At 42.5% G+C, this 60,948-nt stretch overlaps 3 protein-coding genes across 4 annotated transcripts; 1 reads left to right on the top strand and 2 right to left on the bottom strand.

Moving 5' to 3' along the window:
* The first annotated feature begins 8,058 nt into the window (after window positions 1-8,058).
* Window positions 8,059-20,872, top strand: nr2f6a (nuclear receptor subfamily 2, group F, member 6a). Of its 2 annotated transcripts, none has more exons than XM_080726440.1 (6): window positions 8,059-8,885; window positions 9,291-10,093; window positions 12,387-12,481; window positions 14,302-14,633; window positions 15,933-16,179; window positions 17,954-20,872. In XM_080726440.1, the coding sequence occupies exons 2-6, from the start codon at window positions 9,825-9,827 to the stop codon at window positions 18,226-18,228; spliced, it is 1,218 nt and encodes a 405-aa protein (XP_080582566.1). In that variant the 5' UTR covers window positions 8,059-8,885; window positions 9,291-9,824; the 3' UTR covers window positions 18,229-20,872. The 2 variants fall into 2 exon arrangements, with proteins under 2 accessions (XP_080582566.1, XP_080582565.1); XM_080726439.1 differs by having other exon boundaries at window positions 14,299-14,633.
* A 2,929-nt stretch (window positions 20,873-23,801) lies between these two features.
* On the bottom strand, window positions 23,802-41,550 carry LOC308285777 (occludin-like). Its single transcript, XM_080726643.1, has 9 exons — window positions 41,431-41,550; window positions 38,805-39,373; window positions 36,984-37,187; window positions 36,190-36,351; window positions 26,802-26,944; window positions 26,133-26,354; window positions 25,563-25,734; window positions 24,648-24,689; window positions 23,802-24,221 (listed from the first exon to the last, which is right to left on the bottom strand). The coding sequence occupies exons 2-9, from the start codon at window positions 39,348-39,350 to the stop codon at window positions 24,120-24,122; spliced, it is 1,593 nt and encodes a 530-aa protein (XP_080582769.1). The 5' UTR covers window positions 39,351-39,373; window positions 41,431-41,550; the 3' UTR covers window positions 23,802-24,119.
* Window positions 41,551-43,388: 1,838 nt separating this feature from the next.
* LOC308286027 (MARVEL domain-containing protein 2-like) lies at window positions 43,389-48,758 on the bottom strand. Its single transcript, XM_080726991.1, has 6 exons — window positions 48,631-48,758; window positions 46,553-47,779; window positions 45,175-45,389; window positions 44,623-44,794; window positions 44,168-44,218; window positions 43,389-43,784 (listed from the first exon to the last, which is right to left on the bottom strand). Exons 2-6 carry the CDS (start codon window positions 47,654-47,656, stop codon window positions 43,668-43,670), a joined length of 1,659 nt encoding a protein of 552 aa, XP_080583117.1. The 5' UTR covers window positions 47,657-47,779; window positions 48,631-48,758; the 3' UTR covers window positions 43,389-43,667.
* Window positions 48,759-60,948: the final 12,190 nt, after the last annotated feature.

Genomic DNA, 60,948 nt, shown 5'->3' with positions numbered 1-60,948 from the left:
GTTTTGCACAAAACAAGGTTTACGCTTAATAAAGCAATCAAAGATTTGCTTCCGTTTAAATGTCTGCAAAAAAAGAAAAATACTTATTTTTAACATATGCCAAATGTATATTATCAACTAAATTACAGAAGGTTCGTTTTGGTAATTACAATATTAGTGTACGCTCATTTTAGGTTTGCCTTCGCCCATCATGTCAAACCCTTGTAAGGTTACACAAGCTATGCCTCCTCCAGTCTAGAGTCTAATGTGTCAGGCAGGAAAATACTGTGATTCATTTTTCAAAACACAAGGACATACAGTAAAGGTCTTTGCACACAGGCGCATTTATCCGCACGGATAAAACGGACAATTTCATTTTTTTAAAAGAAAACAATGATTCTCTACGACCTCATGCACACCGGATCCGAATTAGCCGTGCGACGAGTGGCTGCGGCCGTGCGTTTTTTCTCGATCGAACCCAGTTCGATTCGTGCGTCTTGTCGCATGCGGTAAAAAACTCATCGCTCCTTTTATGCCTCCTTTTGGGATCCGCAGCGCCGATTCCGCACAGCATTGCACACCAAATCCAATGCGTTTTATTCATGCAGCAAAAAAAAAAAAAAACGCAACTGTCCTGTGTGCAAAGGGCTCAACAATGCACATTACCACAGTTGAACCACAGTTCATGAGTAATAACAGTATCACTGTGCCAATCAGACTTGAGTTCAACCAATTACAGAGAAAGAGTTATTTTGACAGGCAGCCATGAATTTCTTTCTTTGTTGATTTTACTCCCAACTACAACAAACTTGGAGACCTTTCACCCCAATAAGTCAACACTCATTTAGATCAGCAAAGCACAGCTTTGGACAACAATAAGGCAAGTTATTCTGTACAGAGGGGTGCGTACCTTTTGCGCGAAGCCCGAAAGCGCGAAGTGGGGAAATGTCTCCTACCGCACCGTTAGCGCGAAGTGGGGAAATGTCTCATACGTATGCATGCAAATGCAGGCTATTAGCCGACTATTAGCACCCTTCGGCTATCGGCTTCACTTTGCGGGGGGAGGGGAGGCGTGAGGACATTTTAAGCCCTAAGAAACTACACAACCACACAATATATTTGACTAAATGAAAAAGGGTGCCCCCTGTCGAAACTATTGTACTACCACACAATATATCTTCCTGGACTAGGGTGACCAGACGTCCCGTTTTACCCGGGACAGTCCCGTTTTCAAGCTGCGTGTCCCAGTGTCCCGACAAATATCTCTAAAACACTAATATGTCCCGGTTTTCAACATTCACTTCAAAATTGTCCCGGTTTTCACCAGAATTAAAATAATAGTAGCTGTTTTCAGTGGTTGCATAGACATTTATCATGTTCTTTTCATGAAAACATGCCCACCTAACCAATCAGAAAAAAGGAACACATTCATTGCGTGTCTGAATTCAACGCTGAGGCTGTTTGTCAATCACTCACTGCGTGTGTGCAACCCTGCGGTGCGTGTGTGCGCGTGCACAAACATTAGAGAATGGGCACACGCGTGCGCGGTAACGTGCGCATTGCTTTTAGGGTCCCAGTTTTAGGCAACAGTGTTTTGCGTCCCGGTTTGAGTGGCTGGAAATATGGTCACCCTATCCTGGACCCTTATTGTGAAGGGCTGAAGGCAGAGAAATGATCTACAAGCTCACGTTGTCTCGTGGATGCGATGTGTTGTGAGCTTGCAGATCAGCTATTTTGCGAGACAAGCTGAGTGCAGACAGCACTGCATATTATCAACGTTCACAAGGAAGAGAGACATTGTACTACCATACAATATCGAGCACTGCATATTATCAACGTTCACAAGGAGCTGTACTACCATACAATATCGGTGCGGTAGGAGACATTTCCCCACTTCGCGCTAACGGTGCGGTAGGAGACATTTCCCCACTTCGCGCTTTCGGGCTTCGCGCTTTCGGGACTTTCCCGTACAGAGTGTACTGAGCCTTCTGAATACATTACAGTAATGTGGTGGCTCAGCCACAAACCGTTGGCAACAAACCATTTCAGGCGTAAGTAACAAAAACGCCACTGTCGGGCAGAAACCTTGTATCTCCAACTTTCAAATTTGTATGTTTTTTTTTCTCGTGAAGTAAAGCCCTGCTTCATCACACAAGACTGTCGCACAAGACTATTGAAAATGTTCACTATTTTAAATCATTTAAATCATCGTTTTGGACATAAGAGGTTTCCACCCGACAACAACGAAAAGAACCACCATCAAGGCCAAAGTATTCTAACATGCAGCTATAGACCAAAGAGCACAGCTACTGTAGGACAACAGCCCAAGTTATTCTGGACTGACTTTATGATTTTGGTGCTTATAAAGCACCACTAAAATTACAACAAATGAAAAAATATCTGTTTTAGGCTGTTTCTCAAACTTTTGCATGTCAAGGATCCCCGAATTAATATTTATTTAGCCGCAGGAGTCCAAGTTGCTTCTTTTCACCTGACAAGGGAGATTTCCCCGGTTTGGACGTAGCGCGTGGAAGGAACACGTTATTCCAACCAGTTCCTTTCCCCTCCATCAGGCTACCCGGCTGGCCATATCTATTTTTGCTGGGGACCTCCTGGAACCTTCTCAAGGACCCTTGGGGGTCCCCGGACCCCACTTTGAGATCCACTGCTACAGGCAGTGATGAGACAACTGGTTTGAACTGAAGCCCACCTCTTTGATTTTCTGTGCTCAGATAACAGGATGAAGTCATTCTGTTACAACATCTGTTACAAAGTTGGAGAAACCAGGAACCTGTCACTGTAAACACCAAGTCTCTGATCTGTGAATAGTAATTAAGCCATTGCTGTAATGCTATGGTGTGTGTGTGTGTGTGTGTGTGTGTGTGTGTGTGTGTGTGTGTGTGTGTGTGTGTGTGTGTGTGTGTGTGTGTGTGTGCGTGTGTGTGTGTGTGTGTGAGAGAGTGTGTGTGTGTGTGTGCGTGTGTGCGTGCGTGCGTGCGTGCGCGTGCGTGCATTCGCTAAAACCAGACAAAAGTGAGGGAAATTATCATTTTCATGGCTAAGGATACAATTAATAAAAGCTTCAGGTTCGGTTCAGGGTAGGTAGGGAGGTTGGGGTTTAAAACATGTTGATGAAAAATTGCTAATAAATGAGTGTGTGTGTGTGTGTGTGTGTGTGTGTGTGTGTGTGCGTGTGTGCGTGCGTGCGTGTGTGCGTGCGTGTGTGCGCACGCCTGCCTGTATTTGTTTTTATCCCAGCTATGGGCTCAGTGTCAGCGTAGCTTGGCAGGCATCATTTGCAGTTTTGCATTTCTGGATCACTTGCCCGGGAGCAACCACACATTCCTGATGGGTAGTTCAAAGGTCATGTCACTCCCCACCCCCGGTGCTCACACACGCATCTAGTAAACAGAGAATGCGAAAATAAACAGACTGATCCCCCCCCCCCACACACACACACACACACACACACACACACATAAACACACAGAGACTGCTGCCTGCTCTGTGTGTGTGTGTTGTGTGTGTGTGTGTGTGTGTGTGTGTGTGTGTGTGTGTGTGTGTGTGTGTGTGTGGTGTGTGTGTGTGTGTGTGTGTGTGTGTGTGTGTGTGTGTGTGTGTGTGTGTGTGTGTGTGTGTGTGTGTTTTCTGATAGGACTTTTTTTTACACTCTTGTCTTTACAATAGAACATTTCATATATATTAATAGAAACATACTATATGTTTTCTAAGGGATAAAGATATTTCTAAATTGTCAGGATTAATTACAAATATAGAACAAGAAATATTTGATTTCAGTGTATTCATTCACCTTTTCACCTGTGTGCATTAAAGGTGTTTTAAATAGTTTTAGGCGGTTAGTGGGTTTTCTAACAAAAAAATAAATTGCATTGATTGCAGGGATCATATTACAAAATCGATAATCTGTAATTTAATAAAGTTATCGCTTAATAACCAAATTCTATATTAAAATTGGCTAATGGGAGGACCGGCATGATGATTATACAAAGTATCAAATGGCGCTTATGTGGTTAATCAATTTGTTCAAAAAGACATGTCATTTAAAAAACATTTTTGATTATCCAATTAAAAGTAATTGATAGTTAATCGCTAAGAAAATAGTGGATAGTTGCAGCTCTTGCGACCGCACAAATCTATGATGTGGTTCTTAACCACTTCTTCAAACCTCTATATATTTATATAGTAGACACCCCTGTACTAAAGGGTGTCTACTAACTGGGTAACAATACACGGACAAGGAGTCTCAGGGGGTGACTAATTTACAATTCCCTCATGAATTAGATTTTAACATTTCATATTGAGCTGCACGCTTCATTTTGGAACTCAATCAATGTGAGGAGCACCCTATAGATGTTAAAGTTCTCCTGATTGCTTTGATACTTATTTCAAATCAAAATATGTCAATCTACACTGATGCTATATTTAAGAACTCTGAATAATATATTTTCCTTTACAATTTTACTTCTGTCATTAGTCTGTGATGTACTAGGACAGTGGTTCTCAAACTTAGAAATTTGAAGGTCTCCCCTTAACTTTGACGGTGTACAAATGTACACATTTTGTACACTGTCAAAGTTACAGACTTGTAAGGGTCAATTAAGGAAACTAGAGAATCCCTGAAATCCACTTTGAAGAAGCACTGTACTAGCCTCGCAACAGCCAGACTCTCCAAAAGGAGAGTCTGGGAGTTCCCCATAGACAATGCATTACGCGATGGCGTAGTTACTTACTTTGACTGACAGGTCTATTCAGTAGTCATCAGCGCATCAAAACATCGTCGGGAGAGCATCAAATACGTCTTTTCCAGACAGAAATTCCAAAGGTGCAAACTGTTCGTTTTTAAGTTATGAGATGCCGTTGATTTCAGATAAAACTTCGCTTAATGCAGCTTTTATTTGCGATTTGTGAACTCGCATCGGACATGGGGTCCGCCATGTTTGTTGTCAAAATGCGAGAGCTGTAGCAGCCGCTCGACCAATCAGGAGCGGTGTGAGGCGGGTTTGCTCGAAATGCAGCCTTTTGATTGGAAATTGAGAACCAAATTCTAATAAAGAGACTCGATGGGAGGGACACCAGACCGACAAAGGAAGCACATTGGTGATGACGTAACTCGGGATGGCTTGCAAGGCTAGCACTGTACTACGACATGTTTAAATTGTATTTATAAAGTAATCAAATGTAATCAGGTTAGATTAATTTGATGAGGTAATCCCTCACTGGCATTGAACATGAAAACCTTAGATCTCAAATGAAACCTAAGAAAAATCAAATGAAGCTGGAAATTAGCTTTATCTAGAAATTCATATGCAGTGCTGCATTTCATGCTTAACATGTAGACATAATAATGTCTATTTGCATTGTCCCTGCACAGTAAAATCCTCTCTCTCTCTCTCTCTCTCTCTCTCTCTCTCTCTCTCTCTCTCTCTCTCTCTCTCTCTCTCTCTCTCTCTCTCTCTCTCTCTCTCTCTCTCTCTCTCTCTCTCTCTCACACACACACACACACACACACACACTAATGTGCTAAACGTATTCTGCAAATGATACAAATATATCCAATATTTGATACTGTTCCATCTACCAGCTACTGGAGAGGCCTTGGGTGAGAGTGACTATACATGATGGTTGACAGGAAGCTCTTGAGAATGTGTCACTGTCATGCTATAATGGCACCCTGCTGGGAGTTTGGTGCCACTGTGGTGACTAGTTATTGCGACCGTCAGGTCGCAGTTACTATCAAAACCTCCACCGGCTGTCTGTCAGTCAGTCAGTCCCTCCGTCTGTCCGTCACGTCAAGTCACACTTTTGGCCCTACTCTCCGGCACTGTTGCCCCTATCCATGCCAAACATTGCACACACACTCCTTGGCTGGCAAACCACAACCTCCGCCCCTGATTTCTCACATGCCCCTCTTCTAGCGCCACCATGAGGTTGCTTTTTGCAGACACCATTAATGTGTATACATGCAACCTGAAGGTCGCTTATCTCCCGATTAGGGAGTCTTACTGGTATATAAACGTGAAACTATGAAGACAACGTCTTTGTATTCAGGAGTCAAACTCCACTGAGTTTAATGGGGAAAAGATTAAGTAAATGAAATCCAAATGTCAAAAATATAATACCTACTTTGTGATTACGTCAGTGAGTGTGAACCCTGTTGAATATCCACTTTTGCATTCAAACACACCTACACAATGAGCCATTATTTGAGGAGGCTTATGTTGACGTAACAAAAGAAGTGACAATAAGCAGGCACACCAGTCTAATTAAAGGGACTTTCTTTCAGCTTAACCACACACGCACGCGCACGCACGCACGCACACACACACACACACACACACACACACACACACACACACACACACACACACACACACACACACACACACACACATACACACACACACACACACACACACCTCCTTGCGATGAGCCATTAGCGACACAAAAGGCAGGACAATGCTTCTCTGTCATTCATATACATTATCCCTCCCAAGGCTCCCATGGGGTAAAAGCAGAGTTTGTGAGTAGAGATTGTGGAATGTCTTGAAAGGGTTTGAGGGGGGTGAAGAAGAATGTCTTGAAATTATCCGTAAACATTCCCCAGATAAGACAATTATGTTAAAAAAGGCTTTGAAGGCTTCAAACTCTCATCACTACATGTCTATGACGATGAGTGACCCACACACAGGAGCCACGCACGCAGGAACCATTGGATTCATGTCTCTGTGGCTTTCAGCGAGGACGGTTTTGTCCTGTCCTCTTGTTGTTTCTTTATCAGCGTTTTACCCAGGGTTTTTTAGCATGGGGTGTGAAAGTCAGTTTGACCTTTTGGGCTAACCTCGAACACAAATCATTGTGTGCGCCACAAAGCACGATGAGAGAGGGCCTTTGTGAAACGGCAATGACCACAAAATTGCCACCTTTTTTTGTCCAAACACAATGTTCTCAAGCTGACTAAATCACACGCTTGGGCCTCCATGGGATTTAACCACTTAAGCCCTAATACTTCGCTGTACGATGAATATCAGAATTATCCGATCTATTAAGCTCACAGCGTGTCATTATGCGACTTGTTGTGAGCTTGTAGATCTATGATTTTCACTATTTCCAAACATCTTGAAAAGTTATTATTTCTTTATTTTTGAGGAATTTCTTTATAAAAAAAAGTAAAAACATCACCTATGACATGCCCAAAATAGGCACACCAGGCACAGTGTGGTTAACAGCTTCTAGTAGTAGTACAGTATTGCTTATTATGATTCCTACTTCTGTCTGCATAGCTTGTGAGAATGAGTTGTTCTGTGAAGCAGTTTGGGACTGGGCTTCAAGGAGCAGTAGCAGTAACAACAATGTGTAACAAACTTTTCAATGCTCACATGAGCTTGTTGTTGTAATAACTTGTGAATGTGCATGGAGGCCAGACAAAGAGGAGATAGGGGATCATCTTGCTGTTTATCTGTTGGAGAGCTTCAGGCTAGTCTGGTATTGTCAGGGTGCGTTGAGTCAGGCCTTGGGGTCACGCTCTCTGCATCTCTGAGGAGAGAGAGCCTCCACATTCCTCCTACACACATACACGTGTGTGTGTGTGTGTGTGTGTGTGTGTGTGTGTGTGTGTGTGTGTGTGTGTGTGTGTGTGTGTGTGTGTGTGCGTGCGTGCGTGCGTGCGTGCGTGCGTGCGTGCGTGCGTGCGTGCGTGCGCTGCCCCACACAACCCACTCTCTGCTCTTTGACTCCAATAGCCATATAAGGCAGCCGGCACCATGGTAACCGCAGGGCTTGAATAGCAGTGTCAAATCCCTGAGTGAACACACACACACACACACACACACACACACACACACACACACACACACACACACACACACACACACACACACACACACACACACGCACACACAGGACTGCCCCCTCCCCCTCAGCACACACTCCCTGTCCCTCCCTCTGTCTTGCTCTCTCTCTCTCTCTCTCTCTCTCTCCCTCATACACACATAGGTTGAGAAAAACAGACAGAAGAGGGGAGAGGAAGAGACAGGGAAAAAGAGAGAGAGAGCCAGAAGAAGTGTTGTATGGTAGCTTCAGAGAGACCAGTCTGTCTACAGCCCTGCCCTTTTTTAAAAATCTTAATTCAATTTGTGGACGGTGGAGCCACAGAGAGAGAGAGGGGAAGAAGAGAAGTCCCTTCCCCCCATTTGTCTGAGGCTGGGCTACAGGGATAGGCTGCTCAGTGCTGAGCGCTAACACTCACACACACACTACAGACGGAAAGGAGCACATAGGGCTAGGCCGCAAGTCATTAGTTCTCGGTGGGCAAACACTGACAAAAGGCTGGAGGGAGAAGCCTGTGTAAGCGCTCGGTTGAGCTATGGAGAGCTAAAAGGACTGACGCCTCACGCCGGTCCCCTGCCCTCTCGTGGGTTTTTTGTTTGTTTTTTTGGAGGGAAGGAAGCAATCCGGCACCAAAGAGAGCATTATTGCAATCCAGACCCTCTCACAACAACAAACGAGAGAGAGAGAGAGAGAGAGAAAGAGAGAGCACTTCCTTCGGATCTATCCGTGGAGGAGAAGAGGGGGGTGTCAGAGGCTCAGGCGGTCCACGTAGCCTGTTAACAGCTGCAGCTGGATGTGCCTCGATGAAACCCTCGGCCACAAGAAAGTGAACCGTGTGGCCATCAAGTTGTTTTGCTTGTGGTGATCTGGAGGGCTTTTTTGTGGCTCAGGATGAGGCTGCTGCTCAGAAGATCACATATGAGAGCTCTGTGTGCCCTGTTTTTGCTCCCAGGCTCGCTGGATGGAAGGAGGAACTAGAAGAGAGGCTATTTGTCTTTAGCCAACACGCCTTCTGAATGAGGGCAGCCATAGACGGTGCGTGAACATTTCCTTCCAAGGTAAGCATGACAATTTATATGCTGATTCCTTTCCAATGTTACAGTATAGCCAGAGAATAAGGGACAACTCTTATATGGACAGTGGTTGCTATGAGCTAGCCACCAATTCTTGTGTGAGGGATACTTTAAGAGGGGTGGTCATGGTCTCCCTAGGCATGTGCTGCTAAGGGCGAGCTATACTGAGGTCCTTTTTCAGCCATTACTGTGGCTACAGACAGAGCTGGGAGAGGAGTGTGTGTGTGTGTGTGTGTGTATGCCAGACAGAGGGAGAAAGGAGGGCATGTGTGTGTGTACAGCAGAGAGAATTCACATTGTGTCATGTGCATGTGCAAGCTGTTTGGCAAAAAGGCTGCCTTTGCTCTCTTTTTGGATATTGTGTGTTTGACTCATTGTTTCCTGTGAAAGGTTCATTGGCTGAGGCGTGAAACTGTGCAACTGGACTGTAAAGACGCGACGTCTCAGGAATTGGGCCAAAGAAGAAGAGAAAATTGCACAAAGAGCGACTATAACAGCAGGGTAAAGAAAGAAGAGAAAGGCATTGTGATCCACAGGCATGCAAAACAAAAAGAAAGTTATCAAGCTGAGACTGTTTCCAGGTCATAGTGAAGTGGGAGGAGACTAGACTGGAGTTTCCTTTTTTTCCTGCCAAACATTCTCCACACTTCTTTGAACTGTGCTGACTCCTATTGATGTCTGCCCTTTGAACTGAGGATAAATTAAGTCCACTGCTGTTTTTTAAGCCCAACCTGGAAAACAAACATACACTATTTGCATGAGATAACAACAAACAAGGACATCCTGACACTTCAGGTTGAGAGGAAGCAGACAGACAATACTTTTTTTTCCCATTTTCTTTTTAACCATTTTTGTCAGCTTGACAGCAACCAAGAGTCTTGGCTGCCTGTCCATTTTCCTCAGCACTGGTTTGGTAACCAAGCGATGGCCATGGTCAGTGGGGGCTGGGGAGATCCCAACGGGGGCACTAACGGGTTCGGGGACAAGGGCTATCTGAAGGCAGAGGAGGACGACGGCTCTCCCCAGGCGGGCGGCAGCGACATGGAGGCCGGGGATGACGACAAGGCCTGCGTGGTGGACTGTGTGGTCTGTGGTGACAAGTCCAGTGGCAAACATTATGGAGTCTTCACCTGTGAGGGCTGCAAAAGCTTCTTCAAGAGAAGCATCAGACGCAACCTCAACTACACCTGCAGGTGAGAGGGGCACTGTGGGTAAAGCACTTTGAGCTGCATTTCATGTCATGAAGTGCTATACAAATAAAGTTATACAAATTATTAATATTATTAATAAAAATATGTTAATGAGCATATCAGTATGGGTTGGTGGTTCTCAAATGGGGGTCTCCAGCTATCTAAATCATTTTAACCCTATTTTGTACGTTTTGCGATTCAACAATATAGCCGCAACAAAAACATATGTTGAATCTATTGTTGCAACATCAACCACTGACAGCCGGGCCCATACCATACATCCAAACAGAAAAGTCCTATCTGATTGTATTAAACAATGTTAAACTCGCCAGCATTGCAGCTGTACGGAGAGCTTGAATTATCCTTTTTCTATCTGCAAAGTGTTTGTTTGTTTATTTTTCAATAACCAGACATCCTGCTGCCACCTGCATTGTGCAATTTCGAAACAGGTGGTGCACACTCACAGGACCATTGAGTGATTTCCAATGAGTGCTTCCAAACTCCAACAAGAGTATCACCTGCATGGCATTTCTTGACAGAAAGTAGCTCATAACATGTCTACAGTGGATTTTTATGAAACAAACACTTTGCAGATAGAAAGAGGATAATTCAAGCTTTCCGTACAGCTGCGTTTAATAAAATCAAATAGGACTCTTTTGTTTGGATGTATGGACTGTCAATGGTTGATGATACAAATCTAGATTCAACATATTAAGAGTTACAAGTTGCGGCTAGCCAGTCTACAAGTTCACATCACATCTCAATGCGTTGTGAGCTTGTAGATGAGCTATTTAAAAATGTATAATACAAAATATCTGAAAGACTTTGAATAAATGTACACACATTTTCTCATATGGGGGTCCCTGACCCATCTTTTCAGATGGTTTGCCAAATACATAAGTTTGGGGTTGACATGAAAATGTTTGGTCTGTGGAATTATGGTTATAATGGTACAGCATATTTATGTATTGTCATGAGATATGTACCAGCACTGTACGAGAGTGATTCTTCACGTGTTTGTGAATTCTGTATACAGTACATTACGTACACACAAAGTGACACATTTATGTATACGTTTCATGAGGAGGTGTGTATTTTAATTAAATATTTAATCTAAGTTCTCCGTTCCATTATAATGTATAATGGATACTCCGGGTCTACAAAGGAAATGGATACAAATTGCTATAATGAGTCATGCATTAAGACAACCTGACTCTGCCAAGCAGTTAAAATTGCCTACAGCAGATCGTGTGTGCCTGTGGGTGACTCATCTCACATGGAGCCACAAACATAATATTCCTCATATTACAGCTCTGAAAGCATAAGTATTATCTAATAATACACTACTGTCCTGCACTTACAAATAAAAACCCTTCTAGAGCAGTGGTTACCAAACTTTCTAGCTCAATGAGACCCAAAAATAGATATTAGGCGTTTGCCTGGGACCCAAGCTAGTGAAAACAGCAGATCTACAAGCTCACAACGCGTCGCTTCACGCCACGTTGTGAGCTTGTATGTAGATTGGCTATTCACTACTTCTTAAACATTTGTTTTCTAATTTATGGAAGGAATTTCTTAGATTTGTCTTTTATTTAAAATCATTGGATTTTTTTTTTATTCATGAAAATCTTTGCTTTTATGGTGGAAGTGTAGGCTACCACCATTGACATACAGGTTCACAAATGACCTATATATGAAAATGACAGTGAGTACGGTCTGGAGTCAGGACAAACATCACCACTTCCAAATGCAACTGAAATTACAAATGTGATTGAAATCATTCTTAGTGAGTCAAGCGGCTGGCCACTTCTCATCTAGTCCTCCTTACAGTTGCCTCTAGCCACATGAAAAATCCATGATCATGATGCAATATTAATGTTGCAGTCGTTCATGTAAGGAAAGGCACCAGTCGGCTGCTAGACACTTATATAATCTGTGAAATCAGCTTTACATATATTAAAGGGAATCTGAATGGAAGGAGCGTGCTTTGTTTCAAATCATGTTTACTGCTGCTGCAGTGACACTCTTTTCGCCATTTGCATTTGGCCTGAAGTAGCACTGGTTATGCAATTATTTACCAGCACTGTCTGGATGCTTCAAAGCAGACGAGCTGCGTGCTGAGGTGAAGGCATATAATACAGCCTGACAGTGGAGGTCAACCTAAATGTGATTGCTATGGTGAAAACATGAGCCTTGCTTGACACTGATACAAGTGAAGGCCAGCTCCACAGTGATTGTCTTGTGCATACATCGACCACAGTAAATCCCATAACATCTTTTGTCTATATGGTATCAGGTCCAACAGAGAGTGCCAGATAGACCAGCACCACAGGAACCAGTGCCAGTACTGTCGCCTGAAGAAGTGTTTCCGTGTCGGCATGCGAAAAGAAGGTATCTTCCCATCCTGACCCATAAGTCTATTATCCTTCTTAATGCCACTGAATCACAGCTTATTGGATAAGCAACAGGGTTTTTTGTTTGTTTGCGGGGGGCAATAGTGTAGAAAAAAAGTCAGATTTACATTTAAAGGTAATTATTTAAGAACCCTGAATGGTTTCTCAACTACTTATGCCTCTTTGTGAAGAAATACATATTAATGTGTTTAATGTTGCATGAGCCTGATACATGGACTAGAGTCGATAGCAGGCATACATGGCTGTGTGCCCTATCACGACTAAGCCAGCTGTGCATATCGGTTCAATGCAATGTACTTAAGTGGCTTAATATAGTGCTAAGACACCTGTGTCCCAGAGTATCAGTCATTCAGGCAGCCTCCGCTTGTATCTACAGAATCCGTTTCTTGTTGGCCAGATGAGATGCAATCCAGCAGGGATTGGATCCTAAGTGGACGTGATTGTTCTTCGATGTGATTTAAATGAAATAATAAATAGATAGCGGCTATGTACACAGTAATGCTGCAGGTGCATTTATTGAAAGGTGGCATGTTTCTCTTGAGGTGTGTTGTGTTGTTTAAAGGAATTCGGGTGAAATCGTAAGTGTAATGACCATCTCAATTTCCAGAAGCTTTTCCTTTCAGACAAGCCTCGCCTGTTCTCATTTTGTTTTAGCAGTTATCTCTAAGCTTAAGCAAGTTGCTTTTCACAGATTTAAAGCGGCACTATGTGTGTTTTTTTATGAATATAATGTAAATTTGTCCAATCTGTATGGTAGTCTACCATACAGATTGGACAAAATTTACATTGTATTCATAAAAAACACACATACCTTTGGTAGAGTATGTTAATACAATATAACTTATACAATTGGGGTGGTTGTATTTAGTCTCCCTGCTCTTCCATTGAGACATTTAGATCATGTCGAAGGTCATGTCTCACCTAGACACAGGACATGATGGTCAAGATTCATTTTATCCCCTGAGCAAGCAGGCAGGCTCTATTGGCTCAATTAAAAATGTGAGCACTTGTGCAGGAAAACGCGTTCAAATTGATTTGTATCATGTTATTAATAGTATTGGAATCGGGGAAACATTATGGAAAATAACATGCCCACAGATGTTTAAAACTGCTGTGTTGTTTACTATGTAGAGTTAGGTTTGGGATGATAAAACACAGGAATGTGAATAATCTCTGAGATTCCTTAATAGTTTTGCAAGAAGTAATAGTATATGTTATAGTTACAACATCATCCTCTGCTCTCAAGGCCCAAGTTCTGTTCTCACAGTTAGAGATATAGAAGTTGTCCTCTACTTAATTGCAAGAGAAGCTTGTACTCTAATAACCACCCTGACATTTCCCCTCCAGTGGAGAATTAATCTTCTAGAAATTGAAATCCCTCCCAAAAAAGAAAAAGAAAAGAAATCGTCGCCTGTGGTATTTGTTTTATTTCTGGAGATAACCTTCAAGTAGCATGTGGCTACAGTCTAGTGATGTCTCCGCAACTCCACTGTTTTTGTCTGGGAATCAATTCTGTGCTCAGCTGTGCTCCCTTTTAATCTGGAATTAGAGCGTCCTAATCTGGTCAAGGCCGTCTGTTGATAATCTGTCAACCCCCCCCCTCCAATGAGCGCACATGTTTTCAAGTTAGCCTCCTCGCCGGCTTCGCCCCAATAACCGGTTCTCCTCATTTTTCATCCTCCCCTGCCCCCACCCCACCCCCCGCTTTTGTCTCTTGTCCCTCTGTTTGCCTGTTTGCTTGCCTTTCTCCCCTCCTCTCCTCTTCCTCTTTGCCCCCACCACCCCTTACTCCAGCAGTCCAACGTGGGCGCATCCCTCCTCAGCCCAGCCTCAGCCCGTCCATCACCCCCCTAGGGGGCGCCAGTGGCCTCGGAGGCGGCGAGTTCTACAACAACAACAACAACGGGGGGAGCGGCGGAGGCCAGCCCGTGTCGGAGCTCATCTCCCAGCTGCTCCGCGCCGAGCCCTACCCCAGCAGCCGATACGGCCACCAGTACAACCAGCAGGCTGGCCCAGACAACGCCATGGGCATCGATAACATCTGCGAGCTGGCCGCCCGGCTGCTCTTCAGCACCATCGAATGGGCCAGGAACATCCCTTACTTCCCTGAGCTGCCCGTATCAGACCAGGTTAGTGGACCATACTTTATAACAGGGGTCTTTAACGTTTTCTGGCCAAGGACCACTTAGTAGAGAGAGAGATGAAGCACAGATTTGTTTCACAGATTCCATATAGTTTCATTGTTTGGCAGCACAATCATCAGTGAATTTTGGATTCATGTCAATTTGTGTTTTCATATATTTAACCACTTGAACCGTCAATACTTAATAAACTTGACCTTTCACTCTGTACCTAGTCTGCTCTTTTCCCCCTCTACACCAAAGCTCTTTACCAAAAATAGCCGATCTACAAGCTCACAACGCCTCGTAGCGCGAGGCGTTGTGAGCTTGTAGATCTGCTATTTTTGGCTAAAGCTCTCAGAATATGGACGCTAGGGTTCAAGTGGTTAATATAAAGAAAGAGAAAAAAAAGCTTCTATAACACAAAGATTTTGAGGACCCCCTGTAGTAACTCTGAGGACCGCCTAAGGGTCCTGGACCCCCTGTTGAAGACCCCTGCTTCATAATATACAGAAAACCTCTCTTGTAGGGCTTTGAATCAATTCACAGTGCAATGTGCCTCACGTACAACGAATATGCATTGAAACACTCACTTTTAACATCATTCAGTTGTTAAGAGAACATGTAAAGGTCTGACAGTAATCCTTCCTAATGCAGTCTGTGTGTTGAGCTCACTCTCGATGGCACTGGAAATCTCTGTAGCCCATGTAAAACACATCAACTTTCACGTCTGACTTAAACAAACCAGAGAAATGTGCCCTTTCATTTCTGCTTCAGAGAATATTATCAACATAAAATCCAGAACAAAAGAATATCTTTTGTGCCTGGACAAGTGAACGGGAATGTACTTGTCCAGATGACACTGTGCCTCAAAAAGTTAATGTCAAGCCCTGCTACTATAGCTAGTATCCCCTGGTCCTCCCAACATGGCTGCCGGGGGTAGGGATGTGCGCGGATATTCGGATATCGGATATCGGATATCTGACTAAACGGGGCTGCTCTCACTATTTGTTTTGTAAATAAAATTTGGTTATTCTATTAAATATATTTTTAATTATTGAGATATGAACTTTTGCACCCATATTACTGTCATGTCTTTATTGTGTGTGTGTGTGTGTGTGTGTGTGTGTGTGTGTGTGTGTGTGTGTGTGTGTGTGTGTGTGTGTGTGTGTGTGTGTGTGTGTGTGTGTGTGTGTGTGTGGGGGGGGGTATTTGTGTCTAGTCTACATGTATTAGTAGTACCACATTGCTGTTTGTGTAATGAGATTCCCTTTTAAATGGATTGTGAACCCATCAACAAATCCACAGGTGGCATTGTTGCGGCTGAGCTGGAGTGAACTGTTCATCCTGAATGCAGCCCAGTCAGCCCTGCCCCTCCACATGGCTCCCCTGCTGGCTGCCGCAGGCTTCCACTCCTCGCCCATGTCGGCTGAGCGCGTGGTGTCCTTCATGGACCAGGTCCGGGTGTTCCAAGACCAGGTGGACAAGCTGTCCCGGCTGCAAGTGGACTCGGCCGAGTACAGCTGCCTCAAAGCCATCGCGCTTTTCTCACCAGGTACTGTCTTTCACTGGCGTCAGTTCAGAAAAAAGCTAAGGTATGGCAACATGACTGGTGTCTTAAGACACCAGTCATGTTGCCATACCTTAGCAACAGGCATGATACATTTATTTTAAGAAGTACATTCTATTTTCCCCCCGTTTCTACGGTTTCTTGGGCTGGATATGGCTGCCTGGAATGGTTGTTCAAGTGCAGCTAAACTTGGCGTGTCAGTAAACGTGCCACAATACCTTGTTAAAGTGACCATTTTAAATTTTGCATTTGTAGTTATCAAGGACGATGATACACGAAAGAAGAAAGAAGAAGATAACTAGAACAGATAGATAAAGAGACATTCATGGATTTATATTTAAAAGTAACTTTTATTCTCCCCCCTGGACCCAGGGTATGGCAGCTGCATACCCCTGCCATACCCAATTGACGCCCCTGCTGTCATTATGTCCTTTTGATGTCCTGAATGTTAACTGAACTCGAACGGCGTACAAATGCAACCAAATGGACCCATATTGGACATTTGTACACTCTCGGAGGGAGGGAAAACAAGAGAGCCTTGAAGAATCTATTCAGTTAAGATAACTGAAGACTTGACTGAGTTAGATGTAATTGCATCCTGTGCTATAGCACCATCTTGTGGCATATTCAGGAAATAACATTCAACATTCAGTATTGCCTGGTAAAGTGGGTGCCCAGTTGCTGCTGGTGGTAATCAAGTCTCTCATGCTTGCAGAGACTGTTTTACAAGTCACAGAAATATCCCAACAATATGTTACCACCTACCTAGTCAACTTGAAACATCAAACGTCAAATTGCTTGATTAAAACCTTTGTTTAAGGTAACATAGACAACCACTTAATGATAGCCACAGACAACAACAACAACATCTAGCCTTTGCAAAGTAAGTGAATTACTGTAACTAAGTATACAATATAGCCGGATTGGTTTTTCCTGTCGGTCCTGCTGGCTTCTTACAATGAATATTTGAGCTGCTGAAGAATGTTTTTAGCATTGACTTAAGTGTATAATCATTCATATACATACACAAATTTTTACACAAATCTCTTATTGTGGTCCGCTGGTCCCTGGCACAAAATATATGAAAGGGTTTTTTTTTTCTTCTTTTTTTTATGCCTTTATTGATAGGACAGTAGACCGACCGAGAATGGGGGGGGAGACGGGGAGCGACATTTTCACTATTCAGATTTCACTATTCTTATAATTCAAACATTCAGGCGATACACTTTGAGGTGATAAAATACAGTTCCTTGCTTCTCAGGGTTAGGGTCATTCTGTGTTTTCAACTACCTTAAAACTCAATGATAACCTAACTTTGACAAAAAAGTAACAGCCACAGTTGTCTGTCATTTTGTTTAAAGTCTTTGTCATTAGATTTTGATACCATACTGAAATGAATAAAATTCAATGGTATCCAGTATTAAAAAAAGAAAAAGAAAAGAAAGGAAACATGCTGTATGCTTTGGAAAATGTTGACTGTAATGTGAGTCATAGTTAATGGGCTTAACATGCCAGACCACTGGCATGTTCTTTTAAAAGTGACCATTTAAGAGAATGTTACATGAAAATAACCCTGGGTTATGAGCTTGTAATTCAGAGATGCCAAGGCGTTGCATTTGTATTCTTGGCCTTCAGGGTCACTGAATTGCATTATACGCTGGCATGTAAAACGTCTTCCATGCTGATCACGACTCTTTATGTAACCTGCCCACACAATTAAGTAACCTTCCATCTCCCCTCCCCCCCTCTCCCCTGAAAGATGCATGTGGACTGACAGACCCGGTCCACGTGGAGTCTCTGCAGGAGAAGGCCCAGGTGGCCCTGACGGAGTACGAGAGGATGCAGTATCCCAATCAGCCGCAGCGCTTCGGCCGCCTGCTGCTTCGCCTCCCCGCCCTGCGCGCCGTTCCTGCCAGCCTCATCTCGCAACTCTTCTTTATGCGACTGGTGGGCAAGACGCCCATCGAGACTCTCATCCGTGACATGCAGCTTTCCGGAAGCTCCATCAGCTGGCCCTATGTCCCGGGACAGTAGCCCCCCCCCCCACACCCTCTGCTGAGAGAGGTCTCCGCCTTGGCCTGGTGACGACACAGACCCACAGGAACCCTCTTGAGTCATCACTATCCATCTGTGTGGTTCTGCAGACCTGGTGCCAGCTGGCCTTCATAAGTACTGTACATTAATCGCTCTATTCTCCCTCGTGAATTGAGCCCTCTGTTTCCATACAGGCCCACAGAGGAGAGTGGGGCCTTTGCCAGACTGGGCCTGTCCCTGTGCCAGCCCAGTAGTTCTGGTGCCAGGGCTCAGGCCAAAGGCCAGCTCTGTCCTGCTGGGCTCCGGTATGGCCATCAGAGCCAGCCATGCCATCACCCACATGCCACAGGGACAAAGGATCCCACACTCACATGCAGAGGGCAGCACTGCCTCACTACAAATACATTGTTGTTGTCGGGTGGAAACCTTGTATGTCCAAAACCGTTTGTTTTGTATTCATCACATTATTTAAAATAGTGGAAATGGATGATCTACAAGAACACAGTGCTTGTAGATCTGCTATTTTCACTAGTTTTGTGTGATAGTCTTGTACGGTGAAGCAGGGCTTTACTTTACGAAAAAACATACAAATTTGAAACTTGGAGATAAAAGGTTTCTGCCCAACAGTGACCAAATACTGTATTATGGCCAGGAATGCCCTGCCATGGAAGCTCATCAAAACAATTTGCTCCAACCTGGACTCATTTTCCATTGCTCATCATTTGTGATATGGTGACTTGGGTTAAAATTGGCACATTCAATCACTGATGGAAAAAGGCTGGAACGAGCAGGAAACTGCAGTTGTCTGAGTGAACTGGTGGCCCAGTAAGAATTGGGACCATTTTGCCTCACGGTCTTTGTCCTGAGAGACTCTATCTGTGTCAGCCCGATAAGGGTATTGACCATATTCACACTAGATCTTACTGGGGTGCAATGGGGTCTCCCCGCCCCCAGAGTATAAGGTAAGGGCAAAATGGACACAATATGACTATGGTACAAGGCACTAGGGGAACCGAAATGAAACTGGACCAAGGAGAAATCACCAAAGTATCACATTATCACTTTTTAAGATTAATCAAATTAAATTACCCATTCAATTGTGGATCCAGCAAAACAAATCAGTTAATAACTGGTGAATGGGCTCTGACCTCCCGGTTATCAGCTGACGAAAATAATCTGTTTTTGTAGAGAAAAGAAAGAGAAAATGGCCACAGAAGAATGGCAACAGACTAATACCTCACAAGACATCAGAATGCTTTAGTCTGATATTTCCTTACAGCAAGCCTCTGAAATTGTCCTTCACCACAAGCCGCCTTCTTTTTTGATGGATTTTGTTGAATTTGGAACACTTGTGAAATATGAAACAAGTCTTATAAAGAGCTCCAAGCTTCAAAAACATGCATCTTTGTTGTTGAAAGATCCCAAAACAGTCATTTTAATTTCTGTCTCAAAACGGACTATGTCTGAAACTCCAGATGTTGTATACAACTAAGACTGTCTGGTCTGACTGCCTGATTGTTTGGTACTAAGGTTTGTTTTTGATTTGAGTTTTTGTATTCGTTTTTCAATGGATGATGGAACGGTGACATGTCAGATGTAAATTATACTTACATGCTAAAAACAAGGAGCCAAACAAATGTAGGTGGTTCTTCAAAATTGCCATAATCTACTTTACCTTTGGAAATCTATCAAGAGGTATACTCAAGTCTACGATGTTTGTGCAAGAAAAAAATATTGAAATGTGTGTGTGTATATATATATATACAGTATATTGAGGCCAGATCTTTCTTCTGCATGTTAAAATTTTGTTTTGGATCTCTGTTCAGTTCAAATAGTTTTTCTTTACACAGTGAAATTCTGAAGAAAAAAATAATGTTCTTTTAAGTGTTTAAACATTTGGTTATTTGTTTGCTCCTGTTTTTTGTTTTTTCTTAAAGTTAATATTTACATAAAATACCTCTTCCATCTGTCAAGATGTTAAAAAAAAGGAGGACAAAAAGAAATAACTACATGCCAATATGGGTGAAATCACGTAGCCATCAATAGGCTGCTTCTGCCTGCCATCACTAAAGCCTGTTGACATTATCGTCGCTGCAGCATAAACCAGGCTTTAAGCAACCAAATGGCTCTCCCCTCTGCTGAAGCCATGTGAGACACTATCGTACTGGACATGACTCTGACAGATGGACTGCACTTGGGAGTATATATACAATGCCAAAATGTCACACTACCTGTGAGGAGCTGAAGGAGGACAGGGTCCAATGTTCTGCTCCGCCAGGATTTACCTCACGAGGGTATTTCAAGAAGCACGTTTTTTTTTTTTTGCAAAGGTAACTTTCAAGCTCATCACGGCACAACCTCTGAAGCATTTCTTGTTGTAAAAGTATGATCTTAATCCACACAACCATGATTCACAATGTCCTCTCTGGAGTATAGGAGACGGTTCAGCTTCTTGAAATATCCCCTGGCCTTTTGACAGTAACTGAGATATTTTTCCTTTACACACTCAACTCCTTTAATCTCACTCAACGAGGTCCTATAAAGAACAGAAAAAAAGATAAGTGTACTATTACTGTTTTCCTATGTTTGTGTTGCTGAGTTCTCTAGTTTTTTTATTTTCATGTGTATGGAAGCATTATTAAAAGGCCAGAATCTAATTGTGAGCTTATGTTTTCTTTTGTTTGAAAAATGGCACATGAACACTAGCATTTCATACAGGTGTATGCTACTGCTATAAGAAAATGCTCAAGACTTTACTATACTGAAAAGCAATTTATTGACATTTAAGTTCTCAGTGGTTACAATCTCAATGTATTACATATTTTATAAATTTCTTTACAAAAGAAAGAAAAGAAACAAGAATACAGTGTATCATATCTGTTACTTTTAGCGGGGCAGATAAATGCATTTTTGCACTAAAATACTTCAGAAGTGGAAAGAAACCTAAAACTTTTCACAAGTACTCCTTAGGGGTTGTTCCTATGATAAAACACATTAGACACTGAAAAATCAAAATGGCTGCCATGTTTCCAAGATGGCTGCCTCTGAACAGTACCCCAGCCAGTTAATGTCCGATTTTCATAATATTAGAGTTGTTTTGTAGGTTTTAAAACATCCTGAGTTCATTTATTACACTTTTAAAGCAGCCAGAATAACCTTTCTGACTTTTGGTTGGGGTCTTTCCTCACCTGGGACCCCCCAAACAGACCCCTGAGCCTATTTCAGTAATCGCATTGCTCCTGCTCCAGAGCAATGTTAAATTAGATCATAACTGAAGCATTAAATTTGTTGTAACTGGGCTCTGAAAGCAAAAATGAGTAGTAGCAAATACCCAGGGGTCTTCCACAGGGGGTCCGGGACCCCTAGGGGGTCCTCAGAGTTACTACAGGGGGCCTGCCGTATCTTGATGGGGAAGTTCTTTCTTTTTTTAACTGTTTTTATTAGTATTCTCAGTATTATTTATTACATTTTTGTGTGTTAGACAGGTTCACAGGTGTTACTGCAGGGATTGCAAGAATTAAGGTATTGCAACTTCTCACTTTGGGCGCGCAGTCTAACATGTCCATTTATTGCACTGCACTCACACTGACAACACAACACACACACACCTCTTTGTTGTTGTAAAGAAATTCACTACTATACATGTCCTCCCTAATAGTGTTGACAGTTTCCACTATAGCATTTGCAGGGAGGAGAGTGCAAGGCAGGTTATTGTTTGAGCAGCTGCACCGTCCCTTGTAACCTGCTTTGCAGCCACATTTGATGAGCTCAAGTACTGCCTTTGCAGCAGGGAGGGCAAGAAACCTGACTGAACATACCCTCCACTCTCTGAATTCCATCTATTTTTTTCAATTGATGGAAGCTCAGGGCAATTTGTCAGGTATGACAAAGTAGGCATCATAATAGGATACCTTCATCAAGGGACATGATTTTGAGGAAGTGCAAACACATGAAGAGGCTGATACCCCGATTCCTTATCAAGTCCTTGCCTCCGGTACAAAAAAAGGAAATTTATATATTTGAGTGAGTTCAAGTTATTGGATGTTACAAATGTCAAGGGTTCCTTTGCGTACATAGTTTTTCAGGTGCTGACTGGGGAAGAACATTTGTTGGAATCACCAAAAAGATTGCAACATTGCAGTCGGAACATTTTGCATGCCACGTTTACAGTTCAAAAGGTCCAACAACCCTGGGATTACTCAGATGGGAACTATTTCTGTCAAAGAACTTGGAGGGTGAGATGCTACCTCCAACTCGTGCTGCACTGCTACCACATTACCTCCGTGCCAACTCTGTGCAGGATAAATCATACCTGACCATACCATACCCTGTGCTTCCACCAATCGAAGAAAATAGATGGAATTCAGAGAGTGTAGGGTATATTCCAGTCAGGTTTCTTGCTCTCCCTGCTCCAAAGGCAGTACTTGAGCTCATCAAATGTGTCTGCAAAGCAGGTTGTAAGGGACGGTGCAGCTGCTCAAATAACCTGCCTTTCACTCTATGCTATGGTGGAGACTGTGTCAACACTATTAGGTTGGACATTGAAGATGATGATGATGAAGACGAATATATCCTGCATGTCTGAAATTACTGTATTGTAGTGAATCTCTTTGGGCGTAATTGACCATGGGCTCTAATAAGGTGAGGGTTTTGGGGTGACAATAACAAAGAGGTGTGTGTGTGTGTGTGTGTGTGTGTGTGTGTGTGTGTGTGTGTGTGTGTGTGTGTGTGTGTGTGTGTGTGTGTGTGTGTGTGTGTGTGTGTTTGGTCAGTGTGAGTGCAGTGCAATAAATGGAAATAATGTTCTGCACCCAAAGTGAAAAGTTGCAATACCTTCATTATTGCAATCCCTGCAGTAACAGCTGTCAACCATAACTGTTTAACACAAAAAAACATTATAAATAATACTGAGAATAGTAATAAACCATCAAAGTACAATACATAAAACCAGGATACATAAAAACATTCGAAGTTTCAAAAAGAAATTCAGATTTGGCAGGCCCCCTGTAGTAGATCTGAGGATCCCCCCCAGGGGTCCCGGACCCCCCGTGGAAGACCTCTGTTATTTGCTACCAGTCATTTTTTTTATTTCAGAGCATATTTCAGATCTAATTTAACATTGTTCTGGAGCAGGAGCAGAGCGATTACTGAAATAGGCTCAGGGGTCTGTCCAGGTGGTCCCAGGTGAGGAAAGACCCCAACCAAAAGTCAGAAAGGTTATTCTGGCTGCTTTAAAAGTGTAATAAATGAACTCTGGATGTTTTAAAACCTACAAAACAACTTTAATATTATGAAAATTCGATATTAACTGGCTGGCGTCCTGTAAAACATATCCGAAAAGGCGGCCATCTTTAAAACTGGCGGCCATTTTGAAAATTAAGTGTCTAATGTGATTTTTCTAAAGAATGACCCAAGAGGTACACTCTGTAAAATTTTGGTGCTTCTTTCCAGAACTGAAGTATTGTTCTCCTTAACTGCCCCGCTATTTATCCACTTAAATCTCTTAAGGAATGTTGGGGACGGAAAGGAACATTATTCGAAAAAGCTAAACCATTTGTGACCAACAGTGCATTTTGGACACTGACACCTAGTTGACAGGATGGCATGATTACTATGGGCATTGTAATAAGTAAGAAACATTACATCTTGAATGTCTTTGAAGACCGTCAAAGTTGCAAGCAACACAAAAGTTAATGGAAAGTCAAAATCCCATTTTTTTCACACGTCGTTTTGTTTTTCTCCATGAGAATTGGGGGTAAAGTGGGGATGTTTTAAGGGGCCCTTGCCTGGAGGTGGCCACACAAAGCTGTATTGTCTTAGGCATGTCCCATTTCATCACAGAGACCAGGACCGCCTGGTTTGGGGGGGGCAACAGTGGAAGACAGTGTAGTTTAACAAAGGCCATGGTCATAGTTCTTCACCAGGCGCTTGAGGTGGAACAGTTTCTGCCTCAGTTCCTTGCTTTGTTTCTTCTTGGCTTGATAGTCTGTTGTCTAGGAGAGAAACATGGTGCCGTATGATATGCATTAGGCTAAGGACCCCCATTTGGTGCCATTTTTATCTCTGGGACCCCATTCTACACTGAACAGTCCTCCAGTGTTATTACTCTTGGAAACAAATTAAAACGGGTCCTTTTAGTTCCATTCATACACTTTTAGCGTTATAAACTATCTGATCATTTAGTCTCTGGTCCCCATGTTGTGAAATGTGAACCACTGCACCATACACCAGATGATTTAATCAAACAGCTGCTGCCAACCATTCATATCTTGTAAAACGTTTATTCTCACAGAAATGACCATTGTGATTGAATGAATTCTAAAACATCTTTCCTGCTCAAAATTGGTGATTTTGTTAATAAAGGAACAGATTGATTCAAAATTAATTAATGACCAGATTAGTCATTAATTTGTACTCACCTTCTTTAGCTCCTTCAGTCTGTTATATTCATCTGACACTCCCTGAGGATTGAGGATAAAATTAATGTTAACAAGTCAGCTGAAAAAAAGGGTTTTGGATGTCATAGCAAGTAAGTCATGCCTGAAACCACAGTGCAAATGCAGTCCTCTGTGGTTAAAGAATTGCAAACCTCCACCAAAAAAAACAGATGTGACTTATAGTAATTGGAATGTGTATTAAGGGCAGCATTCAATTTCATTAAAAAAAGGGGGGAGGGGGAGAAGGGGATAGGGGGCAGCAGGTGGTGCTTTATAGGCAACAACCTTGCTATGCCCAGTCACATCCAAAAACGAATGCTTCCTCAGCGTCAGTCACAGCAACGGGACACATGGGTTTTGTGGTTTTGGCTTCAGAGATACATGCTGAAGGGACAGCTCTCGGGTTCAGAGGTGTAAAGTAACTACATTTACTTTAAGTACTGCAGTTAATTATAAATGTGAGGTGCAACTTTATTTAGATTCTTCCATACTATACTAATACTCCACTATATCTTGATTCAAAAACTTTACTTTTTGCACTACAATTATTTGACAACTTTACTAGTTACTTTTGTCATTTTGATTATTATTACAAGACAAACAAAACATTACCCAATTAAGCCCTATTTTATACTTCAGCTACTCGAAAAAAGAATCTAAAAGTTCTCAATGCTTTGCGATGTGACACATTTTTAACTTGTAGATCAGTTATCTTCAGCTAGTTGACACAGTTGGACAAATTTGAGTACTTTTACTTTGATACCAAAGCTAAGTATAATTTAATTAAAATACTTTTTGTACTTTTGTAAAATTTAAAATACAGGCCATTTTTCTATTGATAGGATCTTGAGCACATCTTCCAGTAGTGCTCAGGTTACAGGACATGCTCTCCTCTACCTGGTATGAGAGCGAGGAGTGTCCCAGGGTGTCCATTTCTCGGCTCAGCCTGTGCATCTGATCGCTGATGTCGTCCATCTCAGCACACAGCTTCTTATAGTGGACCCGGTCAGCGTCAAACTCCCTCTTGTACTCACGCCGCTGCTCGTCCGACGTTATCTCTGGGTAAAGCCTGCAGCCCAATAGTAACGTTAATATCAATCTAAAATGTTTTTGTTTTTGTAAATAGCAAAATGAGAGGGAATTCCCCTTTTCTTTGCTAAATATAGATAGGGGAGTAGGGATTGTGTAGTTTTTTGTCAAAGCATTTTAAAACAAACAGCAGCCCTATTTGCCTTCAAGATAATAGTTGAACACGGAAACAGTTTAATTTGGCCCTTCTAAAAAGAACCATTAGTTATTCTGGTTGATGTTCTTTTTTTAAACCACTTCACAAAGAAGGCCAGAGGGGTGTAAAAATTAAATGATTAATTAAAGTGTTACAGTATGAGTAATTCTGAGAAAGTATTGTTAAAAATGTAAAAGCCAGAGGCAAACGTAATGAATCAGGAGCAAATTATAATGGCCCACCTGAAGAGATAATCCCTCTGGTCCGGAGCCAGCTCATTGCCACTCTCTCCCCCAGTGGTATAACCTGTCTCATATTCAACAGGCTGCCAGGCTTTCTCTACAGGTTGAAGGTGTTTCTTGATGCTGTCCGCCTCATCCGAGGAGCTGTTGGGCCTAACAGACGCCCTGGGGTTTCCATTCGCAGTCTCAGCACCACGGGTGTTACTGTTGTTACCGGGATAACTGCATATAAAGTAAGGGTGCAACAGTTAATCAAATTAGTCGATTTAACAGATTATAAAAAATAATCGATGGTTGGAATACCAAAAATATCAGATCTACAAGCTCACAAAGCGTCGCTGCAACATGTTGTGAGCCTGTAGATTGGCTGAAATGTGGCTTAAGTGGTTAATCAGACTAATCAATTTAGTTGATTATAATCGGTATATATTTTTATTATCCCCAAAATGCGCTTCTCGAATTATTTGATCAATCAAAAAAGTTATCAATAGAATAAATGAAAAGAAAATAATTGATAGTCGCAAACCCTAATATAAGCCAGAAGCGGATGCTGTTGTTTTAGAACCGTGGTGTATTGTGTGTGTGTGTGTGTGCTTGTTCATCTGTATGATCACAGTCTGCTCTAGAGCACAGGTGGTCGAGGAGAATGCAGGTCTCACTGCTACTCACCCCTCACTGTAGACGCTGGCTGTTCTGTTGCCATAGGACAGCACACTGTCCACTGCCCTGAGATCAGCGACAGGTGCAGCCCTCTCTGACAGCACCACAGTGGGTGCCTGCGGGATGCTCCGCGCCTGCCCAACACTGTTCACCTGGAACAACACATCAAAAGTAATTAACCCATTTAGAACGGGTACACATTATTGTGTATCATTATTTTATGCTTTGACTGTTGAAAAATAGCAGATATACAAGCTCACAGCGCGGCACCGAGTGCCGCGCTGCGAGCTTGTAGATCTGCTATTTTTCAAAAATCGTGAAAATTAGAATTTTGAACCGATTCTATAAGTGTCTTTTGAATCCTTCTAAGGTTTTTGGAAAAACCTATGCTTCTATGTCAGCAATCTGGCTAGCCATCGTCAAAGAAAAGGTCCTTTTCACTTAAATGGAGCTCAGTTAGTCTCTTCCTTGAGAGACTGCTATGTCAGTGGTTCTCAAACCTTTTCATGTGAAGGACCCCCAAAATGATATTTGGCCACGGATCCCCATCTCAAAATATTTAGTTCCAGGGACCCCCCAGAAGCAAAATTTGAGTTGCAAACGTTTGCTTTGAAAATACGTATATTCAAAGATTTGCACACATTTTCATGACTTTTTCAAAAATAGCAGATCTACAAGCTTGCACGCTATTTTTCACTGGTTAAAGCATTCAATAATTATAGGCCTATTAAAAACTGGAGAAGGCAGGCTGGGATGCCTACCCAGGGCCGTGTCAGTCCTGCATATACTGGTACTCACAAATAGTAGTCATACAGTGATGATTTGGGGAGGACAAAACTGGATATTTACTGCGCGACCCATAAAACTGGTTTGTTGCCCAAAATGGGTCACTGCACTGAGGTGTGTACAGGTCCTCGGTTAATCCGACCACCAGGACGACCTGGTACATTATGGTTCATTTGATCTGGGGCTGTGTGTGTTTCCTGCATGCTAAAGATAGAATGTAAACAGTAAATGCATAAAGTTCATTTTGAGAACCGGGTGGCTAAACTAAAAGGGACACACCTGCAATTATTACTACTTATTTGTGCAGTGGAGAAGAAATGAAGTTTCAGGAGGAGGAGGAAATGCATTTCATTCAGGAAACAAAGAAAGGTGTTGTTGCTATGCTCCTGGTAGGAGAATACGGCTCTGACAAGCGTCCTTGAATGAAAAAAAAAAAAGAAATAAATAAAAACGTCATGGGCAGCCACAGGTGCATAAACACGTGCACACGCATGCACTGAAACAGACACTGTGACAGTAGCCTGAGTCACTGTGAGACACACTGAGGTAAAACAAGATGGAACTCCAACATCCATCATCCTCGGAGGGCAGGAGTCCTTCTACTGCAGGTGTCCAGGATGATCAGTGTCTTGCCTGCCAACCCCTCTCTCCGCTCCTATTCTTAGCAGTAAAAGCACTGTCAGAGCCACTCTATGAGAAAGGGCCACACATGAGAAATTCCCTCAGCTGCTTTCTGCGTGAGTGGAGGGCCAATGTGAAGTATGGAGGTGCAACGGTCCAAGTGCACGTGTTTATATTTATACTGTGTAGGGTACAATTTTGCATTGAATATTATTACTCTGATGATCGTTTTGGAGTTCTTGGAAATCGACTTTATGCTTCAAGCTTACTCCCATCCAACAAGTCCTGTCTTCAAGGTTAAACCATTCAAATCTGCTGTGCTAAACCTATGCGCCATTATCTGTTCTCTGCTAGCATGCTGACCTACATTGTTGTCACATTGTATTTCAACAAAGGAATCGTTTACAGATAAGGCTTTTATTGCAAACTCAAAAAATCATGATTTTTAACGATTGTATATTTTCTAGTAGCAGTGGGTTCTTTCCCAACAAGAACCTGGTCCCTTAAAGAGAGGATGTACAATAGTGAGTTGATGAGGTATACTGTATAAGGCATGAATCTGATTACTGTACTACCAGTAAGATGCCTAAGGGTGAAAAGCGACCACAGACGCAACCTGCCGTTTGTCAACGAGTCTGAGGTCCATCATTATTTGCAAAGGGCTCCCACCCGGCCCCGTCCTTGCAGGGGGGCCTCGGGATTTTCAGAGACGCCACAGGGAATGTGTTTTCACAATGTGATGTCACGGATATCCAGGGTTTGATCTTTGATGAGGTGATGTCACAACTATGTGATGTCACAATGTCAACAACGTGATAACAGCTACAGTCTATAGACATTGAGACGTTACAGAAGGACGTATGGACAAGATGTGGCGGTTTTCATAGTTAACGGCGACCTACGTCGCAATCAGTACTGTATTGTAAGTGCTGATCTGTACAGTGAGTGTTGTACTGTACTCTGACTACTGTGCACTTTGCAGCCACCAGAGAAAGTCCATGAGAGAAGTGGGCACAGACAGTGTCAAGGCACTGTCTAGTACAGCAAATGTATTCTGAATGTGAAATATATATGATCTTGAAATTGAACTAGTGGTGTAGGCTCTATAATTGGGATAGCCAGAGGCAGTGCACAAACTATTCATTCCTCAGAGTCAAAAGTCAAAGACTTGAACTCATGTCGTCATCAGGTACAAAGTAAGGAGTTACTTAGAGACCTGGAGGATTCTGTGAGCCCATAAAACATTGAATTTATATCTTGATTAGCTTCCTCTTATTGTACTATTTTATATTTTGTGCCAGAACCCATATCCCAACAGCCACCATCACATCACCATCTCCTCATTACCATCAGTATCAAGCCAGTATCATGGTCAGTATCATGGTCAGTATCATGTCAGAATCATGTCAATATCATGGTCAGTATCATGATGTCAGTATCATGGTCAGTATCATGATGTCAGTATCATGTCAATATCATGGTCAGTATCATGATGTCAGTATCATGGTCAGTATCATGATGTCAGTATCATGTCAATATCATGTCAGTATCATGGTCAGTATCATGTCAATAGAGCATCGTAAGTGGTTTACTGGGGTCGCTTAAAAATCGCCCATTCATTTTCCCCATAGTATTTTACACAAATATTTATAACAATTATGTTAAGCCTCGAATAAAGCCATCCAGGATGGCAGTTTGTTTCTATGAAAAGAACGTTTTGAAAATCGCTAAACAAAGGGTATTTATTAAATGTAGTATATCAAATAATGTAATATTAAAATATGTTTTCACATAGGATCAAAGGTTGTATGGTCATGACTCACTGCCATCCTGGATGGCTTTGTTCGAGGCTTAACATAATTGTTATAAATATTTTTGTAAAAGTGGGGAAAATGAATGGGCGATTTTTAAGTGACCCCAGTAAACCACTTCCGCTGCGATGTTCTATATCATGTCGGTATCATGTCGGTATCATGGTAAGTATCATGTCAGTATCATCATTCTTCTATTGATTGCCACACGTTTACCATTATGTAAAAGAAAATGTTGCATAGTTTACTATGAATAAAAGAATACTATATTATTTGTATTCTGGGAGCTGCAGGTGTGCGAAGCAGCACTGATGATGACAGACTGAATCATTTAGCGACACCATGTTCTATGGGGATTCACACAGTAACACTGAGGCAACTCAACACTTTTTATACATTATACATGTCACATACATTATATATGCCTGCCAGGGAGGCAAACATACAAGCGTTCCCAAGAATAGGGCCGGTGGCGTCACTCGAAAGGAACATCAACTCAAACTATTTGAGAGCCAAAGTGATCTAATAGACTGTACCAGAAGAGAGGAAGTAGTATGATTAATTTATACTCCAACGTATACTGTGTGACATAGTTGCACGCCGCAATCTGCAAAAGACACTGTCATAAAACCAAGTATAAATCAGGCTGTGTAGACTGCTGCACTGTAAAGTAGAGCAATCACTGCATGAGAGGACCCGAGTCAGACACGTGCAACTTCACTCAGTCAGTGGGCTGGCAAACCCAGTGTGGAATAAATTTCCCTCCAATTATAATATGGTGATAATTCAACATAATGGAGTCGCCTGGGGAATAGACAGGTCACTTATACAGCCTACACCTTCTCATAGACAATGTTATCACAAAAGTACTTGACACTGTGCAGGAGGCTATTCAACTTGCAGCCTGCATAACAAATTGTGATAATTTCACATACAAAAAATATAATAACCTCAGCTAAATAAGTGTGAATGTGTGATATGATATATCTCCAAAAGGAGATTTGACCTATACACTGGCCTATTAAATGTTTTCATTCAATATCTCCTCATATATAATTTTGTCTACAAATAAAGTGCTAACATCTCGCTATAATCTGACAGCACAACACGTCACCTGCATCTGTTGCGAGCTAGTGGATTTAACAAGTTAAGCAAATAATGTTGGTATGAACATCATGCACTTAAGTGGTTTTAATTTGGTTTTAATAACTACCCAGGGTAGTGTTTTTCACCAAGTTCCAGGCAGGTGATAAGAAAGTATCCCAAATTAGTATTGTGAACCTAAAACCATCACCACATTGTCTTTCCTGATGTTGGTGTATCAGCAATACTCTGCTCACAATTTTCATGTTTGATTAATGCATTACTGCTCATGACAGTCATATCTAACAATCAAGCACATACAGTATTTAGGCCTATGTCCTTCTTCAACTTTATTTGTTTTGGTAGGTTGTCCCTTTTCAGGACCACTTTTTAGCCTGCTACTGGTTCTGCCACTGCGTCAAACTTGCAAACCCGCTCTAGTTTGAGGTTTACCAAACAAGAGCCAACTAGAGCCAAGGCCCTCTGCAGTTAATAAGCTGTCAGTGAATTTTGAATTCTGTTAAAGGAGACATCCAGACCAAAACACAAATAGGGTTAAATCTGCCTTTTATCATACCCCTTCATACCTGCTTTAGTCGATTTTTTTCATAGCTGCCCCTGTTGCTAGATTTCGGCTGCCCCTGTTGCTAGATTTCGCGGGCTCTGTCATAACTCAGATTCAGATTCCTTTATTTACCATTGTGTAGAACACATAGGAATTTGTTTCGGCAACATAACAAGTGTGCATTCAAACATTCCTTTTTTCACATATAACATGAAACGAAACCAACAACACAACTAACACAGTGGATTGTCCTTAGGCTAGTGCGGTTATTTCTTTAGCTTCAAAGTTAGTATTTTTTGATTGGATTGTGTTTACACAACGTCCTGAGACCAACCAAACCGCTGTTTTGACCTCGCCTTCGGTCGCAACTAACTTTGAAGCTAAAGAAATAACCGCACTAGCCTAAGGACAATCCACTGTGTTAGTTATGAGAGAGCCCGCGAAATCTAGCAACAGGAGCAGCCGAAATCTAGCAACAGGGTCAGCTATGAAAAAAATCGACTAAAGCAGGTATGAAGGGGTATGATAAAAGGCAGATTTAACCCTATTTGTGTTTTGGTCTGGATGTCTCCTTTAACTAAGAATGTCTTACAATGTCATTATTGTCGTACTTTCATCAGTTAATTTTGAGCATTGTTATTGTTTAGTTGATATCTCATTGTATTATTAACCAGTGGTAAAAAGAGATGGGCTATAAGTTACAAAGAGATGATAAAAAAACGATAATAATGTGCTCCTCGGAGCAGAGGTCTCCGCCAGGCCAGGTACCGTAGCTTATTGTGGGCCATCAAAGTTGAAATAGAGGAAGGAAAGGAATCCAAGGAATGTTGATGACATAATGGTTCAAGAGCTCAATAGGGGAAAAAACGCTATAGTGCCACCATGAGGATGATTTGAAAGATTTAGGGTGGCATTTCTTCCTTGGCCTAGTGGGAAGTTTCATAGCAATCAGACGCTGTGTTCATGATTTGAGGCATTTCGTTCAAAACGTGCCAATCATAGTGCAATATGAAAAAATCAAACCTCGGTTCGAAGTGAAGCGGTGAATCTTATTCTATGTGTTCTAGAGCTATGAAATCTGTGTTCTAGATCTATACATTTTGTGTTCTAGATCTATACTTTCTATGTGTTTTAGTTCTATATTTTTATGAATTCTTAATGAATGAATGATTTTGTCTGGAGGGCCAAATTGTCATGTGAAGCTTGACCAATCCTCAATACTGCATGCACGGGACATGACACGGACACGGGACTCCTTGGAAGCCTATGGGACAGACTGTACGGGACAGACAAAGCCACTCCTTGGAAGCGGCTTTCACCGCTTCAAAATTGGACAGATCTGTCATGACCATAATGACTAGAGTCAGAGACTAAAGTGTGGTTGCCGTGACGCAAGTCACACTTGAATTTTCCCCATTCAAGTCAATGGGGAAAATGTATTCACTAATATGTCATCAATATTATACCTTGGAATGCCCATATTTATATGGACATACTGTGTCAGTCTCATGTGGTCTATGATGTCAGTCATCTCCATATTTGGGAAAAGTTAACATTTTTATTAAAGTCAATGGAGAAAATTAATTCATGAATAAATATTTATAAATTAAACTAAATATAACGTATCTCTTAGCAAAATGCACCCCTAGGTGTCGCGATGAGGCCGTCAATTTGACATATGACCCAAGTGCGACCAAAACTGCAGGAGGAGTAGCGTGGCAAAAAAATATATATCTGGAAAGATGGATGGAAGGAATAAAGACGGACACACTAATAATTTGTACCGATTTGCGTGAGGTTTGGACAAAAAGTAACTAGACCAGGTCAACCTGGTTGTGCCAGACCCCCTGTCTGTCATCATCATTTATGACATCATGCCTTTTGTAGGCATGTCATCATCATGTCATCATCATATATACCCTTTATATAGAAAACCCGGACAGACCGACATTTGCTTATGTAGGCCTACCCATTTCATGGGTCTGGCAATAAGAAAAAATCACACCCGTGTGAAGTGGAGCTGTGTGTGTGTGTGTGTGTGTGTGTGTGTGTGTGTGTGTGTGTGTGTGTGTGTGTGTGTGTGTGTGTGTGTGTGGATCATGTGTACCGATTTCAAGATGGCGGAAAATCTATCATGGCGCAAATGGGCGTGGCCTATATGGGGAGATGCGTCATGACCCAAGGAATCCAGGGAAAAAATATTTTTAATTTTCCGACCTACGGTTCAAGAGTTACAGGCCAAAACGTAAAGTGGGGTGTTATGGCGCCACCATGCGGCCAAATGACACAATTATTTTTTATTTAATCCTTGAAATCATTATGAACCTCCTCTCCAAGTCTTGAAACTCTAGCCCCTATGGTTTGCGAGAGACAAATAATTGAATGTGAGTTTTTGCGATTCCCATTATAAGTCAATGGGGAAAATTAATTCACTAATAAATTAATATCAATTAAACTATTGAACCTTTCTCTTAGCAAGTTACTAGCCCATGATTCCCGAGTAAGCCGGTCGATTTGACATATGGCGCGAGTGTGTGGTGGCAAAACTGTGGGACTAGTAGCGTGCCGAAGTTTAGGAAGTTCAGGCTACATACAGACACACAGACAGACACACAGACAGACACACAGACAGACAGACCCACACGGCCACGTATAGGGAGCCTGTGCTTCACACAGCTCCAAAAATGAAACAGATCTTAACGTGCAAGGTTCACACTCTGCTAGATCCCCCCTGCTGGCTGGTACCATGACCAGCCAGCAGGGGTCTCTACTGCAGCAACAAGATAGACTAATTCCTCACTGGCTTTCAACCCACAAAGTGATGGGAATTGAACCCAGGCCTCAGTGTTTCATTACCTCTATGCTACCCGTATACCCAGGTTTTAGCTATAGATCAAAGCACATTGGGTGAATGGTTAGTGCACCAACATTGTGATTTCAACTCTCACCACCCTCAGCTTCCTGCTCTAAACTTTCCTATAAAAATAAGGAAAAACTGCCTAAAAAGACAGAAAGAAATGAATTGTGTGACTCAGCATAGCCTTTGGATCACTGTTAACCTGGAAGTAACATGTAGCGATTATCGGTTGTCTGTCACAAGGGGTCCGGTTTTGCTATGAATAGTTTTTTATTATTTCTTTGTATCGTTTCCCCCCCTCCACTGGTTAATGATCAGCCACAGTGAAACCAGGCGTGCTGAAGACAAACATGTGGCCCAATAGCAGCAGGTGAAAGAACAATAGGATCAATGATTCCTAGCCACGTGTTTGTCAGTATCGGCTCAAGACTGAGAAATCAAACACTAGAACAGGGGTCTTCAACAGGGAGTCCGGGACCCCTAGGGGGTCCGTAGAGTTTCTACAGGAGTCCTCCAAATCCTTTTTTAACCATTCGAACCCTAGTGTCCATATTCTGAGAACTTTGGCCAAAAATAGCAGATCTGCAAGCTCACAATGCCTCGCAGCGTGAGGCGTTGTGAGCTTGTAGATCGGCTATTTTCGGCAAAGAGCTTTGGTGTAGAGGGGGAAAAGAGCATACTAAGTACAGAGTGAAAGGTCAAGTTTTTTAAGTATTGAGTGACGTTTCAAGTTGTTCAATATCTGAAAACACAAATTGACATGAATCCAAAATACACTGATGATTGTGCTGTCAAAAGATGAAACTATATGGAATCTATTAACAGGTTGTGGGGGTCCCCGCTTCATCTCTCTCAGTCTCAACTAAGGGGTCCCTGGCCTGAAAACGTTGAAGACCCCTGCACTAGAATGAGGGTTTTGTCTTTGTGATCGCATTTGTCTCACTTCTGTGGAGTGGCTGCAGTTGGCCTGGCCATTCATTCATTGTATTGTTGAGGTGTTCACACATAGGTCCATTATCTAGTTTCGTGGTGTAATTAATGGCTCAAGCCCGGAGTCAGTTTCCGCACCAATCCTTCCCTTCTGCCCGTAACCCACGCTGACTCATCCATCCAGCCACCCACTTATGCACTCACCCTGTCATCATAGGGGTGGGCGATATGGAAAAATACAATATCACAATATTTTCCCAAGCTGTATCACGATACACGATTATATCACGATTCTTTTTCAAGTTGGTTTTGATGGTTATTTTTCAAGTTACTTGACAAAAACTAGACTCTCTGGGTTCCTTTTGGGGGGTCTAAATTGAACTTTACAAGTATGTAACTCTGACAGCATACAAATGGCATACCAAATGGCATACCAAATGGACCCTTACGGGTCCATTTGGTTTCATTTGTATACTGTCAGAGTTAAGTGGAGACCTTGACAGGTTTAAATTGAATTCTGCAATGAATCTCTGTATTAACGATTAAACAGGATTTTTTTACAAGGCTCCCTCAATTGTATCACGATATATACGATATCTCTGAAAAGGCATATCGTGGAGACATTGTATCGTCTCCACGATAATTATCACCATATCGCCCACCCCTACCCTGTCATATGCCTTTGTTCAGATTCATTCCACCTGTTTCAAACAAAGTGAGTAAAACACCAAAGGTTTGACTGACCCAGTCCAGTACATGGTGTCCCTCTGGTTGCTCGGACAGGGGTCGGTCCCAGTAGATGTTGGGCTTGCCATGGCGCCAGATCTTACTGCGGGTCTTGTAGGCATAGTAAGCGGCCAGGGACAAGGCTAACACCACCATCAGTCCCAGTACCAGAGCTACAGCCTGGAACAGATCATCATTATAGTCTGTCTCATCGCTGTTGTCTGGCAACTTTTAATGTTTTTTTTCTGTAAATTAAGGCTCTACTTCATCACAGTGTCACACAAAAGCATCAAAAGTAGCAGATCAACAAGCTCGAAACGTGGCGTGAAGCAACGCATTTTGAGCTGCTTGAAGATCTGCTTTGTAGATTTGCTACTTTTGAAGTTGAATCCTGAAAAGCAACGGTTTTGGACGTGAGGTTTCCAACTGACAGAGATGATAAACACAATTAGATAGGATTATAAATAAGAAAATAGAATATTGTCAGAATTTGTCACTGTCGGGCAGAAACCTCGTATCTCCAAGATTCAGATTTGTGTGTTTGTTTTCGTAAAGTAAAGCCCTGCTTCACCATACAAGACTGTGGCACAAAACTAGTGAAAATAGCAGGCCAACAAGTGAGGAGGAGTTGTGTGCTTGTAGATCGGCTATTTTCACTATTTTACATCATTTTTAAAATGATAAATACAAAATGAACGGTTTTGGACATACAGGGTTTCCACCCGACAACAACGATATAATAGTACAGTAATTCTGTCCACAGTGAGAGTGTAAACACATTGCCATTGTAGCTGTCAGGCCATTGAACTGACCTCCTCAGGGTCCATGTAGCAGTAGTGCTGGAGGTACTGAGTGTACATGGGGAAGCCTCCCGGGAAGCCAGCCCCAGCGCTGCCACTCAGGCTGGGCCGATTGGGTATGTTCTGACACATCATCAGCATGGGGTTGTACAGCATGCTCTGGGAGCTCTGGGACATGGGGTTCACCCCGATCACAAACACGATGTCAATTATACCCTGGAAACGTCAAGCACATACACATACACATACTGTATGGTCATATTTTAAACATATATCTATTGATATCCAATATAGCAGTGGTTCTCAACCTTTGGGTCGGGACCCCCAGGGGGGGTTCCCTAAATTATTTTGTGGGGTCCCCAGATGATTAGCTTAATGTGCAACATTGTTTTCTCACTCCACAGTAAACAAACCAACATAAAGTTTAAGTGTATAGCACATTTCTAAAGTAACAATTTAAGGACTTTTTAATACCTCTAAAATGACAAATTAAACATTGGCCAAATTGTCAAATATTAGAGACAGACATTGTGAAAATAGCAGATCTACATGCTCACAACGCCTCGCGTTAAGAGCATGTAGATCTGCTATTTTCACAATAGAACCATGTTATACTTATTATACCTAAACTCTTGGTGCTCGTCAGGGTCGGGGGTCCCCTGTTAAAATATGATTATTTTGGGGGTCGCGGCCTGAAAAGGTTGAGAACCACTGCATTATATCCATCCATCTATTATACACTGTCAAAGCAATCTACTGTACTTATTGTGTCGAGGTATATCAATATGCCTGCTGGTTTTTCGCCCTAACCCAATGCCCCCTTCTTAATACCCAGAAAGTTAATTCCCCCCCTTTGACAAAAATATATATCGTTACACTCTGAGATCTTCTGAGCCTAAATGTAATTAGTCCAATCGCAGCCTGTGTCTGAAATTACTCACTCACTCACTCACTACTATAGTAAGTAGTTCTATATACTTCTATATAGTCTAGAGTGAACTCATCTGTGGAATTTAAAAAACACATTTTGGACTCTACTCAGATGCCATTAATGACACTGTTGTGACACTGTTGTGCTGTGCCAGTTCAACGTCAGCATTTGTCTTTCAGCACAATGCATGTAGGGTTTGCGATAGGGGCCATCGGTTGTACCCCACTTTTCACAATGCATTATGGTATACGATGAGTCTGCCATATAGGGTAGTATGATTATCATTATACATTCAGCCACCACTACAAGTTAGTTATGGTTATCCAGCAGCATCTGGTGAAAAGTGCACTATTCTGTCAAGATGTATCATCTAATACACATGCCCAGGGTAACATCTTACATCTTAGGTGTGTTTCATTTTATATACCCAATTTCCAGGTATGTTAAACAAGTGGATGCCTGTGCTTTTGAGGCCCAATCCCAGCAGTGGCTCAGGAGAGAGATTGATTGGGAATCAGAAGGTTACGGTTCAAGCCCCAGGTCACCTGGGTTAGTGTGTCCTTGAGCAGGACACTGAACCCATCTTCTCCTGATAATGAAGGTGCCTTGCATGGTTTCCTCTGCCGTTGGTGTGTGAATGTGTGTGAATGGGTGAATCTAATGCACATTGTAAAATGCACCATTTTCCACCTACAGTACAGTATATATATTGACAACCTAGATCATCAACATTGTAAGCAATCAATAGTATGCAGCACAAGCATTTATAGCCAGTGACATTATTCCACTATTCCTAGGAGAGGAAATAGAGCCAAGACGAACGGTGCAGAAGGACTACAACGTGATGTGTTATGACAGGGACCTTTCCAGAGGTCCATAGCGTCCTGGCCAGCCTGACTCACCTGCAGGACGGCTAAGATGACGTCACAGACGAAGACTGTCAGGTAGAAACAGCGGCTCCGCATGCTCGGCGACCGAGAAAAACTCCCCACCAGAAACCCCAGCGCCACCAAGAAGTTGATGGCTGCCACCGAGATCATGGCGCACTTGGCCGAGTATGGCGTCATGTACCCGCTGGAGTAGCCGTAACTGCCCCCGTAGTACCCTGAGCCCGTTCCCCCCGTGCCGCCCCCCACGGGCCCTGCCCCGCCGTAGCCCACCCCGTGCATTTCCCACACCAGGGTGGAGGCGACGCAGGCGAAGATGAGGAAGCACATTAGCACCGTGGCCGCCTGGAAGGTCTTGACGAAGCCGGGAGGAGAGAACCACCGGAAGAAGTACTGAGGCCTCTCCTCCGTGTAGCGGTGGTCGTCGGGAGGGCGGTTGTTGTAGGTGTAGGGGACGTACTGGCTCCTGAACGAATGGACGCTCCTCGGGGCACTGAAGCGGGAGGTGGCGGCCGCGGGGTTGTAGGCCGGGGGTCTGTCGTACTGCCGAGTCTCAAACATGATGGAGTTGTGAGGAGGGAGGCCTGGAAATAATAAGCTGTATGTTACTTTACCTTAGCATTGCAACAATAACATAACATAGAAGATTTCAAATAATGGCAAACCTGGCAGTCTAAAAACTCTAATTCTAATGTCCCTTGAGACTTCTTCCAATTAGATAATTCGCTCTCTACTGCACCCCAACATACTTTTCTCACCTCACTCCCCCTCTCTCGCTCACACACACACACACACACACACACACACACACACACACACACACACACACACACACACACACACACACACACACACACACACACACACACACACACACACACACATATCGGTGACCCATGCTTCATCAGGGCAGTGGAACTAAACCCAAGAGGCTTCAATAATTCAGACAGACAGCAGATCAGAGGCCACCTGATGCAGCCATGCATGGTGTTTGCTGCAAGGTGAACCCCCCATGTACCGTCACATAAGCTACTTGTGTATCCCTCCCCTGGCCTATAATGATGAGTTATGTGTGAAGGGGGGGGGGAGTCCAAGTCCTGCATAGCCTACTCACTGGTCTATTCAGAGAAACTCACAGCTGAGGGGCACACTTTACATTCAGAAAAAAGCAAAATGAATGAATGAAAAACACATACATTCACTCTTTTCTGCTCTATTTCTCAACTCTCTCCTACACGTGGCACACAAACGTGCATCATGAAAACCAGGGATGTGCAGAGAATGTTAGAGGGGCAGGGGCTGAAACTTCGTAAAGGCCCTTTTTGGTGAAAATAGCGAAAACGGCAGACCTCCAAGCTCACAACGCGCCGCGTTGTGAGCTTGGAGGTCGGTTATTTTTGGTACTTGGTGATACAAACACTGAACTAACTTTTGAATGCTGCCTTCAGGTATGGCATGGAAAGAGGGCATTTGCATTTCTTTCACCACAGTAAAAACTGCATTCATGGTCTGGAGAGGGCACTTTTTTACAGATGGATAAAAGGGCTGGGGCTCAAGCCCCCTTTGATGTCTATGTGTGCACGTGCCTGATGAAAACGCTCAGACGCACGCGTGCACGCGTGGTTTCATTCTCACCCGTGTCGCCAGGGTATAGTGAATAATTCAAAAGCTGAACTAGACAAATTCATGAAAGGCTAGCACACATCAAAGCTAGCCCAATTGGAAATTCCAGTTATTCATCCTTTCTACAGCCTGCTGTTCCATGGCTCTGTCCACACTCTGTGCTAAACTCTGTGTTGAATTATGCAAATGTGAACAATTAATCTGACACTGCTATGAGCATTAGAAACCATAAAAGTCATAGGGCTGGCTGTGATAATTAGGCCTACCATTCAAAAATGGTCATTTTCAGTCAGAGCATTTATATTAAAGGAATTTTCTAAATGCATTAAAGGCCTATACAGTGGTGTAAAGTAACTAATAAGTAGCCTATACAATTTTGGGGTATTTGTAGCCTTATTTACTTGAGTATCTCCAGTTTTCAGTATTTTTACTTCTACATATTGTATAGCTACTTTTACTACAATTATTTGAAAACTTTAGTAGCCTACTTTGTAGATTTTGATTATTAATACAAAATATAGCATTAAACATTTCAACCCATATATAGCACATTTCGGCCATTTGAAAATAGTAGATCTACAAGCTCACAATGCAATCGATGTGATGCATTGTGAGCTTGTAGATCTGCTATTTCAAAAGATTTGTATACATTTGAAAACTTGAAATGGGACATTCTGCATAACGAGTACTTTTACTTTTGGTACTTTAAGTACATTTTGATACCAATACTTTTGTACTTTTACTCAAGTAGGCATTCTAGAATTCCAGCCTTTTACTTGTAACAGAGTATTTCTATATTGCAGTAGCCTATATATTTTTTTCTTATTGTAAAGACATTTAGTATAGGCCTAGAATATTTTTTACACCACTGGGCCTATATCCATTACTCCATTAGGTACTCTATTCATCCATTACTATCCTTTAATTGTACTAGCAGGTCAACACGTTACACTGAGGTATGGTGACTGAGGTAGGCCTATCAGTAGTCAATAATCAATAATTGGAGATACTAGCTTACCTTGTCTGTGGAAGATTCCAAGTTTTCAACTTTCTACCTGCTGTGCTGCAATCGTTGAATAACCCCGTCTACAGCGTTTTGTTCCCGCATTTTATTTTCTCTCAACTCGTCCAGTTCTACGTTTTCCATGATTAATTCTAAAACCCTTCCTCTCGTTAGAGATTATTGAATGAATAACGTTGGTGTTGTTACCGGTTCTATTAGCAGCAGACTGACACGGGGACCTGCTGCACCTGTTGTCTGTGAGTCTCACACCGCGCAAGACAAGACTAACTAATGATTAATGAACTTCAACTAGGGCAGTGGTTTTCAACCCTTTTCATACCAAGGCCCATTATGTAGGCCTATTGGCCAATAGGACCACCCATTTGATGAGATTTAGCCTCCTAGACCAAAACTTTGGAATTTGTTGTCTTTGGATAAAATACTGTCCACAATTCCATGCTGTATTGGTGTTAATTGTGCCATGTGCCAACTTTGACAAAAAAAATAGTTTTCTGCGTTCTCAAATTGTGTAGACTTCTTGTAAATGTTTAACAATAATTTAACTCTTTGAGAGCGTAAAATGAGTTAAATGACATGGGTCCATTTGGTTTAATTTTCATTTTCTCTCAATTTGTTCCCCTATTTGATTGCCGACTCTCTATAATTTAACCTGGAACGCCCTCAAGGACCACTGGTGGTCCCCGGACCACTGGTTGAAAACAACTGAACTAGGGAGATCAAATAGTGGCTAATAAGCCTATATTCATGGGTTGCATTTGTAGTCCTACACCAGCCATGCATGTTGAGGACCAACACAGGTGTACTGATGGGCGTATAGAACATTAGTTCTATGCCAATCAGACACATTGAAAAACCTGTGTTGGTCCTCAACATGGCCGTTTAGGACTACAAATGGAATCCATGAATATGCTGTAGGCCTACTAATGCCTCATTCACACTACAGATATATAGTTGAACGTTTAGCTTGGGAATTCAATGTAATCTCAATGGAAACCAGCTTTAAAGCTTTCAAAGCTTTGTTCTGAGCATCTCCTGCATCTTTAAAGCTGGTTTCCATTGAGATTACATTGAATTACCAAGCAAAACGTTCAACTATATAGACTATCTGTAGTGTGAATGAGGCATAAGGCCCATTCCCACTGGGCCAGATAACAGATAAAAAAAATCTCTTTCTCCAGATATCTTTCCATTCATTTTTTTTTAATCTGTTATCTGGCCCAGTGGGAATGGGCCTGTAGGCTGTAGCCTACACTAAATAAACTAAAAAGCCTATACAGGCATGTTTGAACAGTTTGAAATGTTTAAAGGAGTAGTTCACCACTTTTCAACCTGTCTTCATATAATAGGTCCTCACTAATGTCCATGATAAAATATCACAATGTTTTTCTACTCAGTCCAAGTCTCCTAGGAGAGCTGTGGGAAGTTCAGAATCCATCGTCTTGTGACATCATCATTTTCCAAAAAAAAAATTTATCAATATTTTTGAAATAAATATTTAGATTTGTATTATCGTGAGAACAATGGCTTCCACTTTAAAATTGCAACTTTTCAGGAATATAAAGCCTGCAGTTTCTATAAGCTGGATTGGCAATCGATGATGTCACAAGACGATGGGTTTCTGACCTGCCCACAGCCGCCCTCTGAGAGAAAAAAAAAAAAGAAAAAAAGAAAAAGCTATTTTTGAGTGAGGACCAATTATATGAACATAAGTTGAAAAGTGGTGGAGTGCCCCTTTAAGTACAATATCAAGGCCATATATATGAACCAAAAACCACACACCACATTTACAAAAATACAATATTTATTAGTAGTTTACAAAACAAAAATACATATTGTTAATTTAACAATAAGTCATGACTGAATGATTATTTATATTCATGAACACCAGAAAAAAATGAATTGTGTAACAGCCTACATTATGGTTTCATTGGTTTGGGCTTAATGCTTAATGTGAATTTGACTACATTAACATTTTCTCTTTATTTTCATTCTCTTTGATATTTACGCACAATGCGTACCCCTGCCCTGGGCATATTTATGTTCATATATGTCACTGTAGCACCATCGGTGCTGATCTTAAAACAGTTTTCCACAAAGACAAAAGGACATTAGATGATGGAACAGTGGCGATGCAGGGGATGGGGTTGTAGAATTGACAGAGTTCTGTAGTATGCTTTTACAGTATGTAGGGAGTGTGTATGACAGACATAAGAGCAAAATGGCACGTGGGCTCATGTCCGACCCTTTGCCACAGTGTTCTGGTCAAAACTGTGGATCCTCTTTTTGATGTGGCTTAATTTAGCTTTCAGATATTCACAGCGTTCTTTCTTCTCCAGGAAGGAAGGGTCCTGTGAGGTCAAACAGAAACAATCTATTGAGAATGATGACTACAGCGTTACTTGCTCAAGCTCTCCTATCTTTTTTCTCTCTCCCTCTTTTTTCATGTTTTGTTGGCTATATAGCCTGATTCTTTCATTAATGCAGATGTGTTAAATGGGAATTCCCAGAGGCCGCCACATTTCATAGTGGCAGGAATATTATCCGCATGGGTGGACAGCCTCATCAAAAAAACAAATAATTACCTGGGTGTTGTTTGTACAACAATAACAGCTCTAATACATCTCTTGGTTAAACGATTGCAGAATGATTTTTGGAGGGTGTTTCACAGTGAGCAGATTGGGAATATGAGGTAAATACTGAGCCCCTTGTTATAACTGAATCCATCACTTACACTCTTTTTCTGCTCAAACTTCTTCAGGACATCCTCAACTCTCCTCTGTTCCTATATAGGGAAGACACATAATAATAATAACGGAACTGAATAGAATAGAATGTGAGCTAGAGTACAACAGTCATGGCAATGACATTTCTGCCATAATATCAATGTATAGGGACAGAGGTTAACCGGTTAAACCTAAATGATAGGCTGTCGCACAAATGCAGCTGAACTGAATGAGGAATGTCAAGTTCAACTGATAATCCGATGTACCCTAATAGGGTGCATGCATGGTACTTCTATCAAAGTCTAAAATTTGGTTTTGGCTGGGTTAATACAAAATAACACAAGGAATTAGTCAATGTACGTTACATGACTGCATCCTACTGCCACTTGAACTAAATTATTTATATGAAAAAAAATATCTGATGTATATCTACATCAGTACATACAGTACATCTCTCTCTCACCTCTGTGGTTACACAGTCTCGTGGAAGCTTGGCCATCATGGCGTCTAACCCTCTGAACTTCATGAGGACAGCAGTGATTTCCCTGTGGAGCTCCTTGTATTCCTCATACTGGTCATTAAACACTGCTTTGTACATCTCCCTTTCCTCCACAGTGAAGATCTCTGGGTATTTCCTGTAAGGTTATATGGTTACGTTGGACAATGTTACTTTTCACATTACAAAACAAAACTTATCTGAGAGAAAGGGTCAATATTCTCAAATTAACACTCAAGATTTGACTGCATCTAAATGTTGTGTTCCCCTTAGATTTGAGCTATCTGGTTGATTTATTACAGCAACATTTATTAAATAACCTGCAGTGCAAAATGTGTGGGTACACATACTGTAAGCAAACCATGACATTTTGAATATTAGTCAACTGTTTATGCTGGAGTCATTTTGAGGAAGCATCGGAAACAAATGGACATATCTTTCCTGCACATGCAACAAGTTCAAAGTAAAAAATACTGAAACTCCAGCCATCAAGGCATCCACTTAAAAAGCTTGACTCACGAGACGTAATCTGCAATGACTTGTGTTCTGGGTACACGGCTGGGAGGAACAGCTCGGTTCAGGGTAACAGGGTCCTCGTGGAACCTTGTCATGGTGGATGCATGCAGTTTAACGTGTTTGTTGCTCTCTCTTGGACTCCCATCCATCTCATCTTCAAACACAATCCTCTTGGGTTTGGTCTGGGCCAACTGGACAGAGGAATAAGGTTCTCCTCCCTGCGAACACATTGGAAGAGAAAGGGTAGACAAATATTATGGTCAGATCAGCTATCAGACAATATTATAAAAACAAGCCTCTAAGTACAAGCAAAATGTTAAATGCGTATTCCTTCCGCTGGGGGTAGTACATAGGGCTCATCACATTGCCTCTTTTTTGCCAACAGTAATCATTTCTGTACCGTGAAGTACAGCAACAAGCAGTGCTTTGTGTGGAAAAAACTATATATCAAGTCCTTCTAATGAAAGTAGTGCACAGATTAGCATGTACTGGTATCTTATCTTAATAGTGCATCTAGAGTCTGAGTGTGTGCACACATGCGTGTAGACTGTGCATTGACCTTGTATGTCCCATAAACACTTAAAACATAAACATTACAATTTACACATCAAAGATACACACTGTATACATTCAGCACTGACTTGAAAATTCTCAAGTTGTTGTTTTGAACCGATTGTTGACTCAGTCAATCTCAGCAGCCCTACCTGAATGTATGTTTTGATGTGTCATACGGTATATATCCTTAAATAAACCCCAAGATGACACACAGGGACTGGCAGTGATACCACAGCTGCACTTACTGTATAAGTTATATCATGACTCAGCCTTCTGTCTCACACATAATGTGATGTAGGAGGCACAGACTCGCAACAACAAAAACTGACTTTCATAATTATAAAAAGGAGAAGCAGGTGCATTATTATAATTAACAGCTTATTTATTTCCCCTTTCTTGTCTTTTTTGGGTGCACTCTTGATTTGGGGATATTGGATATATTCCCATGGGATTATTGTGGGGTAATATTAGTTGTCTGTGTGAGATACAGCTCAGTATGTTTGTCGATCTGTGTAAGTCTATATAGCATGTAACAATAACAAATATATTTTTTAAATTAAGTTATAAAGAATGAATGAAAGAAGCAGGTGAATATTACTATATAGACAATGAGTTTAAGTTTTTGAGAATTTTCTAGAGAATTTTGAACACATTCTAAATAAATACTGATGTCACAGAGATCCCAGCGCATATGCAGTTGACAATATTTGTGTAAAGAGATTTTTGTCTCTATTAACAGTAAAGTAATACCAATATAATTCAGTCACATTTCAAGATGAGAACAGCAACCAGTGCTCCAATGTCCAGAAATGAGACAAATTATTACCATGTTCCTAATGTGCTCCATCTCCCTGCGTGCAGCCTCGTGCCTCCACATCTTCAGACACACCAGGAAGCTCACCAGATACATCAGCATGTTGATGAAGATGAATGCTGTCCCCGCCAGCTGGCCCCCATCCACCCGACATAGATTTGCCGTGATGGGATTAACGCCCACCGTCATGTAACACAGTCCTCCGCGGTTCAGGTCGTTGAGGTACACGATCCCTGCTGACATGTACAGCAGGAACAGGGCGATGTTGGCGCATGCCTCTGTGAGCGGCCACCAGGCGGAGTCCAGGAGGATGGTGCGATAGTACATGGTCATGCCCATGACCAGAAGAATCAGGGTTATGACCCAGGAGAGCCCGGCGACAGCCAGGATAAAAGGGGTCATGGGGCCTCGGTAGGAGTACCCAGACACGCCCAAACCGTTGTTCCAAGCCCCGTTATATTGTCCGTAGGAGTTGGACCACTCACTGTCTCTCTGGATGTAGGCAATGACGCAGGCAACGACCATGCCTCCAAAGAGAAGTTCTACTCCGGCGAGGAGTCTGAGCAGCCCCGGCCACGATTTAAGATATGAGTACTTCATTCTATAGACCTCCACCTTCTCAGCATAGTACTCAGCAGGATGGATACTGGTCAGCAGCGATTCCTCTGCTGATGGAGGGAACAGGTCATCCATCGGGCTGTCCCTCAATAAAGGCTTTTGAGAGCCGTGGCTGGAGTAGCCCACCGACCCTTCCTGGTTGCCCGAGTGCCTGCGTCCCAGTAGGGGACTGACAGGCGGACTCACCCTGCTGCCATTGGGAAGGATCTTGAACTCATCTCTGGAGCTGCTCTCAAAGTCATGATCAGTGTTGTCTCTCTTGACCCATTTCTGCACAACGCTCCCCCATGACTGAGGGAGGAGAGATTTCAGTCTGTTCTTGATGCTCCCATCATTGACACCGCTCTGTTTTGGGGCATGCGGTGGGATGCTGGATATATGGCCCACAGAGCTGCCTCCATCATCTGACATGCTGTCTGGTGTGGGTGCATGATCCACCCATACAGGTACTGGAACATCACTTATGGACCTCCTTCTGTTGGAGAAGGGCTGAACCATGATGCTCACATGGGGATAGTCTCCCAAATGCGCGCTTTGAGGACTTCGTGCAGCGTACTGAATTCCTCAGTTGGCTAATTGATGAAGGGAGGATTGGTGGAGGTCATTTTGTGATGGAAGAAACTGGAAAATGGAAAAGAGGCTCAGTTTAATGTCTGATTCATACTTAGTTGTGCACCAGTGTCATGCCCAGAAAATAGAACAGGTATCTTTCCACTTTCACGCCCTCTCTTGATCATGAGTGCAGAGGTAGCTGTGTTTACACACATTCAAATGGGTCATTGGAAATGTACAAGATAAGAGTACATACTGTCGCTATGCCTCTGTATATCATGTCATATAACCTTTTGAGTTGCGATGTTTAAAATAACAGAGTCCATTTTGTGAGAGACTGCTCTCCTCCTACACTCTTGGATAAAGCATGCTGTAATGGTACACAATAGCCTTTCCTCTGAGATACTAAGAAAAACCCATTCATCACATTGTGCAGTCAACGTCAGAAATAGTTTAAGCTCTCTGTGGGAAAGCACACAGCTTTCCTAGCTCCTTGCTCACGCTCACTCAGAATAGGAGGCTTTGCACAGTAAGAGAGCCTAAGTTTCAGCAAGCAAAGCAAATTACAGTGGAGTTTAAACGGTGTACTTTGACTCACCCAACCCACAGGCCCAGCAGTTTTTTAAGTGCACACCAGTAACTACAGTCCTACAGCAGGTTAAAGTTGAACCATTGTTGGTATATGGCAGTGTTTCTCAAAGTGAATTCCAGGGACTATGGGTTCCTTTAGGGGGGTCTGAATGGACCCAGACAAGTCTGTAACTCTGACAGTGTACAAATGGAACCAAATGGACACTGTCAGAGTTAAGGGGAGACCTTGACATGTAAAAGTTTGAGAAACACTGGTATATGGTATTGTAATTGTTGTAAAAAACATATATACTGTATGTATACATTCAGAAATCAACAGCTTACTTTACCTTTGATGCAGAATCCAATTCTTCACTCTGACCAGGCTGTTGTTGAATTTGTTGTGGAACTGAGGACCAGAAGCCTGTAAGACAAGAGGGACTGCTGTATAAAATGGCTACACTCTCCACTCCAGCAGGCCCACAGAAGCAGGCTCTCAGGTGACTCACTGCTGTTATCAAATTCTCAGTTCCGCACACGCAGGCTTGGCGGCCAGTGTGTGTGTGCGGCTGTGCGCGTGTGTGCGTGCGTGCATTGAGAGCAGAGGGTGGCTGTGGGAGCTTAAACATTAAACCTGCACAGGGCAGTGTGTTGGTGCAGAGGGGGGAGGCAGGCACTGTTCAGCTAATCTGTGGGAGAGAAAGGCCATAAATGTTGACATTCAAAAGACAGAAAGCAGCCCTAAAACGGTGTGTTCTCTCACAACAGGTGCTATAAAAGTTCCCTGTTAGGCTCCTTGATGTTCATGTTGGTTTGTTCTAGTAATGCACAGATGGCATCAGCTGCAAAAGTGTTCTATCGCTGTAGGCCTACTTTACACTGAACACCTAGTTAAGGTGATACAACATAGGTAGGCTCAGCTTTGTTGGAGTAGTTGTTAAAATATGATGGCTATATACTTTTAAGTAGTAGTTTGCACATGGAGATTATGGTAATCTCAAGTGGCAACAAAGTCTTATCGGTCCTAAACTATAAATTACCGCCTATATCTAAGATCTACAAAACACCTTTATCTTCACAGTATGCATGAATAATTCAATTTCATCTCAACACTGTAGTCATGTTGCAGTTGCAGATGGTCCATTTGAATATATGTCACTAGAGGGCAGCAAACACTGGCGCTTCTCTCTTTGTCTCCCTCTGTCCATCTGTCTGTCTGTCTGTCTGTCTGTCTGTCTGTCTGTCTGTCTGTCTGTCTGTCTGTCTGTCTGTCTGTCTGTCTTTTCTCTCTCCCTCTCCCTCTCCCTCCCCCTATTCTTTCTCTGTCTCTCTCTATCCCAATTTCTATCCTTCTAATTCCCCCTCATGCCTTGTCTCATACCACTCATACCGCTGTTCTCTCCTAGCATTGTGTACACTACCCAGCAGCCATGTTGAGCATCATCTGACCTGACCCTGTTTCTTCATGTAAAGAAGGCCATGGGCATAAAACTAGAACATAGGAGAGAACAGAATGGTACAGACAGAGAACTCTATATTCTCGTGGCCTGAGGCCTAATTCCTTGTGGCCCGGGTGCTGACCAAGACTAGTTCTAGTTTTCTGTGCGGTGTTTAAGTTCACCTAGCGTCTCAGGTCATACGTCATACTAGAATGAAAACCAATCGTACACCTGGTCCAGGGTTGTCGCACCAAATTCTGGGCCCTGGGTACTTTAACTATTGAAAAATAGCAGATATACAAGCTCACAGTGCAGCACCGAGTGCCGCGCTGCGAGCTTGTAGCTCTGCTATTTTTGAAAAATCGTGAAAATTTGTGCAATATTTCAAATCCTTCTAAGGTTTTTTGAAAAACCTTTGTTTCTATGTCAGTGGTGCTCACACCTTTTCATGTGAAGGATCCCCAAAATTATATGTATTTGGCCACGGACCCCCATCTCCAAATATTTAGTTCCAGGGGACCCCCAGAAGCAAAATTTGAGTTACAAATGTTCGCATAAAAAATACACATATTGAAAGATTTGCACACATTTTCACAACTTTTCAAAAATGGCAGATCTACAAGCTCGCAGCGTGGCACTCGGCACACGCTGTGAGCTTGTATATCTGCTATTTTTCAATAGTTAAAGCATAAAATAATTAAGGCCCCTCCACCTTGGGCCCTAGTAACTCAGTCCCACTTTTACCCCCTTGTGACGCCCTTGACCTGGTCCCCTGGACCAGAGTGTACCACTGGTGTACTAACTGATTAAAAATGTCATAATAGTCTCAATTGGAATTATTCGTTTTTTTCTATAAGCTGTTATCAATTCACCAAAATCGAGTTTCTCTGTCTGGTGTCATCGTATTGGCATGCATAGCACTGAAATACCTTTTTGTATGTCCTTGGATGCCTTCTGGCAGGTATGGAACTAACAAGTCTCCCACATTATGCTGTACATCTTACAAATACACATATTTTTCCCAGATCTGCTAAACGCTTACAGGGTGTTAAAGGTTTGGATTGTAAACTACCCAGAGTGCACAATGACATGGTTCTTATTTGGCCTCTGCTATAATATGTTGCAAAGACATAATGCCCTGTCATGGCAGCATAATTAATACATTCAGGCAGTATAATATGTGGCATATTCATGTGCTATTACTTACATAAGATGATACGAATGATGTTTTGGTAAATGGAGAGTTATTTCACCCTAAGCAGCACAGATGCCTCGTCTGTTTTGTTCTTTGTGAAGCTCTGACTTTAAGCGCCATCCATGCTGGATAATATGACATCATTCTATGCCAGCAATCTCTCATCAGCTCTACTGATTTTCATGGAGAGAAAGCTCAAGGCAAGGACATATGCAGTGACCCCTCCACCCCCACACACTCTCACTCGCACAGCACAGTACAATACACGCACACACCACACGCACGCACGCGCGCGTGCTCACACACACACACACACACACCACACGCAGGCAACACGCGCACAAACACACACACACACACACACACACACACACACACACACACACACACACACACACACACACACACACACACACACACACACACTCAGCTGTCGTGAATGCACTCGAATACAGGGGCCTCACTGAGTGCACTCACACAAAGACACACACGGATGCATGCACATGCACCTACAGTATACGCACATATGCACGTATGCATGCACATGCACCTATACGCACATATGCACGTATGTATGCATGCACGTACATACACACACACACACACACACACACACACACACACACACACACACACACACACACACACACACACACACACACACACACACACACACACACACACACACACACACACACACACACACACACACGCACACACGCTCTCGAGTGAGTAGTGAGTCTCACCAGTGGCCTTGCCCTGAAGGTACCTCATCTGGTATTGTCCTGCATGTCCTATGCTGACAATGCAGACAAAACCCCAGCTGGGAATAACATAACATATGGTAGGCCACAATACAGACGCATAGGAACATATATGGGTACAAACGACTTTGTACCATAGATACATACAATACCTATATGGATACATTTGTCAAAGTCAAAGTGTTGTCCTCAGCACGAGTATGCAGGACTCTTTCTTCCATTGTGTTATATAATGTTTTTCAAACCTATTTGTTCCGTAACAGAGGATGCTGGTGGTTTCCCCTAACAGCGGGTGGTTTCCCTAACAGCCATACATTCACAGAATGAATTTAACAGGGTCTCTGACTCTGACCCACACACACACACACACACACACACACACACACACACACACACACACACACACACACACACACACACAAAAGGGGAATATATGTATATATATATATATATATATATATATATATATATATATATATATATATATATATATATATTCCCCTTTTTCTTCAAACAACACAATATGTCATTAAATTATATTAAAAGTATTAATCATTTTGTTAACAGGCATCAAAGAAAGAAGAGGCAATACAATTGTTAATAATCAGTGATTGATCACACAGTATCAGTGTGTTCTTTGTTATCATTTCACCAAGAAATATAACCCAGATTGGCCAGGTGGGGGCATTACATTAAAGGTCAAAATGTCCTTCACAAAGATATGTGTCAATCATTGCTCTACAAATGACCACCTTATCAGATGTTAAGCTAATTAAATGTTTCAGTAGGCCTATTCCATATTCCAAACGACTCACTTGTTCAATATGGTGGTCTCAGCCATTTTGGAGAGTGTTCTAAACCAGTGGTCCCCACATTATTTTGGTGGGTCCTCAGGGTCCTCTAACGTGAAAATGTAATACCTCTAAAATGACAAATTAAACCTTGGCCAATTTGTCTTAGAGGCAGAAATTGTGAAAATAGCCGATCTACATGCTCACAACGCCTTGTGTTGTGAGACGTTTTGAGCATGTAGAACTGCTATTTTCACAATAGAACCGTGTTATACAAAATGTAATTCCTCAACTCTTAATGCTTGTCAGGGTGGGGGATCCCCAGTTCAAATATGATTACTTTGGGGGTCGCGGCCTGAAAAGGTTGAGAACCACTGTTCTAAACCTCAGTAGAAAGATCCATACACCCGCTGCGCCCCAAAAAGCCCACTTCCCCTGATTTCCAGCCTCAGTGGCACGTTCATGTTACTGATGTCATGATGACTGAGCGTTTTACAGTCACACAATGAGGCTACATGTGACTGTCATTTCTGTTGAGCAATGGAGATACATGTATCACCCAGGAATACTTGGGGGCACAGCACATATCATCAAGTCTCTTATGACTAACTGAATGACCGAGTCACTCACTGTCACAGAGTGACTCATGACTCATGAGCAACAAACGCATTGGTTGTCAGACCTACAGAGCAGGTGTCCCTCCAAGCTATGGCATGTAGTCCTTGGTTGGCCTGACAACTAGATAGTTGTATGCATAATGCAGCTCTATTGTCCCTCCAGGCTATGGGATGTAGTGAGGAGAGTACAAGTCTAGGATTCGTGAATGCACATGTTGATTGTCTGAAAGTCAAGGAGTGTTTTTGCTAACACCTCTAGCTACATGCTCATACAGCATCTGCTTATAGCTTGCCTTTGCTGCATGTCACTCCACAACTCTCCCTCCCTGTTTCTTGTCTCTCTTCCCTGTTGAGAAAATTGATCACAGTCTGGTATAAAGGGCAGTTTAACACAATCATTTCATGAAGTTGTCTGTTGTCAGTCACTGTATACACGGGTAACATTCAGATTCTGCTCCACAAGACAGTTAGCAAGCCATTTCTCCAATTTCTTCTTTCTTAGATCAATTCAAACAACCATGAACAATGCAAGCAAGCATACATCCATTTTTGTGTGTGAATATCAACTCTACTTGCGTATCGATTCAGTTTACTTCACCACCATTTGTATTTCAAGCGACAGCGGTTCAGCATAGTGCCATCATCTGCAAACAGTCTATCAGGTGAAACATCCCTGCTTGTGTTTAGGTATGAAAATATTTACCACTTGAACCCCTGCAGCATCCATATTCTGGGCCTGGGGGAACATTAGCCAAAAGTAGAGATTTCCTTTGGTGAAGAGATTTGGCATAGACAGATAAAAGCAGTCCAAGTAGAGAGGCAACTCAGGTGCAGTTTACTTTAAAGGGGTGGTGACATCCAAAAATAAATTTTGAGTTTTTTATGCTTTTTTTTAATGTTTCCTGGCCTCAATTACACCAAAAAAAACGCAACTTTTGACATGCAGTGGTTTTCCTGCTATCTGTGTGTTTGTGCTGGTTTCTGCATAATGAGTCTCAAACGCGCAGTTCATTGGCTACTGGACTCATACGTCGTCAGTCGATTCACCTCTCTCCCCTCTCCCAGTGTCCCTGTCTGTATTTCTCCACAGCCCAAGTTTTGAGGAAGTGACCTCTTACATTATATTATCCTTTAATTGTAAATATGGGCATATAAAATATATTTACCCATTCGGATATCTTATTTACATCAATATCCTTCATATCAAGTAGTCAGTTTATGCTTTTGTGAAATAATGAAAATCGCTATATATCGCTATGTATTTTTCGCCCTGGCTGGGTCCGTGGGCAGCGCCTCCCTCCTCATCACCGAGTCCCCGAGGACAGCGCACTTCTCCCGGGGGCAGAGCTCCGTGGACCGTGGAGCAGCCGACTATAACTCCACGCTGCCCTGTCCTCCCTCCACGTGGAACACACGGGCACGGCGACTCAGAGAGCAGACAGTAAAACGCTATGATAACACAAGCAATAGGTGGTTCTCTAAACGGAGGCATTTAGACAAAATATGTTACTATAATAACTACAGAAGGACCGTGAAGTGTTTCTGCAGCGCGGAGCAGAGCTATAACGTTACCGCGTACGGTCTAAATTGAACTCCGCGGGGGTACAGATGTAACCACAGAGATCCGGTAACGTCGGTCCCGGGGAAGAAAAAAACACTCGCGACTCTCGATGCTGTTTGTGTGTGCCTCGTCAGGGCTCAGCTCAGCCTCTGTGTGTCAGTGTGTGTGTGTGTGTGTGTGTGTGTCACAGTGTGTCTTGTACCAAAGCAAAGCAGCGAAACACATGCATCGCGTCTGCGAGCATGCATCTCTCGGTCATTGTGTTGGAGCTGGGCGGACCTCTGTGTGTGTGTGTGTGTGTGTGTGTGTGTGTGTGTGTGTGTGTGTGTGTGAGTGTGCGTGCGTGTGGCCAGTGGCCACTTTGGGTACCAGTTTGAGAACTGCTGAGTGGGAGAGAGAGGCTCCCCTGGTGGTGATTATAGAGTATTTCAGGTGACAGACCGTTTTTCATGACACCTAAACAGAGAGAGAGACCATGGCTCCATGGAGTGGATTTTCAAGTTTAAACATTTTAAAACATGTTTTTAGGACCAGGGCAAAGACTTTTATGATTGGTAAAAACAGAATGTCATTTAACCTTTAACTAGAAGGTTCAAGTGCAGGTTTGGCACCAGATGTGTGGCTAGAAACACACCTGGGCTCCATAATATCAGTAAGGACACATTAAGGCGGGCTACATAGGACAGTTGTGGTCTCGAAGACATAAGAGAATCAAGAAATAATGTATCCCATAGACTAAGCAGTCACTCAATAAGTACTTAATCAAATTGTCAACGTTGTCATGCCTGTCCCAGGTGAATGTGCAGTATTAACACACAGATACACGTTTCCCAAAATTCCATTTTTGTAGTAAACAATGTAATCAGTGAGTCATTGTCAGCCAGTGAGTTTATTTTAAACACATTTACAGGAACAGTGTTGGGCAGGCTACTTTTAAAATCAAATGTAGCTTGCTACTGTAGTTACTAGTTCATTTTCATAAAAGTAACTCGGTTACACTAAAAGCTCTCTTTCAAAATCAGTAGCTACCTACACTACAAGTTACTTGGCTATAGCTATGATTTTCATGAATGTTGCATGGTGCAACTGGGAAATTCGTCAGTATGACTGCTCTGAAGAGATGATTAACCTTTGCACCCTGGTGGGTGCGTTTCTAATTTACTATGTATTTACAATGTTGTTGTGAATCCTCGGCTCCTGTTTTTTTTTTATAAATGAAGTCCCTGATCCTTTTCTGTATGGGGACATTCCCCTATAGATCAATGGCACTAGTAACTTTGATGGCTAGTGTAGGAGTTGATATATAAGATGACACAATTCCAATTTAGACAAGTCAGAGAGTGATGTTGTCAGCGTTCAATATGACTGTAGGTAGAAGACTAGAGAAAACCAATCTGCAAAATTGAAAAATTTCATGCGCGACTTTTCTGAAAAGGCAAGCGAGATATGATCATAGATCTAAATCAATGGCCTTGGCTAGAGCGATTCTGTCAAGCGGAGGACAAATGCTTTAGAAACACGCGTGCACACGCACGCACGCACACACACACACACACACACACACACACACACACACACACACACACACACACACAGGTTCATGGCTCAAGTCCTGACACATGGCTCAGCCGTTCTAAAATGGGTTCTTTTCACCTTCATTGCAAAATGAAATGGGGAAGCTATGGCAGCCTGCTATACAGACAAGCTCATTTGTATCAGTTCATCCAACTAAAATCAGACATCTCAGCATGAACAAGCAAGAGAGAGAGAGAGAGAGAGAGAGAGAGAGAGAGAGAGAGAGAGAGATGATGGATGCTGAAATGGAGTGCAAAAATAATCCTCATTCTTTGAACAGAAACGTCTCTTCGCCCTTTCCTCTCTGACTTTCAAAAACTGCCCCTTGGATCAATACTCCTATCCTAGCTGATTTCCCACAGTGTATGCCAAACCACGTTAGCAGAAAGTGATAGGGAAGGGTGTTTAACATAATGCAGCTGCTAGCAAGTAACCCACCGGGCTGATAGCAAAGTAGGCACGTAATTCAATAAATGACTTCCCCTCCTTGCTGAATTGTCCCTGAAGGACCTTTTCACACTCCTGGGTGATCCTCCACACCCTGCAATCTCATTCTTGTCCCTCGTCTTTTCAAAGTCAAAGGATTGTCCACACACAGCACTAGTATGGAGGACTGTTTCTCCCATGAGACTGTTTTTCAAACCTATTTGTTCCTTTACAGAGGATGCTGGTGGTTTCCCTAACAGCCATACATTCAAATAATTAATTTAACAGGGTCTCTGACCCTTTCCTTTATGAATTTGCACTATTTTTCCCTTTTCTTTTTTTCTTCAAAAAACACAATATTCCATTGGAATGAACACTTTAAATGTATAGTTTTGTTGACAGGGTTTGCCACTCTGACACTCTGACATCACGCTCATCACTGATGTCAGGGGAACCACACTAACAGAATCCCTTTTATGCCCATATATGGAGTTAACTGTTGTCATCAATATTAAGCCCATATCTAAACAGGACTTCATAGGGAATGCTCATGGAGGCCATCGGCCACATACCACACTAACAGAATCCATATATGGCCAAGGCAGATGGCCAAGTCAGCCCCTATGTGTGTGGCTGGTTCTACAGACAGGGATCTCCATGTATGGGCATAAAAGGGATTGTCATAGGAATTCCACAAAACGAATAACTGAGTAAGCATGTTTGGGCTCTCACAGCATATCTCCATATGCAGTACATGGATCTCCATATATGGGTACCAGGGGTCTCCATATATGGGTAACATCACTGGCCAGATGGCCAAGACATGGCGCAAGGTCGCTTGTCGCCCTGAGGTGTCTTACTAGTACTTATTACTCTTACTTGAGTACATTTCCTAGGCCAAATATTTTACTTTTATTCGAGTACATTTCCAGGAAGGCTGAAAAGTACTGAGTACTGAATCTGTATGTTTAATCATCAGTAATTATCAGTAATTCATTGATAAAAATAAGAAATTTACTTAAAACTTAAATGTATGAGTATGTTTTTGCAACTACAGGGTTCTGTACTGTACTGTACTGTACTGTACTGTACTGTACTGTACTGTACTGTACTGTACTGTACTGTACTGTAGCAACAACTACAGCATGACCTGCTGCTCCAATGGGATATTGGCTTGTTGCCACAAGCTGATTGGGTGGTGGATAATTAACCACACTGAGCATCATTTATACACTTGGACATGAATAGCTGCTCGTTAAGCAAGGTTTTACATTAATGGGTGAGGTGTGGCCTGGCCTGCCCTGCCCTGAGAGTGTGTGTGTGTGTGTGTGTGTGTGTGTGTGTGTGTGTGTGTGTGTGTGTGTGTGTGTGCGTGCGTGCGTGCGTGCGTGCGTGCGTGCGTGCGTGCGTGCGTGCGTGCGTGCGTGCGTGCGAGCGTGCGTGCGAGCGAGCGAGCGAGAGAATAATGTGCATGTGTGCATTTTGCATGTCACAGGTCACCTTGTGAGCTTGTAGATCTGCTATTTATTTTGTTCAAATTCTTTGACTAATGACATCATGCCCAAAATAGGGATGTCTGGCTGTTAAGTGGATGCAGCTGTGTGTCCATATGGAGGGCTGTATTTGTATAATGTTTAGTATCAACAAAGCCAGACACATGCTCCTCCAGTTATGCATAACCAGTTGTACCAGTCGTCATCTGTACCCATTTCACCCATCCATTGTACCCATTGTACCTACTAGACCAGTGGTTCTCAACCTTTTCAGGCAGCGACCCCCCAAATCTGACGAGCACCAAGAGTTGAGGCATTACATTTTGTATGACACGGTTCTATTGTGAAAATAGCATATAGATCGGCTATTTTCACAATTACCTCTAATATTTGACAATTTGGCCAATGTTTAATTTGTCATTTTAGAAGTATTAAAAAGTCCTTAAATTGTCACTTTAGAAATGTGCATATGCCCTCTATACACTTAAACGTTATGGTGGTTTGTTTACTGTTGAGTGAGAAAACAATGTTACACATAAATCATCTGGGGACCCCCCAAAATTATGTGTGGGTCGGTGTTGAGAACCACTGTACTAGACGTACAAAATACCTACAATGAAAATGTATTGATATGAAGAATTGCAACACTGACCAAAAAAAGATGAGAGTTGTGCCCACACATAGCTGAAGATAGTCTTTAATGATTTGACCTTGATGTCTCTCCTTGCTAGGACAAAATTCACCTGCAAAATGAAGGAACAGCGTACAGCATACAGAGAAACATACCATGTAAAACCCATTTGCCATCCATTAAAAGTTGATTTATTCCAGTGCTACTACGTACATTATGTATTTATGTGGCAGTGTACACAGAACAATGACGGTTTACATTTTTTTCACGTTTTCTGGGTTTTTTCCCCACTCTGTTTTTGTTTTGTAGATGTACATTCTGATGCCTGCTCTACGAGGAAAGCCTACTCTTCTGGATAGCAAAACATTTGTGGGATGGACTTCTATTCACTTGACTACCATCATCAGAATATTATCATGAATGTCCCTCGTTTCACTACGATCAAGTGTGACTGTAATCATATTTTATTTCTTTTTTTGTAATGGAGAAAATCAGATCACCATCAAATTCGTTGGAATGGCATTTGGGCAGTTCTTTCGTTGTTGATTCGATAAAAAGAGGTAAAAGACAAAAGAGTGTGAACTATGACATGAAAAATAATAGAATAGCAAACTAAGCCATCAGAGGGAAACAAAATGCTCTGAAGGAGAAAAAAAATGTTCTTCTAATAAGTTTAACCACTTAAGCCTTCTTTTCCAACGATTGAAATGGATGTTTGGATTGGATTTTTTTTTATTACCAAAATAGACGATCTACAATGCATCTCATCTGTACACAATGTGAGCTTGTAGCTTTTTTTTGGAAAATGTTCGCCTACAACGACCTGCCCACCAAAAAAGGGACACTAGGGTTAAAGTGGTTAAGAGACGTTGGTATCCTCTCTATACTGCATATTGTTTTCCTACTGTATAACAAGCTGTGTGTTTGCCTGGCCGGCCGGGTATCCCCCTGCGGCATGGCAGTTGTCCCGTTTGTTCTGTGACATCTACAATGAGGTCATATTCGTGGGACGCCCACTCTTGATGTTCTCCAAGCCCCATGGGCCAAAATGGACATCTGTCTCATCTCTTTTTTCCCATTCTATGCTGCCCTCTTTCTCTCTCCATCTTCCTCTCACACTGGCCCCCTGATCTCTCTTTCTCTTTCCCTCTCCGTCTCTCGCTCCTAGATGAAGGATGAAGTCCTTAATGACAGTGCTCTCCCTTCTCTCTGGGGAAGACACTCAAGCATCTGTGATGTGTCCTGGTGTTACAGAATATTACACGCTAAGTGCAACACGGGGCACGACCCGGAGGCTCCCTGGCGTTTCTTCATTCTTTCCTTTCCCTTCTCTATGGAAACAGTCAAATGTCTTTGCTGCAGGCCCTTTGGGAATCTTCTATGGGCATGATGAGGACTCCATTGATGTCTTTAAGGTTCTTAATGATGACAGATGACAAACAAGAGACTAAATCACGATAGTGATGAAGAGGTGGAAGACCCAGATACGCTTGGAACGGCCAGCGAGGTCATAATCAAGCATTGAGTCCTACACTCGTGTCCAAAAGTATTGACTCACTGAAGGACACTCATTGACACTGAGCTCAGAGACAGTAATGGAGTGATAAGGTCCCTTCATATTGAAGAGGCCTATTGGAGCGTAGCTCTTAAGAGTGAATTGGAGTGGGACGAGATGCGAGGGGGTGAGGGGTTATTGAAGACTCATGCTTCATTAACTCAAGTTTTTTTAAAGAACTAAGATTCCTTGATTAGGTCCCATTCAGAGCAACCTGAATATGTTATTAGGTTAAGTGGTCTCTTTGGCCAGCACAGAACCTGTGAGTGTTGGTAATGTACCTGCTCTCTCACAGGCTTTGACTTAGTTTTAACCACATAGCGTCTCTATTCTGGGCGGCGAACATTCTGGGAAAATCACAGATCAACAAGCCTGAGCCTGCATTCACACTAAAGAGTGATATACCGGTACCCTGTCATTGTCCTAGGGGAATGAGGGGGGAGAGTGCAATCCAATTCATTCCCTATGGAAGTCACATGGTTTCATGCCTCTTCCATGCCTCTTGGGTTAGGGCGACGTCGCTTTAAGCCAAGAGGCTTGGAAGAGGCATGAAACCATGTGACTTCCATAGGGAATTAATTGGATTCCACTCTCCCCCCTCATTCCCCTCGGACGAGGAGA

Source organism: Nannobrachium achirus (assembly GCF_963921795.1).
Source record: "Nannobrachium achirus genome assembly, chromosome: 5".
Classification (NCBI taxonomy): Eukaryota; Metazoa; Chordata; class Actinopteri; order Myctophiformes; family Myctophidae; genus Nannobrachium; species Nannobrachium achirus.
This window is presented reverse-complemented; position numbering and strand designations above follow the sequence as displayed.

Excerpts from the sequence above, each read along its gene's own strand:
- nr2f6a (XM_080726439.1), top strand. The coding sequence starts at position 9,825 with ATGGCCATGGTCAGTGGGGGCTGGGGAGATCCCAACGGGGGCACTAAC. Across the intron at positions 10,094-12,386 it reads AACCTCAACTACACCTGCAG|GTCCAACAGAGAGTGCCAGA; the intron begins GTGAGAGGGGCA and ends ATATGGTATCAG. Across the intron at positions 16,180-17,953 it reads CATCGCGCTTTTCTCACCAG|ATGCATGTGGACTGACAGAC; the intron begins GTACTGTCTTTC and ends CTCCCCTGAAAG.
- LOC308285777 (XM_080726643.1), bottom strand. The coding sequence starts at position 39,350 with ATGTTTGAGACTCGGCAGTACGACAGACCCCCGGCCTACAACCCCGCG. Across the intron at positions 37,188-38,804 it reads TCATCTTAGCCGTCCTGCAG|GGTATAATTGACATCGTGTT; the intron begins GTGAGTCAGGCT and ends TGACGTTTCCAG. Across the intron at positions 26,945-36,189 it reads GACACCATGTACTGGACTGG|GTGAACAGTGTTGGGCAGGC; the intron begins GTCAGTCAAACC and ends GTGTTGTTCCAG.
- LOC308286027 (XM_080726991.1), bottom strand. The coding sequence starts at position 47,656 with ATGGTTCAGCCCTTCTCCAACAGAAGGAGGTCCATAAGTGATGTTCCA. Across the intron at positions 44,795-45,174 it reads GTCATTGCAGATTACGTCTC|GAAATACCCAGAGATCTTCA; the intron begins GTGAGTCAAGCT and ends ATAACCTTACAG. Across the intron at positions 44,219-44,622 it reads GAGACTGTGTAACCACAGAG|GAACAGAGGAGAGTTGAGGA; the intron begins GTGAGAGAGAGA and ends TTCCCTATATAG.